Raw genomic sequence first — 72,089 nt, 5'->3', positions numbered from 1 at the left:
CAGCATTTCTCCAAACCCCTTCCGGTGTTAGTACTGGCCGGGTGTGAGCCCTGACGGAGGGGTTTTCGGAAATGACACCGTCAAGGTCAGAAAGAAGGTCGCCTTCACGGGTACTAATGGCCGTAATGTTGTACACTGAGGGGGACATCTGTAATCAGAGCGTCCTGGACCGTGTGATCTCCCACCTGTTTTACTACCTGCTTCACAGACACAATCCTTCCATCCCCGCGGACGTTAACTACGTGGCTCAGCTCTTTGCACGCCCCTGGCACAACTCTCTTGTCAGCATCTGAACCCTTCTTATTTTGAGCGGTAGAGGGCAAACCAGTCAGTAGCAAAATACGTATCATCAAAGTGGTGATGCAGGAACCCCCAGCCCTGCCCCCCACAGTTAGAAAGCTAACCATGGGGGCGCCTGGGTGGCTGAGTTGCTGGGGTGTCTGACTCTTCTTTTTTTAGATTTTTTAATTTAATTTGAGAGAGAGAGAGTGAGAGAGACAGAGAGACAGCAAGAGGGGAAACATAAGCAGGGGAGTGGGGGAGAGAGACGCAGGCTGCCACTGAGCAGGGGGCCCTATGAGGGATTCCATCCCAGGACCCAGAGATCATGACTTGAGCCGAAGGTAGTCGCTTAACAACTGAGCCCCCCAGGCGCACCAGGGGTGTCTGACTCTTCATTTCAACTCAGGTCATGATCTCGGGGTCGTGAGATCGAGCCCTGCCTCGGGCTCTGGGCTCACCGGGAGTCGGCTTGAGATTTTCTCTCTCCTTCTGTCCCTCCCCACGACCCCCTCTACCAAGAACTTTCTATCTCTCTCTCATAAAGAGTGAAATAAAATAAAAAGCTATCCATTAACAAAGACACCTCGGGGAGAGCTCTAAAGTCCACGTAAGAAACTTGAGCAAAACAACTGGAGAAAAATAAACCTGAAAATAGTCACAGAAGCAGCAGAGGGAGACGCGTCGTCCCGTCCCCCGAGGGGCAGAGGGGACTCTCGCGTAGAAGGAGTTGTCTCGCCAGGAAGAGGAAAGGACGAGCCAGGTGAGTGGCCGCCGTCCCCAGCTTTGGGGGGCACAGAAGCCTTGTTCAGCTCCTCCGGCCGGACAACCGCAGTACGCAGGGAGAGGAGGAGCGAGGCGGAGCCGGTCCAGTCTAGCAGGGGCCGCGAAGGCGGGAGGTCGCCCTGCAGACCGGCCCAGCGGCTCTTGTCACTGAGAAAACCAGCTGCTGACCCACAGCCCTGAATTCCAGAACCGGATCAGTTGGGCAAGAAAAAGAAAAGGCAGCCACATCAGAAAAGAAGAAATAAAACTGTCTTTGTTTGCAGGTGACAAGATCTTACAAACGAGAAAATCCTCAGCCCCACCCTGAGACTGTTGCAATGAATCAGCGAATTCAGGGGTCGCGGGATACAGAACCAGCATCACAGAAGTGACTTGCCTTTCCGTTCAATAGAAATTATTCTGACGGTACAGTGCCTGGAAAAGAAATAGAGAAAACTGTCCCATTCTTGATAGTAACAAAAATGAAAATGTGTGGGGATAAATTTAACCTCGGAAGGGAAAGATGCCTGCAGTCCAAACCTCAAGACTTTGATGGAAGAAACTGAAGAAGACACGAAATATGGAAAGATACCTCCGGTTCACAGATCAGAAGAATTAATCTTGTTAAAATTTCCACACTACCCAAAGCCATCTACAGATTCAGCACCATCCCTGTGAAAATCCCAAAGATGTTTTTCACAAAAATAGAACACACGATTCCAAACTTGAATGGAACCACGCAAGATTCCAAACAGCAGAACAACTATAAGAAAAAAGAACAAAGCTTAAGGCATCGAACTTCCTGATCTCAAAACTATCCTATAGCAATCAAAACAGTACAGTATAGGTAATAATAAAAAGACCCAGAGACCAAAAGAACAAGTTGATAGCCCACAAATAAATGCTCGTGTGTACTGTCAACTAGTATTTGGCAAGGGGGTCGGGAGTGCTCCGTGGGGGAGGACCGTCTCTTCAGTTGGGGGGAGTGGATGGCCAGAGGCAGAAGATGAAACTGAATCCCTACCTACACCACTCACAACAATTAACTCGAAGTAGATTAAACACTTAAATGTAAGACCCAAAGCCACAAAACTTCTAGAAGAAAGCAGCAACAAAGCTCCTAGGAAATATAGAGGAAAAAGTGGCTTTGGCCATGTTTTTTTTTTTTTCCAAAGATTTTATTTATTTGACAGACAGAGATCACAATTAGGCAGAGAGGCGGGCAGAGAGAGAGGGAGAAGCAGGCTCCCCGCTGAGCAGAGAGCCCGACGCGGGGCTCGATCCCAGGACACTGGGATCGTGACCTGAGCTGAAGGCAGAGGCTTAACCCACTGAGCCACCCAGGCGCCCCTGGCCATGGTTTTTTAACGTAAGAGCAGGAGCACAAGGCAGGAAGCAAAAGAGAAACGGCCCACCGAGGAAGAGGCCACCTGTGTCACGGGCGAGAATATTCGCCATCAGATATCTGAAAAGGGACTAATATGCAACCATAGGTAGCGAACAGCCCCGTAACAACGTCAACAAGTCTGATTCAATGCTGGCAGAGCACCGCGTAGACATTCTCCAAGGAGGCATCCGAACGGCCAGCACGTACTTAAAAAGCCCAGGACATCGCTCCTTCTCGGGGAGCTGCACACCAAAACCACAGTGACATATCACCTGACCCCACGCGGAGTGGCCGGGATCCAGAGGACGAGAGGCAGCCGGTGCGGGCGAGGACGCGGAGGACGGGACGCCTGCACGCTGTTGGGAGGAGTGTAGCTGGCGCGGCCGCCGTGGAGAACGGAGGACAAGGCGGAGGTCTTCGTGGGTGAGGTTAGAACACCGTCTCTCTCCTTTAGGTCTTTGGAGAATTGAATAAGCAGAGTTTCTGGCAAACCGTCGTTCTCATCGGCTGAATGAGGTTATCACTAAGGGCCTGGGATGCCGGTGAGGTTGGGGGCACAGGGCAGCGAGGTGAGAGCTCCCTGAGTGAACGGAGCTGAGTTTGAGGAGATCCACGTGACCCGCAGGGGTCGGTTTGGGCGGGGGTCCACCCGCAGAGAGAGCGCCAGCCTGAAGACACTCCATATCCCTGCCCCTCAGTCACGCGGGTGGATGTCGCAGGAACAGGTTCTGAGCTCGAGACAGGCCTCCGAGCTGGAGACGCGGTTGCGGGAGTCACTGTGTGTGGGTGACTGGGGGGACCACGCGTGTGGATGATGAGTCAGGACGGAGGCTTGGGAACATGGCATTTAGACAGAAGAGAAGAAAGACAGCTTGAAAGGCTTCTCTTTGGACTCTTGCCCTGGAAAGATAAATACCTATTCAACTGGAGACCGTCCTGCTGTTCCCTCACGTGTGGGAGGCGTAAAAAGGAAGATTTGAACCCCGCTTCAAGAAAAGGGAGACCGGATCGGAAGATGCTCTACCGATAAGACGGTTCTTCCTCTGACTCTCTGTAGCATAACCCAACACCCCGTGGAGTCCCCAGAACACGCCACCTTCCAGAGAGACCACACAAACACACGCACACACGCACACACGAACAAGCCCCGTGCACAAACTCACTTCCCTCACTTTGTCCGGCCCCTGCGGGCGCTGCAAACACACAGGCTTGAGTTCAGTCTTTCAAGGACTTTGCAAAGGTGAGCTTGGGAGGCGCTGGGCAGGCTGCCAGCAAGGGTAGTGTGAGCTGCCAGCCCCTGGAGGAATTGCTTCGAGGGAGGAAATCCTTTCTCAGGGAGGTCTGTAAAGGCGCCCTGCGATGGGTCATCAATTGCCCGTCAGGCGGCTCATGCAGGGTAACTGCTAACACATTCCCTCCCGGCGTTGCGGGGAGGGTCCTTCCCGATGCGGTGAGTGTGGGCAGCTCTGCCGTCAGCACCGTGGGCAGCCGTCAGCCCATCGCTTGAGCGCCCGGGCAGAAAGGAAAGGCAACGTGCTCTCTCGGCTCAGGCTGAGACGCCCATCACCCCGTCCCCGGACGCTGCCGTTCCCACTTCTCGGGCCTTTGGACTCAGACTGGGACTCACATAACAACATTTTATTACTCACATATATTAGCTTTTTAAAAAAATGTATTTTATTTATTTGAGAGAGCACAAGCAGGGGGAGCAGCAGAGGGAGAGGGAGAAGCAGGCTCCCCACTGAGCAGGGAACCTGATGTGAGACTCGATCCCAGGACCCTGAGATCAGTACCGGAGCCAAAGGCAGACTCAACCATCTGAGCCCCCCAGGCGCCCCTCATTTATTAGCTTTTCTGAAGCATAAAGCGTTTGCAAGTTAATGTTAATTTTCAGAATTACCAGAAATGAATACAAAGGAATCACCAAATGAGATGTCTGAAATCTTTGTAAGTACTTCGTAGAAGAGAATTTTTTGAATGCCGTTGCATTAGAGAAGCAGATGCGGCACCAGCGATACTTAGCAATGTGAAAGCGGAGTGAACCCCCGAGAAGCAGCACGAGGCATTCTGGGGATCTGCTGCGTTGTTCCTCGAGCGCAGCGAGTCACCAAGACCGTTACGGGAGGCTCCAGCAGTCCGAGTTCGGGGCTGGACGGAGAGCGGCGCTCTGGCGGTGGCGAGAGGGGAGAGGGCGGCTCAGACCTCTGAGACATGGAAGGAAGGCGGCTGTGTGAAGGACAGTGTTTAAAAGGTTTTGTTCCCTATATGACTCTGTTGTCCATACTTCCATGCAAACAACGAGAAGGTCGATACTAAAATTTGAAATAGTATATGGCATGACACACTCTCTTTGTATGTGTTTGGAAGGTTCACGGGACGCTTCCTTAGACGGAGGAAACGAAATCCACCTCGATCGTTTGGGAGTTTAACCACAGACATAACTTACTGATTAATTCAGTCACAGACTTTTCAAGGTTTATCTGTGCAGCAGTTAGATGAGAATAAGCCTAAAGAACGTAAGTTGGGGGGAATCAGTGATACTGTTCAAGTAACTGGGAAGCCAGCAACAACAACAAAGAATTAGCTCAAAGAAACGTGTTTGCCAATAGTCTCTTCTCGTTTGGATGCTGTTTTATGGATCATGGCTTTGCTCCTGGGACCTCGTGAAGGGACGGTGTCCTCTGCGGGTCCCCGCCAGGACACACAGGTCCATGGGACACTCAGACTGAGTGATACATGCAATGAATGAATGCTTTCCTACAGCATTGCTAGGACGTCGAAAAGTCGCCAGTGGTGGGGTGTGTGGTCCATACTGGCACCAGGAAACCCAAGGGTCCCGGCAGCTCTCTCCACAGTCAGTGTAATCATACTTGTTGACTTAGTGGTTGTGAAAGGAGAGAAGATAGTATTTGTTTCTGCCCCCAGTGTCTGACACAGAGTCCCTAAGCCTTTGAAATTTCATGAGTGATGGGACTGATTCCTTCTAATAAGGCGACTCTCATCGGGCGACCTGATCACTTCAGCATAAAGGCTGAGTACCGGAAGGACCAAGCCCTGATTAGGAGTTTAGAACCTCTGCTCCTACGCCCAATCTCCGGGAAGGGGAGAGGGGCTGGACACTGAGTTAATGATTGATCATCCTACATAGTAAAGCCTCCGTAAAATTTCTGCAAGGACAGAATTTCTGCAAGGAGAGATTGGTATGCCGGGAGGCTGGTGGGTCCCGCTCCCCGTGGACAGAGGCTCCTGCGCTCGGGACCCTTTGGGCCTCACCCTCTGTCTCTCCTCATCTGGCCGCTCATCTGTATCCTTTGCCGTAGCTTTTATTGTGTAATAAACCAGTAAATGTACATAAGTAGTTCTGTGGGCTGTTCCGGAAAGTAACCAAACCCACGGAGGCGCGTTAATGGCCACCTCCATTCTGTACCACGTCATACAGTCGCGGAGGGTCACCTGGGGACCCTCTGTTTGCAGCTGGCCTGCAGCAGGGTGTTGTGCCTGAGCCCTTCCCTGCGGGATCTGACGCTGTCTCCACGTAGATAGTGTCAGAATTCAGTTAAATTCTGTATTTATCATTAATACTTCTAGGCATTTACACTATATGTCATGTTCTATAACTAGTGGGTCCGATTTTAATATTCATGTTTTTATTCACTCTGGTATGACTTCCTCTTTAAAGTTACTGAAGGAAGGGCTTAGAAATAATTACACATACTATAATATACAATCAGAGAGTTTCAGTGAAACCCAGATGTAATCCTGTGAAATCATTAAAAATGTTCATCTTGAAAAATATTTAAGGTAGGAGATACCCATGGTATAAATCACTGATTAAAAAAATACGAATGAAACTATGTGTCCAGTATGACCCCAAGTCTGTAAATAAAACGGATGTGACCCCAAAAAGACTGCAGGGAACCACAGCAAGTTATTAACGATGATAGAAGCTCAGAGTGGCAGTGCTACTTTTCTTCTTATTTTTGAAAACATGATACGTCGCCTTCAGAGAACAATAAAGAAGCTGTTCCCGCCGTTACACGGGCACTACGATTTCGAGGTTCGGCCCGCGCCCTCTCGAAGGCCCCCCGCCCCCCCCCACGTTCTCCCGGTTGCTGCACCTGCTCAACTCTGCAGGTTAGCGGATGCTCTGCGGGACGCGCCGGCCTGAGCGCTCCAGCGGTTGAGGACTGTTTGCAAGGGTCTGGTGTTGTTTCCCGAGCTCGTGCAGGCCAGCTGCACTCATTACTGTTACACTGTCGCTTAATTAAGGAGCGTGTAAGTAGTTAAAATAGGAGCAGGGAAACAAAGAAGCTGCTGGTTCTAAGAACCGATTTGGAGGTTTTTGAAAAGACTCCATCAAGTCTAGTCATTTAGGAGGAAGAAAGGAACGCAGGAAGGGGGGAGGGTGGGAGGGAAGCTTTGGCTTAATATGTGGGAACAACGATGTAAAGGAATAGGGTGGGAGAAGGAAAAAAATCTGGAAAGACTCAGCACTCGGATTACTTTGTAAGTGTGTGTAAGTTCTCCAGTAACCTAAAGAAATGACACTGGAAAGAGTAACTGATGTACTGTTGGTGTGAGTTATTCAAGAAAAGCCATGAGCGACCCGGTCAGCCAGCCCCCACCAAGGACTATGACCCAGGTTCTGTACCAGATCGGTGAGAAATGTACATTTAGGGTTTTAATTTAAAAGTGTGTGGTTTTGCCTGTGAATCCCCATCCCGGTGTGAATACTGACAGAGCGACGGGACTGCGGCCGTGCTGTGCGGTGAGCGTCCCGGAGGTGGTCTGGTTGTGCGGCGGTGCCGGGATCGCAGGATGAGGTCTTGTGGTCTTGGCTCTAATCCTAATTCTCTTCCCAAGTAGCTGTGGATTTTTGAGCATTGAGCACATTTCTTAACCCCATGACCTTAATTTCCTAATTCAGAAATGAGAACTTTGGGGTTGAAAATGAATTCAAATGTCATTTGCACTGAAGTTACTCTAGGGCCCTGAGTGGGGGATGGGCTAGATGGGGGATGGGCATTAAGGAGGACACTTGTGATGGGCACTGGGTATTGTGTGTAAATGATGAATCCCTGAATTCTACCCCTGAAACCAATGTTACTCTGTATTTTAACTAACCGGAATTTACATAAAAACTTTTAAAAATGTATAAAGTAACCACTAAGCTTGCAAGTAGAAAAGCAATATATTTCAATGATTTATGGTATACAGTATCCAATTAAAACTAGGTTTTGGGGTGAGACTATGAGAAAACCAGGTATAAGTTTATCTGTATCACATCTTTCTGGCAAAGGAGAGAAGGAGAAAATCACATTTATAGGCTTAAATAAATACAGTAAATTCATATATCCAGTATTTATAGCCATTGTTTGGATTTGGGAAATGCATCTCTTTCTCTAAGTTAAATCTGGAGTGAAGCTATTTTATTTGTTGATTTTTAAGATTTTATTTATTTAATTCATCAGAGAAAGAGAACAAGAGAGTGAGCGCACACAGGGAGATTAGCAGACAGAGGCAGAAGCAGGCTTTTTGCTGTGCAAGGAGCCTGGTTTGGGGCTTAATCCCAGGACCCTGACCTGAGCAGAAGGCAGACGCTTAACCGACGGAGCTACCCAGGCATCCCTAAGCTATTTTATTGTTAAATAACTTAACACAACTGAACTCCATGTAGAACTGTTTCTGAATTGCTTTCGTGCCTAGAAAAGTCTCTCAGTGGTAACTGGCGAAGGAAATATCTATTTTGTCATTTACCCCCGCCGAACCCTACCCTAGGGTGTATGAATACTGAAGGGTTTGTGGGAACATGTTCCATAAAGTAGCAATTAATAACTATAAACTTGGCAAGGAAGCCAAGTGACCTCTGTCCGTGGGCCCGCTGACCACAAGGGGCCCCGAGGGCTGCAGCTGCGTGCTGCCAGATGGCACAGTCACAACAACACAGGATGAAAAACGTCCACCCCGAAGTAGTCCAAATGTCCTGGGAAAACACATCCCAAATATCCTTGTCACCGAGTCATGCCTTACAGATGAAGCCAATCAGAAAGCTGTCTGTCGACGGCTAAGCTCCGACTTGAAACCGAAGAGGCCGAAAAACACGGCGCTTCGAAGTTAGTTCCAAATCCCTAACGTGTGACCCAGTGTAGGTGTTGTGTGCGAGCGGGAACAGAGCGATGGGTGCTTCGCTCGAGCATTCCACCGTTTGATTCTCGTGGAACGTGTATCTGCTTGGTCAGCTTTCGTGTTCTGAATTTCAAGAGGTGGCAGCCACAGTGGGAAGAACCTACGGGGAGGGTTCGAGTCCCGTTCCTTAGTTTTTGTTGTGTTACTTTGGATAAGTCACTTGACCTATTAGATCCCAGTTGCTTATTTGGAAAAGAGGTATTGTCATATGTACTTTGTCTGCATTCTTGCATGATAGGAGGAACCAAGGAGATAACATACGTGAAACTGCTTTGTAAACTCTAAACTGTACCCATTGTTTTCCATACTTGGAGTGTTCAGTATTAATGAGTATTCAGCTCTGAATAATTGGTGTCTGTTGCTTATTTCTGATACAAAAAATAACCTCCAGAGCACCTTACACATCGTGCTTTCAGAGAAGAAACTTAGTTTCTTTTTATTTGTGTGTTCATGTGCTTATTTATGTGCTCAAGGTCATGCGTCCCGTGAACCCACCAAGCAAGGTGGAGAACTGAAGCGTAAACCGTTCCTGCCTCTCCCTCCTCCCCACTCAGGCTCAACACTTTCTTGAAGCTGCCGATCCTCCTTCTTTCTCTTTGTTCTTAAGAGCATTTTATCGTGCACATATTTCTTAGGAGTATGTTGTTTTAGCTTTTCAATTTTTTTTTTTTTTTTTGAGAGAGAGAGAGAGGGAGAGCGTGGGCACAAGTGTAAATCAGGGGTTGGGGCAGAGGGAGAGAGAGAATCCCAAGCAGACTCCCCACGCGGGGCTCGATCTCACCACCCTGGGATCATGAGTTCAGCTGAAATCTAGAGTCAGACACTTAACCACTTAACCGTCGGAGCCATTCAGATGCCCTGGCTGCTGTTACTCTTAACAGTATATCCTGCTGTGTGTAATGTGCTGGAATTTGCTCAAAAACCTATAGGACTCCGTCTGAAGCTATGATCTTTAAGACAGTGCAGGGACAGAGAAGTTGACCGACAGGATGGAATAGAGAGTTTTCATCAGATTTATGTAAAACTAGAGTTCAGTGTCTTCATTTATAAGCAGGTTGGACTACATGTCCCCTGAGCTCCCAGCAGGTGAAGTGAGTCGCCCAAGGTGACGCGAATACTGAATAGTCCCCTGTTTCCCCCATCCCCCAGCCACCCTTTTCCCCTCTGGTCACCATGAACGTATTCTCTGTAGTTAAGCTCTGTTTCTTAGTTTGCCTCTCTGTTTTTTCTCTTTATTCATTTGTTTTGTTCCTTAAATTCCACATGTGAATGAAATCATATGGTATCTGTCTTTCTCTGACTGATTTATTTCACTTAGAATATTCACTTAGAATATTCTAAGAATTATTCACTTAGAATAGAATATTCACTTAGAATAATCCTCTCTAGTTACATCCACATCACTGAAAATGGCAAGATCTTATTCTTTTCGTGACTGAGTAATATTCCTGTGTGCGTGTGTGTGTGTGTGTGTGTGTGTGTACACACCACATCTTTATCCATTTTTCAGTCTGTGGACACTTGGGCAGTTTCCATGATTTGGTTATTCCAGATAATGCTGCTGTAGACATTGGGGTCCATGTAACCCTCTGAGTTAGTGTTTTTGTATTCTCTGGGTAAATACCTGGTAGTACAATGGTTGGGTCATAGGGCAGCTCTATTTTCAACTCCATACATTTTTCCAGAGTGGCTGCACCGGCTTGCATTCCTACCAACAGTGCAGGAGTCTCCCCTTTCTCCGCATCCTCTCCAACATCTGTTGTTTCTTGTGTTGTTGATTTTAGCCGTTCTGGCAGGTGGGAGGTGTATCTCACTGTGGTTTTGATGTGCATTTCCCTGATGATGAGTGATGTTGAGCATCTTTTCATGTGTCTATTGCCATCAGGATGTCTTCTTTGGAGAAATGTCTGTTCATACCTTCCTTCTATTTGTTAATTGGATTTTGGGGGGGGGGGGTGTTGAGAGTTAGAAGTTCCTCCCAGACTTTGGATACTGACCCTTTATCAGACGTCATTTGCAAATATCTGCTCCCATCCGTAGGCTGCCTTTCAGCTTTGTCGACTGTTTCCTTCTCTGTGCAGAAGCTTTTAATTTCAATGAAGCCCCAATAGTTTATTTTTGCTCTTATTTCCCTGCATCAGGAGACACGTATAGGAAGAAGTTGCTATGGTCGATGTCAAAGAAGTTACTGCCTGTGTTCTCTTCTAGGATTTTATGGTTTCAGGTCTCTCATTTAGGTCTTTAATACATTTTGAATTTATTTCTGTGTATGGTATAAGAAAGTGATTCAGGGGGCACCTGGGTGGCTCAGTGGGTTAAGCCTCTGCTTTCGGCTCAGGTCGTGGTCCCGGCGTCCTGGGATCGAGCCCCGCGTCGGGCTCTCTGCTCAGCAGGGAGCCTGCTTCTCCCTCTCTCTCTCTCTCTCTCTGCCTGCCTCTCTGCCTACTTGTGATCTGTCTGTCAAATAAATAAATAAAATCTTTTTAAAAAAAGTGATTCAATTTCATTCTTCCGCATGTTACTGTCCAGTTTTCCCTACACCTTTTGTTGAAGAGACTGTCTTCTTCCCGTTGGATATTCTTTCCTGGTTTGTCGAAGATGAATCGTATACTTGTGGGTTCATTTGTGGGTTTTCTCTTCTGTTCCATTGATCTGTGTATCTATTTTTGTGCCACTACCATATTATTTTCATCATGACAGCTTTGTAATGTAGCTTGAAGTCTGGAATTGTGATGCCTCCAGCTTTATTTTTCTTTTTCAAGTTTGCTTTGGCTACTGAGGTTCTTTTGTGGTTCCATACAAATTTTAGGATTGTTCTAGCTGTATGAAAAATGCTGTTAGCATTTTGATAGGGGTTGCATTAAATGTGTAAATTTCTTTGGGTAGCACAGACATTTTAACAATATTTGTTATTCCAATCCAGGTGCATGGAATATCTTTCCATTTCTTCATGTCATCTTCAATTTCTGTCATCAGTGTTTTATAGTTTTCAGAGTACAGATCTTTTATCTCTTTGGTTAAGTTTATTCCTAGGTATCTTATTGTTTCTGGTATAGTTGTAAATGGGATTGATTCCTTCATTTCTCTTTCTCCTGCCTCATTATTGGTATATAGACCCAAAGTTTGTTTTAATACATTGTTTTGTTCTATTTAAATTAAATTCAAGTTTATCTCATTATTTTCCCATTTATCTTGCTACTGTTAGTTTTTGCTTCATATTTTGTCATAACCTTACAATTCATTTTATTAGAATTGATTAAATTAACTTTACACAAGTGTACAATATGTTAATATGTTGTACTTTTGAACAAATGTGGGATTCTTAATAGCTTTTTTCCCCTGGAAGTTATCTAAGAAGATCATTCATATCCGTTTCAGTTTATACAAATTAAAAGTAGGAGGGAAAAGTAATCAAATTTTATACTGTTCTTTGATATTGTTACTATATATATACACATATACATGTGTGTCTGTGTGTATATATATATACACACATATATACATATATATGAGATTTTATTTATTTGAGAGAGAGCAAGAAAGAGAGGGTGCAAGCAGAGGGAGTGACAGGCAGAGGCAGAGGGAGAAGCAGGGTCCCCACTGAGCAGGGAGCGTGACACGGGGCTCAGTCCCAGGACCCTGCAGTCATGACCTGGACTGAAGGCAGACACTTAACTGACTGAGCCACCCAGGCGCCCTGATGTCATACAAATATAAATATGTACTTGTTTTATTGTCAAAATACATGAGATTCTCATGTAAGGTGTGCATTTGATCTGAGAATCTAATTATTTGTGCTTCTTCTACCATTTAGAGTAAGCTGAAGTACAACTGCATAGATTAGTTTAACTTAGAAATCATGTTCAGACGTGCTGTGGTCAGTTGACATATTATAAATTTGTCATCATAGACTCAATAATATTCTAATTCAGCACTTCCCAAGCTGACAGAATGTTTTTGGTTATGAACAAAGAGTACCTTAGGGGCATCTAGGTAGCTCAGTCAGTTAAGCATCTGCCTCCGGCTCAGGTCATGATCCCGGGGTCCTGGGATGGAGCCCCGAGTTGGGCTCCCCGCTCAGTGGGGAGCCTGCTTCTCCCTCTCCCTCTGACCCCACCCCACTTGTGCACTCTCTCTCTCTCTCTCTCTCAAATAAATAAATAAATAAATATCTAAAACAAACAAATAGAAGAACACCTTAAACAAGTAAGTTTGGAAAATCACAGGATAGCAATGTTAAGTAGTTCTTGTTTTTGAAGAATTCTCAAAGCATTCATCATTAATACACACCATGATGCTCCAGAAGAAAATATATCCTATTTTTTCTTGCCACATACAATTTCAAAACTCAGCAAAAGTTTTTAGGCAGAAAGCAGCTATGCCTTAATGGCCCCTCAATCTCCAACTTTGTATCTCCATCTCCGTAAATCTAAACTGGAATATTTATTGATTTCTCCGCACCTTGTATCAGTGCTCTTCCTGCAGAAGTCCGCTTTCTGCGTCTCGTCCACCATCAGCACAAACCTTGAGGATAAGCCCCTCTGGAAAGAATATCCACTGAGTGCACTGTGACTGTCCCTTCACCTGCATTTTGTCTCTTCCACCCCTCATTGACTCAGAATGAATCATGGACACGACATCAAAAACTAATGACATATTGTATGGTGACTAACACAAAATAATAAAAAATAATAAGTAACCAGGAAAAAAAAATCTACTGGAAGCTCTGAAAAAAGAAGAAGAAGAAGAAAGTGAGGAGGAGAGAGGAGAAGGCGGCATGTAGGGTTGAGATTGTATTTTTTTTAATTAAATTCTTCTTTCCCAATGGTTGTTATCACAAACGTCGGAATATCACAAGCTGTTGCATACTCTTCAAAATCACAAGGGTGTCCTGGAGATTTTAACCAAAGCACATAAGGGAAGAAAGTTAAATATCACCTGTAAATATTGAGAAGTAGGAGAAAACACTTAATTTCTGATGATATTATTTTGAAAAAAATCAATAGATTTTTTAAAAATTTTGTTTTAATTTATTTTTTTCAGTGTTCCACAATTCATTGTTTATGCACCACACCCAGTGCTCCGTGCAGTCCGTGCCCACCTTAATACCCACCACCTGGTCCTCCCAACCCCCCACTCCGCTCCCCTCCAAAACCCTCAGATTGTTTCTCAGAGTCCACAGTCTCTCATGGTTTGTCTCCCCCTCCGATTTCCCCCAACTCACTTCTCCTCTCCTTCTCCTCATGTCCTCCGTGTTACTCCTTATGCTCCACAAGTAAGTGAAACCATATGATACTTGACTCTCTCTGCTTGACTTATTTCACTCAGCATAATCTCTTCCAGTCCCGTCCATGTTGCTACAAAAGTTGGGTATTCGTCCTTTCTGATGGAGGCATAATACGCCATAGTGTATGTGGACCACATCTTCCTTATCCATTCATCCGTTGAAGGGCATCTTGGTTCTTTCCACAGTTTGGCGACCGTGGCCATTGCTACTATGAACACTGGGGTACAGATGGCCCTTCTTTTCACCACATTTGTATCTTTGGGGCAAACTCCCAGTAGTGCAATTGCAGGGTCATAGAGTAGCTCTATTTTTAATTTCTTAAGGAATCTCCACAATTTCCCAGAGTGGCTGCACCAACTTGCATTCCCACCAACAGTGCAAGAGGGTTCCCCTTTCTCCACATCCTCTCCAACACTTGTTTACTGTCTTGTTGATTTTGGCCGTTCTAACTGGTGTAAGGTGGTATCTCAATGTGGTTTTGAAGAAATCAATAGATTTAACTGAAAAATAATTAGAAATAATAAGAATGCTCAGTAAGCTGGACAGTTAGTAAAGAGACAGCAAACTCTGAGTCTGTTGCAGTTTGTCGTAGCTCCTCAGAAATCATAAAGGAACTAAGTTCATTAATAACAGTGGAACAACGAGGGAAAAACATACATGTATCTGCGTATGTATGTAATGATTAGAAATAAATCTCAGCAAGATACAGATTCTTTATGAAGAAAACTAAAATGCTGCACTAGAAGAAGTAAAATAGGACATGACTAAGAAAGCTAATGAACTTTCGAATAGGAGGAGTAAAAAGAGGCTAATGGTCTAGATGTTCAAATGCATGTGAATGTAATGTGAGTTAAACAGATATCTCCAGCCACATTGAATATTCCGTGCATTTAGTTATTGAACTAAGACAGAAGCACCCCCAAGTATGCACGTGAGTTAAATATTTGGAAAAGGTGATAAAATTAGTAGAGTAAAGCTAGATTCTCCATAAATACTGTGGGGCCTTTCTGTTTTGAACTTTATATCTCAGAGTCCAAATGGGTTTGAGATGTGAACAGATATTTCACACAAGAGAACAAATAAATGTATCAAAAAGTATACAGTGAAGTATTTTCAATAGTTATCAACACTTTTCATTAATAGGAAGATTCCACTTATCGTTTATCATTTGTCAGTTTAGCAAAACCACAAACACGTAATACTGTACATGCGTGACCGTGTGTGTGCGAACTGCAAAAAAACTGGGAGAAACTGAGCATTATTATATACTCAGTGGCAGCAAACTTTACAGACTATTTGTAAACAGTTTACATGTCGAGGATTTATTTTAGAAATGAATTCCCTTACAAATTATCTTGGGCAACAGGCTGAATGTTATGAATAATGCACTCACTGTGTTTCTTCATATCTATCACATATTAGAAAATAATACCTAAAAGTTTCTTTACACACTGTGACAGTAACAAACTGCTATTTCAGTCCTACATCTGCGGTATCTAGCCCCCAAGACGTTGTAAGGACTTAATAAATATTTTTGAATGAAGGGAGTACATGGTTCACATATCTTCAATAAACTATTATATAGATACTTAAAGGATAATAGTTGAAAAACCTAAATAGCAACATGAATCTGTCTTGTAATAAGTAAACAGAATATAAACTTTTATCAGCTTCTTTGTATATTGAAGTGAAACTAAGTAAATTATGTATGTACAGACACACACAAATAATGGAAGAAACAGTGTTAATGTAAGCTTCTTTGTTAAAGGATGAAGCCAACTTATTCATCATGAAATTCAGGGAAGTCACCACTAAAATGAGGCTCAGTTTCCTTTATCTGTCACACATGTATGAGTTTATAGTTACATAGCCACATAGCAAGAGGTGAGTCAGATAATATAAATAAAACCATTTTACAAATTACAAAGATCTTCATAAATGTTAAACAGTAATTTTTATGATTCACCATGAGTTGTAGTCTCCACTGATTACTGTATTTGTATGTTGTGAGTGAGTGTATCTTTGGTGTAATGATTTCCCCAGAAAAATATCAACTTCAAATCTGGGCCAAAGTTTAATCATATATATGTGATTATAATATACCAAATATATAGGAAAAATAGCAAACCGTTTTAAGGAAAACCCGGTGACTACTCAAATGAAACAATCCAGTGTCTCATAATCTTCATGTCGTTAAATTCTCATTTCCGATATTATCTTAGAAACCACAGTTTATGATAAAATGTCTTGGGTGTGGCTCTGGTGACTATATTATCGGAGAAATTAGATTCTGCTAGATATATGCTTTGGTTATTAAGCAATGTTTTAGACATTGGTTGAGTTTTTCCCATTTGTTCTGTGCACTAGACCCTGAGATACTGAACACCATGGTACTGGGTTAGTATATTTTACATTCGTTTTTATAGTTGTTATTTTGAATGGTGACAGTTCATAGAATTACTATGCTAATTGGGCACTTACAACATACTAAGCACTTCTGTAAACAGTAAGGATAGGGCATGAGCCAAACCAAAAAAACCAAGACAAACAAAACAAAAAACAACGTTTCTACGAATAACAAATCTATATCTGAATAGACTTAATTTTAGCAAATCTAAGCTATTCAAAACCAGAGGCGACAAAATGAAAGGAAACTGTGGAGCTTCTACTTAAATTTATGAATACAGACAGAAATAAATTGTTCAGTAGGTGGCTCTCTCCCCCAGATTATTACAGTTTTCACTTGGCATTATTTTTTACAATAGGAACGTCGCTCTCAGCCGTGTCCCCACAGCTTGCCCCACTCTTGTCTGCGTGTGTGGCAGAGCGCTCAGCCCTGGTCTGTGCTCGGCAGCATCTTTTTGTAGAATAAGTGTGTTGTCATTTACTTGGCCCTCCTGCCATTTCCAAATGATGAGAACTGAAATTTGATCACAGACACAGCCCTGGAGGGAGCGATCTCTGCGTTCAAGGACTCGGGAATGGTTTCTTACAGGGTGGCTCTCTTTCCTGGTAGCATTTACACCGTGTCTTTGTTCTTTGTCTGAGTCGAAACCGTTGAGTCAATTTAAAGGATCTGGATGACAGTTAGGATCCACTGGGAAGTAATCTACCCGATGGATCAGAGTACTTTCAGGTTGGATGAAATCTTACTTAAAATACACAGATGCGGAGCACCTGGGTGGCTCCGTGGGTTAAGCCTCTGCCTTCGGCTCAGGTCATGGTCTCAGGGTCCTGGGATCGAGCCCCACATCGGGCTCTCTGCTCAGCGGGGAGCCTGCTTCCTCCTCTCTCTCTGCCTGCCTCTCTGCCTACTTGTGATCTCCGTCTGTCAAATAAATAAATAAAATCTTAAAAAAAAATACACAGATGCTCCTCTCCTCAGAAATTTCCATTATGTATCCGATGTATCAAGTTGCCCGATAAAGATATGACCATATGTGTACGAATGACTCTATGAACGCTTTCTTCTGAGAGCTTGTGTGGGTACTCGTTCAGCAGTCAGATTCACTAGACGGAGTCGTCTTCTCCAGTTCTCACCATGTAGCTACAGACCAGCCTACAGCCCTGAGAAGGACACATTCTGGGAGCGCCAGAAATAACAAAGGCCGCACACTCGGTTTATTTTGTATCCAGGAACTCTTCACATTAATAGCAGGACTGGAAACACTGTAGCTATTTTATTTTCCCAGAATAATGCTTCTACTCTCAGGGGATTTAGATGATGAGTAGCTCTTGGGAATTGCAAATCTTCAGGGCTAGTCTAATTATAACATTCTGTATTTTTGCAACCACCGCAAAGTTTAGACTTTTAGTTCGCAAAGACACCACTCAGTGACCTTATCTGATACATTTCCTTTGTAGACCATATACTGTCATTCGGACGGAGGAATGTTCCATTAAGATTTGTAAAATGTCCCTTTTTTTAAAATTCAGTTTTTTTTTTCATTGTGAGACATGTGTTCTTTAATCTTCATCCCTCTTTCCCCCACCCCCCTCCCCACTGGTGACCATCAGTGTGTTCTCTCCGCAGTTAAGAATCCGTTCCTTGGTTTGTATGTCTCTCTCTCTTTTTCCTTTTGCTCGTGTGTTCTTTAAATTCCACAAATGAATGAGATCATATGGCATTTGTCTTTCTCTGCCTGACTTATTTCATTCAGCATCATACTCTCTAACTCCATCCACGTCATTGCAAATGGCAAGATTTCATTCTTTTTATGGTTGAGTTAAATTCCATTGTGTACATAGACCACATCTTCTTTATCCATTCATCTATTAATGCATACTTGGGCTGTTTCCCTATTTTCAGTATTGTAAATAATGCCGCTAGAAACATTGGGGTGCATGTATCCCTCTGAATTAGTGGTCTTGTATTTTGGGGGGTAAATACCGGTAGTGTGATTACTGGGTTGTAGCTAGCTCTATTTTTAATTTTTTGAGGAGACTCTGTACTGTTTTCCAGAGCGGCTGCACCAGTATGCATTCCCACCAACAGTGTAAAAAGATTCCCCTTTTTCCACATACTTACCAACATCTGCTCTTCCTTGTGTTCTTGATTTTAGCCATTCTGATACCTCACTGTGGCTTTGATTCTCATTTCCCTGATGATCAGTGGTGCCAACCATCTTTTCATGAGCCTGTTGGCCATGCCGTAGTCTTCTTTGGAGAAATGTCTATTGACGTCTTCCTTGCATTTTTTATTGGATTATTTGGGTTTTTTGGTGTTGAGTTATATAAGACCTTTATATATTTTGGATACTAACCCTTTATCAGATATATCACTTGTAAATATCTTCTCCCATTCAGTAGGTTGTCTTTTAGTTTTGTTGATGGTTTCCTTTGCTCTGCAGAAACTTTTAATTTTGATATTAATCCCAATAGTTTGTTTTGCTTTTATTTCTCTCACCTCAGGCAACATACCTGGGGTGGGTGGGGGGATGCTACAGCTGATGTCAGAGAGTTTATTACTTGTGTTCTCTTCTAAGATTTTTATGGTTTCAGGTCTCACATTTAGGTCTTTAATCCATTTTGAGGCTTTTGTGTGTGTGTCTGATGTAAGAAAGCATTTCATTCTTCTCAGTTTCATTCTTCTGCATGTGGCTGTCCAGTTTTCCCAAAACCATTTGTTAAAGAGACTGTCTTTTTGCCAACAGATAGTCTTTCCTGCTCTATCAAAGAGTAATTGACCATACATACAATTGTGGGTTTACTTCTGGGTTTCTGTTCTAGTCCATTGATCTTTGTGTCTTTTTATGCCAGTATCCTACTGGCATAAATTACAAAGTGGTAGTCATTTAATTTGTAATTTAGCTTGAAGTCTGGAATTGTGATGTCTCCAGTTTTGTTTTTCTTTTTCAAGGTCTTTTTGGCTATTTGAGGTCTTTTGTGCTTCTATACAAATTTTAGGATTATTTTTTCTAGTTCTGTGAAAAATGCTTTAGGTATTTTGATAGGGATTGCATTAAATGTGTAAGATCGCTTTGGGTAGTATTGCTTCGGTAGAGACATTAACAGTATTTGTTCTTCCAAGCCATGAGCATGGTTTCCCACTTCTTCGTGTCATCTTCAATTTCTTTCATCAGTGTTATGGTTTTCAGAGTATAGGTTTTTCATCTCTTTGGTTAGATTTATTCTTAGTTATCTTATTTTTTTGGTACAAACATAAATGGGATTATTTCTTAATTTCACTTTCTGCTGCTTCATTATTAGTGTATAGGAATACAACAGATTTCTTTTTTTTTTAAAGATTTTATTTATTTATTTGACAGACAGGGATCACAAGTAGGCAGAGAGAGAGGAGGAAGCAGGCTCCCTGCTGAGCAGAGACCGCCCCCGCCCCGCCGATGTGGGGCTCGATCCCAGGACCCTGAGATCATGATCCGAGCCAAAGGCAGAGGCTTTAACCCACTGAGCCACCCAGGCGCCCCAACAGATTTCTTTTTTAAAAAAGATTTTATTTACTTTTTTAAGAGAGAGGGAATGAGAAAGAGAGAGCATGAGAAGGGGGAGGGTCAGAGGGAGAATTACACTCCCTACTGAGCAGGGAGCCCAATGCAGAACTCGATCCCCGGACTCCAGGATCACAACTCAAGCCAAAGGCAGTTGCTCAACCAACTGAGCCACCCAGGTGCCCACAACGGATTTCTTAAAAAGAGTTTGCTCTATAACAAGATAGACAGTTTCTGGAATGTAACTCAGAATAGAAAATAAGGTAAGTACTTTGAATTAGATTAATTTTGAATTCTTAGTTCTTTTTCACCCCAGGAAATGAGGTGATCACCTTCTTACGTCATTTGGCATTATCTGGTAATGTTGGAAACTCACATACATTTCATCCTAGTAATTCTAATAATAGGTCTATGTCCAAAGGAAATTCTACCACATATGCAAGAAGATGTTTCCAAGAATGTTGGTAGTATCACTTTCTTATCAACAAAATGATGAAAAACCAAGCCCAAAAGTCCATCAACAGAAGAAGAAATAAATGAACTGTGGTTTATTTGCACAATGAAATACTGTATAATAGCAAAAATTAATGAACTACAGTTGCATATAACAACATTGATGCATCTTAGAAATATGGTGTTGAGTGAAAAACACATTTCTGCAGGCTTCATATAGTATGAGACCATATTTTATAAAGCTCAAACACAAAGCTAAACAGTACATTATTTAAGCACATATATGTGCATAATAAAAATATAAAGGATAAAAGTGATAGAACGATGAACTGAATTTCAGAAGACATCCCCACAGCGGAGGAGACAAGAGGTCAGATGAGGGGGTCCCATGAGCAGGTCAGTATTAGCAGGGATCCAGGACCTGGTTCGCGCTGTGGCCTGTGATTAGTTCTCTCATGCTTTATTTTGCATATTTATCCTTTAATATGTATCAAATCCTGTATTAAAAAGAAAGAAAAAATAAATATACGTAATTTAAAAGTATGATAAAAATTTGACTAAATACTGTGGATCATCCAGTAAATATCATTGTCCTCTAGTCATTTAGAAGTAAAGAAATAGTCTTTTCAGGGCACCTGGGTGGCTCAGTGGGTTAAAGCCTCTGCCTTCGGCTCAGGTTATGATCCCAGGGTCCTGGGATCGAGCCCCGCATCGGGCTCTCTGCTCAGTAGGGAGCCTGCTTCCCCCTCTCTCTGCCTGCCTCTCTGCCTACTTGTGACCTCTCTCTCTCTCTCTCTCTGTCAAATAAATAAAAAATATCTTTTAAAAAAAAGAAAGAAATAGTCTTTTCATTCACTTCTTTATTTATTCTCCACTTACTGTGAAATGCAATGAGTCAGGCACCGTGCTAAGTATTAGGGATTCAAAGACGGTCAGTGTCCTTGAATAGCTCATCGTCCGGTGAAAGAAGTTCGGCAACATGATTGCAGTTCTCCATCAATAAGAAGAATAAATAAAGTGTTGCCAAAAATGCTTAGAACACAGGCACCTGGGTGGCTCAGTCGTTAAGCGTCTGCCTTCAGCTCAGGGTCCTGGGATCGAGCCCCACATCGGGCTCCCTGCTCAGGGAGGAGTCTGCTTCTCTCTCTCTCTCTGCCCCTACTCCTGCTCATGCCGTCTTTCTCTCTCAAATAAACAAAATCTATTTAAAAAAATGCTCAGAACATAGTAGGTGCTTGAAACTATTAACTGTAATTCTTATTATTACCATTACCATTGCTATTTGAGCGAGGAAGCCGTAGCCTTGAGGACACAGGCGCTGAGTACTTGATACTCTTCAGGGAGTACACGTCGTCTCTTCCTACCCCCGTGTGTATATAAGAATGGGCGTCTCTGTTCCTGTGGCGCCTCTGGGTAAGCAGGACCTGGAAGGTAAGAGAACAAAGCAAACCAAATACCATTTAATCTAAGCTCTACACCACACCGCCTGTTCTTTTAATATTTACGCTCTTTATAAATGTTTGCCCTTCGTGTTGGTCTGATCATTCTAAGAATGCAATTTCCTCACAGGGTTCTACTTATCTTAGGAAAGCAAAACTAGAAATAGCTTATGGGCCACAACGGAGAACAGAAACACAACACATCATGCCAGAGACGCTCACGTCGGCCTCGGAGTCACCCGGCTTGGAAGCCCAGTGGCCTCCCCCCGAGCCCTGGGGTGGAGGGGCCCCGTCCGATGAAGGGACCCGCGCACACGTCGGCTGATGCAGTTTCATGCAGGATTGGAGCTGCGAGTACAAACACAGTCTGCTAAGTAGAGTCTGAAGTGAGAGCAGCTGAACTTCTGAGAGAAAGTCACACGTTTTTGTCCATCCTTAAGCAGAACCATCATCACATATCAACAGACTGGAAGGTCCCTCGTGGCCACAGTTATCTTCAGGTCTTCGTGGGCGACGATCGCGAAAGCCTGGAACCATATAAACCCAAGAGTTTAGAGGTGAGAGGCCCACGCAAGTCACACGGGTTTCACATCAGATCTACAACTTAGTCACGCCTGTCACTGCGAAGTCCGGAAATATCTCCAGCAAAGGAGGAATTTAAGAAGAGAAGCAAACATGGCCCGTGGCAGCAGTGTGCTCCCTAAACACAGGCCACACGCCGCCCCCGCCGCGTCCTCACGGCGCGCTGGGGGCCGGTCGGACGAGCAGCCGACCCCGCGGCGGAGGGCAGCGGGGTTCTGTCTCCCTGTGGACCTCAGCGCTGGCCCCGCCACGAGGGCTCGGTCCTCTCGCCGGACTCGGGGGACCGGAGGGCCCTCGTTTACTCTCCCTCCTCTTCTCTTCTCTCTCTACAAACGGCCGAAACCAACCGGGAAATGATCCCTCCAGCGCTCAAATGTATCAACAGCAAAACACAGGTTACGGCGGCCCATCGAGAGCCGCCCGATGTTGACTGAAAATGGCAGAAGACACGCAGAATGGTGAGGCAGACAGGCAGGACGGTCAAGCCCCTGAGCGTGGTCAGCAGATCAAATACAGATGTCCGGTCAAACCTGAAATAGCGAACGCTGTTTAGTATAAGCATGGCCCATGCGCTATTTGGGGTATACTCGTATGAAACTATTTGTTGTTGCTTATCGGAAATTCCAGTTTAACCGGACATCCGCTATTTTGTCTGCTAACTCGGCAACACCACTAATGATGGATTTCAGCGATTCTAACAGCAGTGTCTGGCCAAACTACAAACGGAAGTCCCAGGACCACCACACACTCACCAAATGACAACGCACTCACCAAAAATGGTGGCACACACGGTCCAAGGTGTAGACAACCCTCTCTGACACAATCCAGTTTCACAGAATATAGAATTAATTCAGTTAGAAAATATGCTGCAGCTTTGAAATGTATAGCATAAACTGGCATGTTAAAATTACCTCGTCGTTTCTATTGCTAATATATTCAGATAACTTTTCTTTTTTGTCGTTTAAAGTTTTTATTTTGCAAACCTAACAGACGACCGCATTCCACTATTTTAAAAGCGACGGAAGACAAACAAGCTGGAAAATAAAACCTCAGAGGATACCCTTTTCCCACCAACCTGGAGAAATCTTGATAATATCAGATGACTTTTCAACATATAAGTTCATGCCATTATTAAGTGCTTTTTCATTCATGTATTCATTCTTAAATAAGACTTTACCCACATGGAGCTTGCCTTCCAGCAGAAGGAGACAGAAAACAAACTTACAAATAAAATATGATACATCAGAAAATGAGTGAAACAGAGAGACAGTCAAGCCAAGCAGGAGAGAAAGTGAGTGTTGGACGTTGAGGGGAGGACTGGTGTTTATGCCAGATGGTAAGGGGAGCGCTCCCTGGCACAGTGAGCCCAGACGAGGGCGGGGAGTCGGTGTTGGACGCGGTCCCGAAAATGACAGGGTTTTTCACCAGGGGAACACGGAAACTCCAGGAAGGTTAAGTCTACACAGCCCCGCCTGCTTTCAGAGCTGCCGGTGGCCGGGATGGGGCAGCGAGGGGCATGAGAAGTGCCCAGGTGTGCGGGCATTCTGAAGGAGCAGCTCACGAGCCAGAGGACAGGAGCCCGATCCCAGCCCTCGCGGTCTTCCCCTGGGGTAACAGGCACCCACTCGGTATTTGTGAGCCAAAATGACACCTACCCTGAGCACAACTCCCCACGCGCCTCCTGCCGCTAGCTTCTCAGCAGCCCAACGAGGAGGCTGGGCTCCCACAGTAAGAACAAGGGTCGCGGGGAGCCCAGAGCTGGGGGGACCCTTGGACTGCAGGTCCACATGGACACGTGGGCTGTGGGCCCTGACGTCCTGGAGCTCAGCAGACAGGTTGGCCTGCGGAATAGAGTTAGATGACCCTCCCAAGCCGTGTCCCACCGCAAGCCACGTGAGCGGTCTGCGTTCAGGGCTTCAGGAGTCCGGCAGAGGAGGCAGAGGGAGCCCCGGCCGGCCTGCCTCTCAGCCTTCGGCCAGGATGGGGTGCGAGCGGCTTGCAGAAGGAGTCCCAGCGGGAGCACGAGGGGCTCGGGCGGGCAGAGTGGGAACCCCGGCGTTCGGACAGGGGGCAGGGGAAGGACAGACGCAGCCGCAACGACGCATGGATCTCAGAGTTGTTGAGAAACGCGCGACGCTCCTGGGACAGAGCTGGCAACTTGGAAATCACCGTCGTCTGAGGGTCCTTCTTACGCAGAAGCCGAGTGCGCCCCGAGTGCAGAGGCCGGACAGACGGTCGCTCTCCCCACGGAGCCACGAGGGAAGCACGTGTGCGGCCTGCGGGGCCCCACGGTGAGCTCCGGCCTGGCTGGTGCCACGGCGGCCTGTGCAGACGCAGCCATGAGAGCTCGGATGTGCGGGAGCCAGCGTCCTCCCCTCCCCACGCGGGCTCCCACCTCCCGCTGAGGCCGGCTCTGCTCACCGCTGCACTGGGAGGGGCAGGGCGTGGAGACCAAGGGAGGCCAGCCGGTCTCTCCTCGTCCAGCAGGGCCTCTGCTGGTCTAGAAGTCCATCGGAGGACAACACGCAGCTCGTCCAAAGGTCAGTCTCTCCGCTGGGCCTGTCACTCCTCTCCCAGAAGGACCGACTTCCTCCCTCGGCAGACAGCTTCTGGGCCCACGGGAAAGCCCACGGGCGCTGCACTCGGTCTCCGCTGGACGTCCTGATGGACAGGAGGCAAGGACACGAGCCAGCCTCTGTCCTCACCGCACCCGCTTCTAGAGGGTTCCGCTGACATAACTTATGGCCTGTGCTGTCCTCGTATCGCGTGGGGCTTGCTTGTGACCCCCAAACCTCCGCACCCCGGCTCCCGCTGGTGCCTTCTGTCACCTGGGTCTCCTCTGCTTCTCCGTCTGGCTCGGCTCCAGCTGGTCACACTGTGGCCTCTGCCGTGGGCGCCCACGGACCTCCCCCACCCGGCGGCCTGGCTTCTCGCCCCCCCACTCTCTGAGCCGCCCCACACCGCCAGCCGCGGCGGCTTGTAAGACGGGGAGGCGATCTCCACCTCCTCTCCCCAGACACGCCAGGTCGTCACTTCTCCTGTGTCACGTCCCCTCCACGTTGGCCGAGGGGCTGCCCATGAAGTGGTCGCCCTCCTGAGAACCTAGCGGGAAGTGGGGGTACGAGCCCCCTCTGCTTTCTCATCCCCCATTGGTCTGGCGGAGTTTCCTCCCGTTGTTCAGGAACCGTGTCCAGAGTTTCTTCTCTTCGGTGAGGTACGAGTCACCCACCGTAGAACTCCCTCCTTTTAGTGCACAGATCCCGGGTTTGGGTGGCGTCTTAGAACGAGGGCAGCTAAGACAGAGCCCTTGCCCACCTGTCAGGAAGCCCGAGGGTCACCTCTGGCCACTCTTCCCATTGGGACCCTCAGAGGAAGAGCTCGTCTGTTCCCAGATGTGCAGCCCGAGTATGACGAGGACGCTGAACCCTTCAACTCGGGTAATCAGGCGACCGAGGTCACCCGCAGGCAAAGGAACGCACCGTGACTCAGACTCACGAAGACTCAGTTTACTGAAATTATCAGACCTTCTGTGAAACCACGTATGTTTATTTTAATCTTGAAAGTAACTGAAAGGAGTCAGACGTGAAAAGTGAGGGGATGGAGTGTAAAAAGGGTTAGTTAGCACCCCTGGAACAGGAAAACACAGTGACTGATTTGGATCCCGTGTTTTGTCAGCCCGTCCCAGACCCACGTCTTTCCCTTCTCCCGTTATTCCATCCGCTGACTTTCCCCCAACCCCACTGACCTCTGCAGTCGGGAAACAGAAGGGCCATGGGGGTCAAGTAATCAGTTAATTACTGTGTCTGCACGTGGACATTGACATCCGAACTCTTTATCGGAAGGAAATACAATCATCGACCTCAAAACCGGGCCGAGGGTCTGCACTCGCTAGGTTGCTTTCTGCTGCGCGTCCCAAACCCCCGTCCTGAATCTCAACATACAAGAAAACCATCCCAACAACACCGTGTTCTCGGAGACCCCAAGCACAGAATCGTTGACGCGACGTCAGAATAAAACCTGAAGAATGGACTCAGATACTGCGCCTCCACCCCGCCCTTGCTCGCCCGCACGCGGGACCCTCCCAGCGTCTCGGCTTCCCCGCGGGCCCCACGGATAGAGAATGACCTCAGGCTCCGTCATCCCATCCGCGTGGCCTGGGGCGGGGCTTGTACTTTCCCCAGGAGCAGGAGACGCGGACACTGAATGTTAAGTGTCCTCCGTCGAGAAGACTCCTGGGTGGTGAACTCGTCTAAGGTTCTCCCGTGGCTTCTGCAGGTCTGACAAACTGTAGAATAAAACCATAATCAGTGCTGCAGGAATGCGTGAAACTGGGGCCCAAAAGAGCAGGGGCAGGGGGGGTTCGGGCACACGAGGTGATTTCAGTGAGCCCCGCCTTAGAGAACTTGAACAGCAGGAAGAAATATTTTTAATTGTAAAAGCGTGTTTGACCTGCATAGATACAGGCTTGTTTGCTGTAATACTAACTTGGTGTGAATTTTTTTAGTTGTGTATGTGATATGGTTCACAGTAAAAAGGGATTTAAAATATCAAAATGAATCAGTTCCATAATATACAAAGACGTTTCATAAATAACTTTTAAAAATACGAAAATGACCGAGGGATCGTAACAGAAACATCACCAAACAGAAGCAAATAGTCAGTGACCCGATGAAAACACGCCCACTGTCCCTAATAATCAAAATATCAAGTTTTTAAAGACGGCTCTTTTCCATCACACAACTGTTAGAAGTTGAGGAGACATTATAACCTGGGTTGGTAAAGAAGTGAGGAACCCACACTCTTAGATACGGTTCACAGAGTGTAAACCAACATAGCCATATCAGTGAACAATTAGCAATATTAATTAAAGTAATTAATTATTAAAATAGCAAAAGTATAGACCCTGTGACCCAACAATTCACACTTACGCACCCATGCCGTAGTTCCCCATTTTTAAACTCATGAACAAAAATGCGTGTCTCGCAGTTTTCACTGCAACGTTCACGATTACAAAACCCTGCCATTGGCCCGCCAGCAGGGGAACACTTAAATAAACGCTGTGGCCGGTGCCATCTGTGATTCTAGTCTGCCCCACCCCAGAGAGAGGAAATCAACCTACATGCATCACCATAAAAAGACCACAAATCACAGCTACGTGTAAAACAGAAATTGCCAGACAATATCTTTCTAGTTTTATAGGAAACCCAAACTGTGTTAAGAGAGGACAAGCAGAGGGGCATCTGGTGGCTCAGTGGGTTGAGCATCTGACTCTTGGTTTAGGCTGAGATCGTGATCTCAGGGTCCTGGGATGAAGCCCCGGGTCAGGCTCCACACTCAGCACAAAGTCTGTCTCAGCTTCTTTCTCTCTCCCTCCTTCTCTCCCCCTGCCTTACTTACACATGCTCTCTGTTTCTAAAATAAATGAATAAATGTAAAAAATCAGTAAAAAAAAAAAAAAAAAAAAAAAAGAACAACCAGAAAGAAAGGACCCAGAAATGAGAGTTAGGATCATCTGACCTTGGGAAGATGGCAAGGTTCTGGGGGGTGGGTGGGAGGATTCTGAAGAGCTCAGTGGGCCACGGGCCAAAGTCTGGAAGCAACGAGAAGACGACTGTACCTAGGAAGTGAGTGGTTTACCATCATTAAGAACATGTTGAAGGTCTGGGAACCCAGATAGTACAACTGAGTGCCTGGAATTCAAAAAGTCCAGTGTGTCTGAAAATGCATCAGAGACAAGAACACAGAAAAAGTTAAGTCTCGTACCAAAATTTGCAGACATTACCCCAACTACGGGAATTAGGGTTGGATTTGTGCTCTGCTCCTAGTGAAGGCAAGAGGAGGAGAGGATAGTTCATGGGTGACTCATACACAAGAGAAAAATAAGAGAAACATTTATTCCAAGTATATTCATCGCAAAACGGGCACTTCAAGTCCATGGGATAATACCGTGCTGGGTCGTGCTGGCCGTGACCTCTCACTCGAGCCTAAGCTCCGATTTTGGCTTCCTCCTCGCTGACCACCATTGTGCATGAGAACAGAGAGTTCTACGAAGCCAGTGCCCGGCGTGCTAAACTTGGAGAAAGGCAAGGGTTCTCGACATACTGAGCTCAAAGGACACATCCTCACAGCCACATGAAATGATGAACCAGGGATCGAAATGCCGGCAAACAGGAACGTAACACTCTGAGCTGAAACAGAGAAGGAACGGACCTGCTCGCCCAGAGACACTTTCACTGCATCGCCGTGGCGCTCTCGGCCAAGTGAGTGGTCCAGTCTCCCTCCTCGGTGCCCACAACCTTGGCAACCCGTAGAACTGAGTCGTGCAGATGTAGGAATGTAAAGGACATCCGGAGGAAAACGCTGCAGAGCCCAGGTAAAGCAGACATTGTATTTTGTCAGCATTGCCTTTCGGGGCAGACGTACGGCAACGACACAATGCTCTTTGCATCGTTTTTCAGGTTAAGCCCAGCACAGGGCCTGTACTCACGACCCCCTGAGATCAAGACCTGAGCCCAGCCGAGAACCGGACGCTTACCGGATGGAGTCGGCCAGGCGCCCCATTATGAAAATGACAAGCCCTTTCCGTGCAGGTGTTGGTCATGCAGTGAATCATGACCGACCTCAGCGGTACCTTCAAGGGGTCATCAAATCCGCACGATGAGTGACTGACTCTGTGTTCTTCTCTCGGACATCTCCTGCTTCTGAAACGGGAGACAAGGCTCTTTGGGCAACTACAGAGCAAAGGCAAAGTGTCTTTTGTGTCTTTTCTCGTCTACTCCTGCGGCACATGTCTCCTCCTCCCCCGTTGGCTAAGTGAGTTCAAATCCGCCTGATGCAATTGAGAAGCATTCTTTATAAAATTCGTACATTACTAGAGTATTACAAGAACCGGTCAATTTAGAAATGAATGTGTTCAGTGCAGCATCACAGACATTGTGTTATAGAAAAAATATAAAATCAGCTTACCCATAATCTCAGCACCCAAAAGTATTGCTATTTGTAGTTTGGGATATTTCCCTCCTCTTTTGTATAATTCACACATATAAATGGAAGGGTACTGCATGTATCTTTTTCAACTTCTATTCTTTATGGTGCCTGGGTGGCTCAGTCGGTTAAGGGTCTGCCTTCGGCTCAGGTCACGATCTCAGGGTCCTGGGATGGAGCCCCGCATCGGGCTCTAGCCCCGCATCGGGCTCCAGCTCCATGGGGAGTGTGCTTCTCCCTCCCCCTCTCATGCCCAATCTCTCTCTTTCTCTCTGTCAAATAAACAAAATCCTTGAACATAAATAAACTTTCTATTCTTTAGAGATATGCCACGAACATTTTAATCCACTAAGTTAAATACATGGCATAATATTTTATCGTATAGACATATCGTAATTAATTTGATCATTACCTCTGGTTGGACTCCAGGTTACTTAAGTGATCTTGTATTATAAGTGATACTGAAGTAAACACCATCTTCACGAAATCATGCACATACCCCAATTACAGCTTCCTACAAATGGAGGAAATGGAATTACGGGGTCAAAGGCAGGCCCGTCTCTGTGACTCCCGGGGCTGTCACCGTTTTGGTGTAACCCACGCTGACCCGCACAGTCCACCGAATGCCAGCCGACGCCATCTTCACAGCACTGCGCTTTATAATTTTTTTAAGCTTTATACCAAATTCAGAAACAAAAATCTGGTAACATCACTTTAAATATTATTTCAATTATTGGTGAATTAGAATTATATTTTTTAATATTCTTATAGTGAAGTACTCAAAGATATTTTTCTTTACCTAGAAGACTACATTGCCTATCTGCCTTAGTTTTTGTTATAATTTGTCCTTTTCCAAATTAGTCATTCATATTTTCACTGAACATAGTGCTTTTTATATGCAGAAATGTTTGATTTTATGTAGTTGACACAATTTTTTAAATATTTTCCCATTATCTCAAGAGGCCTTCGCCATCCCACATCAGACTGGCAGACACGGTCATGCTCCCTGGATTATTCTGAGCCCACATTAATACTTAGTTTACTCACCTCAGACCCACACGGAATGTGTCAGGTCAAAGCTTTCTGCTCCAACAGCTGTAACTGTCTTAAGTTCTCATTATATTTTCTAAAACAAATTTGTCATTTATTTTGAACTACACATTCTCTAAAATCCAAAAAAGTACCGTTTAGAAGGCACCGTCATATCCCACCTCAGAAATGACTCTAAACCTGAGAGCTTTGGGAAACATGTTATCTCCAACCGAGCAGCCTTGCGCTGCGTTTGTTTCATCCCCACCAATGAGAGTGGCCACTTTGTGAGAAGAAACCATCCCACCAAGGTAGTGCGAGGAGCATCTTGTGGTCCGGCGGTCCCTGGACATGGGCAACGTCGCATCTGGTGACAGCCGGGACCCCCTCCACACTGACGTGAAGGAGCCTGGGGAGGAAGGTGCTAGAAGATCCTGGAGAAAAACCCGAGGCAAATGCAGAGGAATCAGCGAACCAGTACGTGTTCCCATCAGACATGTGCTCCCTGCTCATCCCTCCTCTCCCGGAGAAGGTGTCAGGCCGGCCTCCGGCCGGGTGGACGAGATGCTCTGATAGGCCCTCTGCTCACTGCAACAGGTTCCTGTCACGGACGGGTCCCCACGGTCACGCTTTTGGGTGCACCGCTGAGATCAGAGCAAAGTAAGTGACAGCTCCAAGGACAAGAGAGAAAAGCAACACAGTCAGGTGAAACCTCAAAACCATCAGGGCAAATCAGCCTGGGCCAAGGATGGTGCAGAAGGGGAATCTGGGGTGGGACCTTCCAGGACCCAAACCTGAGACACCAGCGTACGGCCGGGACCCCTCACCTGGCGGAAAGGCGTTCTTCCTCAGTCGGAACCCCTGGCTACTGACCCAGTCCGCTGCCCGTGTGTGGCCTCTCGCAGCCTCTGGTGCAGACTGGATGAAGGCTGTGCGTGTGCCTGTTCTCATGAGGCAAATATTCATGCGGAACCAGAGGGTTCTTTTGGTGTCAGTCTCCATGTTCACGTCGTCTTCATCTTCCAAAACCCCGCCTACTCTACTGCTCTCTACCGAGATCCCTCGAACCTCTTTCACTGAAACAATGCCACCTCTTCTTGGGTTATGCTTTTGAACTAGTTGAGCCTCTTGGGTAATTTTTTTCTTTTTCATCAAAAAAAATTGGGGGGGGGGCTGACTTTGTGCACGTCATAGCTGAGTGTCGTTCAGCCTCCACAGGGGAGCACACCACGCAGAGCTGTTGTTCACCGTGTCGGCTAGTCATTTCATGAATAAAAGCCCAAGGTTACACAACGACTAGAGATCAGAAAGCTGTGATAATAGTTCATTGAGTTCTCTTTTAAAAATGGAACAAGTATTTATTTAGCCCTGAAAATGAAGTGGCATATTCAAAAAACATTCAGATGAAAACTGAAATATGCAGTCATTAAAATTATGTCTTTACAAGCGAAAACATCTGGATAGCTGCTGTTGATGCATAATTTTATTCCAAACTTGAGCATCACGTGGGAGTCGCCACATTTCATATTGGTATGCACGTCACACTTTCTGCAAGAGAAAGCCATGCAGAAGTCTATAATTCAGTTTGTATAAGCTCTTTAGTGCACTTCTACTTAACAGGCTCACTGGGCTCATCACAAGCTGGCTGCTTCGCTTTTAATCTCACGGTTGGGGCGTTGCTTGATGAAGTCACACATACGCACGTGAGAATGCCTTCGTCAGTTATTTCATTGTCCCGTTCATCTCTAAATCCTTATATGTTAATATCGCATTGTTTCAGTAACCATCTAATGTATCAAATATTTCCACATTTAAATACATTTACAAAATTTTGTTAACTATCCTTATTTGCTTATTCTTCAAATTAGCTTCAAAATTTTTTAAGATTTTATTTATTTATTCGAGAGAGAGAGTGTATGAGAGCAAGAGCACAAAGAGCGGGGAAGGACAGAGGGACAAGCAGACTCTGCTGAGCAGGGAGCCTGCCTCGAGGCTCAGTCCCATGACCCTGGGATCATGACCCGAGCTGAAGGCAGACGCTTAACCGACTGAGCCACCAGGTGCCCCGAGCTTCAAATTTTTATCAGCCGTTCTTACTTGTATCTTCTTCAAGAGAACTTTAAAATCATTACCAATTTCAAAAATTATTCTAATGAGATTTTTATAAGCATTGCATTACAAATTAATTTAGAAATTGATTTTTAAAATAACATTTAAAAATTATTTTCCACTCAGGAATGTGACATACAGCATAATTTGATCACTTCTCCTTTTTAGGACCCATGGTATTTTTTTTCAAATAGATCTTGCTAACAAAATACTAAAGAATATAGTATAGAACACCCATATACAAAAGCAAATAGGTTTATATCAACAGATATGCACACATTGCACCATATACACACATGTACCTTGAGAAAGATTTGCTTTAGCACCTGTTCAAAAGGTTTTCTGTTCTGCTTGCTAGTCATTGCTGACATGCTGGAGACCTACCGGCTTATGTATTACCAGCTTCAATAGCTCGGGTCGTGGCCGAAAAGCCAACGGCACCCTCCGGTGAATGACTGATACGGATCAGGAAAGGTCCGCTGCTGGAGGCGTGAGCAGGACGAAGAACCCAGCAAGGGGAGGTGAGACATCAGGGAGGCTGTTACCTGACCGGGCTGCGAGGGCGTGGGGTGGGGGCGGGAATGCAGCGCTGTTTCCAAGACCCAGTGAGCTCCGCCCCTGCAGACAAGGCCACCGAACACAGCCAGAGCCTGCAAGAAGTCGCCGCAAATCCATGCCATGATTTCATTCTGCTTCGACCCATTGCTCTCCGGCTGAGGCCTCCTGTCGGCTGCATTGGACCAGAAGGCCGGGAGCGGAGGACCCCACATGATGATCTACTTCGAAGATCAGGCAGAAATGTGCAGAAGAGGACAAAGTGCTCCTCAGAGCCAAACAGAGCCGGGGAGTGGGACTGTCATCTGTAAAAACAGTGGAAGAAGATTTACACGTGTTGACAAGGTAAATACTGAAGATACTGAGTAAAAACGGGTTAAACATACAAGTTCAGTATGATTCAAATCCTGTGTATTGATTCTAATGACTTATGAAAACACAGAAAGCAACCATATTAATTTCATGCACATGAATCTTATTTAAAATAAAACCAGGATGTCCGGGTGGTTCGGTCAGCTGAGTGACCGGCTCTTGACTTGGGCTGGGGTCACGATCTCAGGGTCATGAGATCCAACCCCGCACCAGGCTTAGCACCGAGTCTGCCTGGGTCTCTCTACTCCTCCCCCTGCTTGCTTGCTCTCTCTCAAATAAATGAAAAAAATCTTAAAAAAAAAAAAAAGATATCAACCTTTTGTCTGTAGTGTCATTTGCAAATATCTTCTCCCATTCTGTGGGTTGCCTCTTTGTTTTGTTGACTGTTTCCTTCGCTGTGCAGAAGCTTTTGATCTTGATGAAGTCCCAAAAGTTCATTTTTGCTTTTGTTTCCTTTGCCTTTGGAGACATATCTTGAAAGAAGTTGCTGTGGCTGATAGCGAAGAGGTTACTGCCTATGTTCTCCTCTAGGATTCTGATGGATTCCTGTCTCACGTTGAGGTCTTTTATCCATTTCGAGTTTTTCTTTGTGTACGGTGTAAGAGAATGGTCGAGTTTCATTCTTCTACATATAGCTGTCCAATTTTCCCAGCACCATTTATTGAAGAGACTGTCTTTTTTCCACTGGATATTTTTTCCTGTTTTGTCGAAGATTATTTGACCATAGAGTTGAGGGTCCCTATCTGGGCTCTCTACTGTGTTCCACTGGTCTATGTGTCTGTTTTTGTGACAGTACCATGCTGTCTTGGTGATCACAGCTTTGTAGTAAAGCTTGAAATCAGGTAACGTGATGCCGCCAGTTTTATTTTTGTTTTTCAACGTTTCCTTAGCAATTCGGGGTCTCTTCTGATTCCATACAAAGGTTGATATCCAGAATCTATAAAGAACTTCTCAAACTCAACACACACAAAACAGACAATCATATTAAAAAATGGGCAGAAGATATGAACAGACACTTCTCCAATGAAGACATACAAATGGCTATCAGACACATGAAAATATGTTCATCATCACTAGCCATCAGGGATATTCAAATTAAAACTACATTGAGATACCACCTTACACCAGTTAGAATGGCCAAAATTAGCAAGACAGGAAACAACGTGTGTTGGAGAGGATGTGGAGAAAGGGGAACCCTCTTACACTGTTGGTGGGAATGCAAGTTGGTGCAGCCAGTTTGGAGAACAGTGTGGAGATTCCTCAAGAAATTAAAAATAGAGCTTCCCTATGACCCTGCAATTGCACTACTGGGTATTTACCCCAAAGATACAGATGTAGTGAAAGAAGGGCCCTCTGTACCCCAATGTTTATAGCAGCAATGGCCACGGTCGCCAAACTGTGGAAGGAACCAAGATGCCCTTCAATGGACGAATGGATAAGGAAGATGTGGTCCATATACACTATGGAGTATTATGCCTCCATCAGAAAGGACGAATACCCAACTTTTGTAGCAACATGGACAGGACTGGAAGAGATTATGCTGAGTGAAATAAGTCAAGCAGAGAGAGTCAAGTATCATATGGTTTCACCTATTTGTGGAGCATAACAAATAATATAGAGGACAAGGGTAGATGGAGAGGAGAAGGGAGTTGAGGGAAATTGGAAGGGGAGGTGAACCACGAGAGACTGTGGACTCTGAAAAACAACCTGAGGGTTTTGAAGGGGCGGGGTGGGAGGGTGGGGGAACCAGGTGGTGGGTATTAGGGAGGGCACGGATTGCATGGAGCACTGGGTGTGGTGAAAAAGCAATGAATACTGTTACGCTGAAAAGAAATAAAAAATTTTTTTAAAAAGTGAAATAATACCCAAAAGTAAAAACATGGAAGGGGAAAATTCAGACTAACCTCAGGGTTGCCTCTGGGATGGGAGAGTAAACACTGGGAGTAAGAGGGCTTCTGCTTCTAGTCCGTTGTATTAAATAAAAAAGATGATACTTCGTAAAATCTAGGTAGCGGCCCATGAACTTCTAGTATACCTTCTCTTGACTGTTTTGTATGATTGAAATACTTCAAGTCAGTGTAAGAAGAGAGGCAGAGAGGGGTCGTGTCCTCTGGAAAGTCGGAGCAGGTGTCTCCCTGGGACGAATGGAGGACTCCCGAGTCAGGGACACAAGCCAGAGTGCGGTGTCTCCCCGCCTTCTTCCAGCAGCCTCTGCCCTACACGCCCAGCCTGCGTGCGCCCTTCTTGGTCCAGGGCCGTGTCCCTCGGGGGCAGGCAGACTTGCAACCACATTCTGGTCTTAGGTGTTCCTGAAGCCTGAGGTTTAAGTGGTCCCACCACTGCCTGTCCTTGACTGTGACTTGGTTCTAAGAGGAAATCCAAGATAGGGGCGCCCGGCTGGCTCGGGTGGTGCAGCCTGAGACCTGACCTCGGGGTCCTGGGTTGCAGCCCCACGCTGGGTGTGCAGAGACTGCTTAAAATACAATCAGAGAAGAAGAAGGGGGAGGGGAGGGGTGGAAGATACCCTGCGCTCGTTGCTGGTGGTGACGGTCGTGTTGTCCTAAAGCAGAGCAAACGGGAAGGAGCCAGTGGAATCCGCGTCCGCGCTCTGCAGGGGCTGTGATCTGTTTTCTGCTCCCTTCCGTCACAGCCTGCAGACTCCCCTGCGGCACAGAACGTTTCTTGTTTATATTTTTATCTTCGTGTCTCAGCCCCTGGCCCAGGGCCTGGCGTCCATCAGAGCAAACACCTGTGCTCAAGATGGGAGCATTTGCAAGCGCAGAGCTCTGCCCGGTGAGAGAGCAAAATCAGGGGAAGGGGACTGTGGGAGGAGAGTTTGGCTGGATCTTATAAGGAAACACGTTTACTACGAATGCGGACCATTTTGCAATACATTTATTTCTGTCTGTGGGTCGGTCGTGAGCTCTGAACGCTATTCTCTAACGCCTCCAGGCGTGGGCTGTAGCTCTGGCCTTTTCCATGCTCTGTTTCGTTTCTTGACTTTCCTAAGTTTCAAACTAATGGAAACCTTGCTAAATCATACAACAAGCATTTGCACAATCTGTACTTAGATAAAGGGCCCTTTACAGCTGTGTTTTGTTGTCCGGCCCCGTAGTCTCCTTTGATCTGCTCCTCCCCCCACAAACACCTTTTAAATTCTTCCTGACGCTGGCATTTCTGAGGAGTTCAGGTGGTTTGTCTTGTAAAATGTCCCTCCATCTGCGTTTGTGTGATGGTGTCCTCATTTTAGATGCAAGTTAAATATTTTTGGCAAAAATGCTGCTTAGTTGATTTTGCGTGTCTCGGAGGATATGTGCACCACTAGAGGGAGAATATAATGTGAGTTTTGTTCTGATATATTTTTTTAAGATTTTATTTATTTATTTGAGAGAGAGAGCACGAGCAGGGTGTGAGGGAGCAGGCAGAGGGAGAAGCAGGCTCCTTGCTGAGCGCAAAGCCCAATGCGGGACTCGATCCCAGGACCCCAGGATCACGACCTGAGCCGAAGGCAGACGCTTCCCTGACGGAGCCCCCGAGACACCCCATCGTGTTCTGATATTACAGATGCTAAATCTGGTCACTTGGTTAGGTCCTGTTACCACATCGCTCCTGGGAAGACCCTGTTTTCTCTTTGTAAAAAGCGATCTGTGGGGTGGTGTCTGAGACTGACCATTCTGTCCGTGCAACGAACCCCATGTCCACTGGCGAATCTTGCTTGAGCTCATTATTCCATAGTTTTGCAAAATACCCTGATTTTGCTCTCTCACCGGGCAGAAAATACTGATTTTCTCGTTCGATCGCTCCTTCTGTACTTATTGGCTGTGAGGCCCCCCTCCCACGTACCGTTATCACTGTGCTCACAGATTCTGTTTCTTTCCTCTGTATGATGATCCGTGGCCACTATCGGGATTTTGTTGCTCAAACCGCCCGATGTCTAAGCAGTGGGAACTCCCTGACTTCTGACTCACTTTAATGCGCTGCTGTAATTTCTTGAACACTTCTTTGCTTTCAACCCGACAGGGCCGGACTTCTTACTTTCCTTTCTGCAAACCTGGGAACAGGCGCTGCTCCAGGGACCCCGAGGGCTGTAAGTAGGGACGGCAGTCGGCTCTCCGGCCCGCGCCGTGGAGGTGTGCATTGCTGGGAGCTGTGGGCACGTAGGTCTCTGGCCCCCTCCATGGCCGTCGTGCCCCCTCCCCCCGCGCTGTGGTGACCTCCAGCTGCTCTTCTCACGGGCAGTTCTGCTCCCCTTCAATGAGTTCATCACAGCGGAGTCGGTCACCCACAGCGGAGTCGGTCACCCACAGCGGAGTCGGTCACCCGCAGCGGAGTCGGTCACCCACACCGGAGTCGGTCACCTCTCCAAAGTTCACGTCTGCTCCTGTCACGCCCAGGGCAGAAGCGTCTGTGGGCCTGAGCACTTCACGACCCCCTGAAAGCCACGTGGGAACTGCGTTTTGATCCTCGGATAAACGCCGGAATTCTCCACATCATTGAGAAGACCCCATGTGGCCTGTTTCCCCCCCCCCCCCAGTCACACGTGGACCACGGTACCCCTATGTCAACATGACTGGTCTCTTGAGAAGAACAGGAAATTAGACAGACGTGCGCAGAGAGAGGACAGTGTGGAGCATAAGAGAACCTGGCCACGTGCAGGCCGGGAGAGGGGCCTGGGACAGAGCCTGCCCAAGAGCAGCCCTGCGGGCTCCTGGACCTCAGATCTCCGCCTCCAGAACCAGGAGGAAATGCGCTTCCGTCGCTAACCCCCCGGGCCGCGGCTCTGGGCTACGGCGGGCTCCGCAGACCGACGCTGCGTTTCTGCCTTTGTAGCTCGCAGCGTTCCGCCCGGGGGACCCCCGCCCAGACACATGGTACACGCTTTCTCACGTGACCGGAATGAATGCCCCGGCTACCATCCTGCCTTCCCAATCAGAATGTCAGTAACTGCGGCCTCGGGGTCAGAACCCACTTCAGGTTCTGCCAGCTTGCGGGCTGAGGGACGGTGAGCCCGGGAAACGACGCGTGTCTGGCCCACGGGACGAGCTTGGTGATGCCACGACAGGCTGCACACAGAGCATTCGGCTCGTGCCTCAGAGGTCACAGGCACTCCCAGGACGTTCACTGCATTGCTGCTGTCCTTGCTGTACCACGAGCGCGGTGGAGAGAAGTTGCGACGCGGCGCCGACAGGTGAGGATGGTTTGGCGATCTCGTGCACGGTCCATAGTACATTTGCTTTGCCATCTTATTTATAAGTGAATTAAGAAAAGACCAAGTTTCTCAAAAGAGAGCGTGTCTCTTCACGTGTGCTAACACGCCTCCTGGGACTGTTCTGCTGTGTGGCTCTCGCCACCAAGATCCGCCACCGGAGACACGAGCAGACGCCCCCCAGGGCACAGGCACTGTGGCTGCACGGCGGGAGGAGGGCTGTCCGGGAGCCGGCCCTGAAGACTGGAGCCGCCCAGACCCCATTCAGAACGGAGCAGGGCTGAAAGGGGCGGGGGGAGAGGGGAGAGCCGGCGGCAGGGGGTGGGAATCCATCTAAGCTCCTGAACAGTATCTAGAAAATGGCATTCTCACACCGCGGTCACATTGGTGTTTGGCTGTAAGACTTTACGTGACGTGAAAGCAGGGAAACGTGGGTGTCAGGATAAGAACTTCCAAACTAGAAGAAGTCACCGAGGGCCGTTGCTTTTATTACACATGCACGCAGTAGCCTGGGGCCCCCCGTCTCTTACCTTCGGGGAACAGGTGAACCCATCAACCTAACGGAAGCCAAGAAGCAAGGGGGCCGGAGAGGGACCAGGAGGGGCCGGCTGTAAACGAAGTGAGGAAGACGGGGTCCCACTGGCCTCCCACACCGTCTGCGACCCGCTGAGACCAGAAAGTCACGTTTTAGAAGCGTGATCTCTCAGCAAATTTTAAGTACACAGTGTTGTTAATTACAGTCACCACGCTGCACGTGAGATCTGCAGACCTCACTTGTCTCGCACAATCTGGTACCACTTGACGGTCTCCTCCAGCCCCGACCCGCACCCCCAGCGACCACCATTCCACTCTCGGCTTCCGTGAGTTTGACTGTTTTAGATCCCACACATAAGTGCGATCATCTCAACAAAGTTGTTTTAAAAAAAAAAAAAAAGCAGGATCTGATCCTGCCACCCCAGTTTGAGAAAGCTGGCGTTGGTAACTGATTCTCTCCCTCACTTCCTTTTTTTTCCTTTCAATCCTTCAGGGGTAGACTAGGCTGCTTCTGTGTCCCCGTGGCTCCACGTGGCCCTAACAGGCCACACTTTCTTGTAATTAATCAAGAAAATGTTCTAAATATCACTGGGACAACATTAATTGGCCTGCAGCTCTCACAACTTTCCTGGAGGGATCGGTTCCACTTGAAATACTGCACATCAGAATTATTCTCACTCTTAGAAAAAAGGCTTCTCCTCAAGTCAGGCTGGTGTCCCAGGCTTTAGTCTAGAGGTGAGTAGTCTGCAGGGGCTCCCAGCACTATCAGACGTCGGAATGGCCTTTCCCACCCAGCAGGATGAAACACCCAGTCCCACGAGCGCGTCATCTTCCAAATTACTTCCTCTCCAAAGATGACCAGATCCTACTCAACCAGCAAGCTGCCCCCGTGACTTTTGTCCCCAACTTTGACAACTCCCCACCCACCCCCAGAGGAGAACCATTCCCTCTTCCTCCAGGATTTCCAGTCACTTGGGAGATGAGAAAGGGTGAGAGAGACCTTCAGAGATCTTTCTACAGGAGAATTAACTACTTTCTAACTGTTAAATTCAGGGGGAAAGTACTCTGTGATTGAAAATAAGTGAAAAAAGGCTAATGTTCAAAGACAGGCACAACTCTCCCATCTGGACGGATCTGCTTTGGAGGAAGATGTGTGCTCATTCTTTTCCAATAAGCCCGGGTTGTGTGACTGATTTCTGAGAAAATGCTGTATTACAAACTCCAGGTTGGTCACGGCCCACTAATGACACCAGAGTGTAAACCGGTCATAACCCTCCCATTAAACTCTGTGTAGTCCCAAGGCACAGCAAGGATGATGCTGAAAGACAGGCATTTTTCTAGAGAAGCACAGACCATTTATGGGAATGTTTGAAGTGCCGTTCAGTAAACACAGACACTGGAGAAGAGTCAGCCTTTAACCGAAATCTTGAGTCTAGGGGAGTCGGGGGAAGGGATGGCCGACAGCAGAAGGTTTCCGTGACCCGAGGGTGGACAGTTTGCACATATCGTGTCTATCACCATAAATATTTCTACGGCCCGTTGAGGCAGTAATCCTTTTTCTGAAAATGGACGCTCGCTTTTAGGTATCTAACCCTCAGTTTGTAATAGTTACATGCGTACATTTAATTTATGTTATTTCCTTCCATCTTCACTTAAAAATTGTTTGCTAAGTTAAACATATTCGTCGGGTATAGTGAATGCTCCCACTGCCCTTCCTCTCACCCCCACAGCGTGGCTGCGAGCCCTGCTGCAGCCGGGTCGACGGGTCTACAGCTGCCCGCCTGCAGCACCGCTGTCCCCAGTCCCCGTCAGGACCTGTCCGGAGCCCGAGAGCTGGCTCAGCCCCACAACGCACAGCCCGGGAGCCTGGGGCAGCACTCAGGCAGGGAGGCATGGGACCTGCAGGGAAGTGTGCGACCTCCTTCCTTCAGACGGACTGTCCCAGGCGCCGTTCTGTGCGTTCCTCAGCGCCTCCTGCAAATCTGTGCCAGCCCCAACTTCAAGGACCCCCCATGATGTGGGCTCCTTCTCCCTCCCCTGCTCAGGCTCTGTGCACCCTCCCTCCTGCATCCCGGGCTCCTGTCCAGGTCCACGCACCTGTTCCCGGCTTCCCAGTTCAGGCTCTGCTTTCAGAAGGAACCAAAGATATCACATATGATAAGATCTAGTGTCATCTAGACGGCAGAAATTCAGATACTGAAACGCAGGCAGTGAGAGCAGCGTGGAAACAGTATCATCTAATCTTTCAACACTTTACCTCTGTAGCACTTACCGAGGTAATATTTGCAAAACACTTAGCCTTGTGCTCACTGCATAGTAAGTAGCATGCATCTATTAAACAAATAGAAAATAGATAAATGAACTAAGTCTTGAGTATCTATACCTCCCCATTTAAACCATCCCTCAGCCTTTCAACAAACTCCAATAGTCCTTTTATTTAAACTTTTTATTTCGAGATAATTAGACATTCACTGAAGTTGTAAGAAATAAATTACAAAATGACCATATGTGCCCTTTATCTGGGGAGCTTAATTTTAAACACGGGCTGATCCAAAGAATTCAGTTTCTCTCCTTTCTCCTTTCATTTTGCCCGGAACACAGGGTCCGGTGCTTTTTTACTGCAGGGAAATTTCCATAACATGAAATTAACCACTTTAAAGGGAATGGCATTTAGTATATTCATGACACTGTGTGATTGTCCATATCAGGTTCCAGAACATTTCATGAGCTGAAAAGAACTCCCCGAACCGTGTCAGCGGGCACTCACTCCCTGTCCTCCCTCCTCCCGGCCCCTGGCGAGCACCAATCTGGTTCCGTCCCCGTGGGTTTACCTGTTCTGGTATTTCATATAAGTGGAGCCGTACATTTTCAGACCTTGTGTCCGGCTTCTTTCACTCAGCACACTGTTTCTGGGATTGGCCCCCAGGATGACATATACAGATACTTCATTCTTTTTTATTGTTGAATAATAACCCGCTGTATGTACCAACCACATTGGTTGCCCATTCGTGCCCTAACGGACATTCTGAGTCTTTCTATTTTTTGTCTGTTGTGGAAAGTACTGCAGTGAAGATTCCTGGACAAGTACTTGAGTATTTCTTTTCTTTTTCAAAACTTTTAATCTTTTGAGAGACTGAGAGAGACAGCATGTGCGGGAGCAGGGTTGGGTGGAGGAGCGGAGGGGAAAGAGACTCTCCAGAGGCTCCGCACCGGCATGGGGCCCGCCACGGGCTCCGTCGCTCCGCCTCCGCCTCACCACCCCGAGATCGTGATCTGAGCTGCGACCAGGAGTCAGACGCTTCACTGACCGAGCCACCCAGGCATCCCTTGAGAGCCTCTTTTCAGTTTCGGATGGTGAGTTTGCCTAAGACTGCAGTTGCTGGGTCATACAGTAATTCTATGTTTAACTTTCTGAGGAGCCACTGAATGATTTTCCACAGTGGCTGCACCATTTTACATTCCCGCCAGCAGTGTGCAAGGGTTCCAATTTCTCCGTATCCCTGACAACACATTTTTGTGGTATTACTATAACCATCCTCATGGGTGTGAAGTGATATCTCATTTTGGTTTAAATTTACATTTACCTCATGACTAATGATGTTAAGCATCTTGTCATAGGCTTGTTGGCCATTTGTTTATTTTCTTTAAATAGATGTCTGTTCCGCTCCTTTGTCCATTTTTTATTCAGGTTGTCTTTTTGTTGTTGAGTTGTAGGAGCTCTTTATATATTCTGAATAATAGATCCTGATCAGACGTATGATTTGCAAATATTTACTCTCATTCTGCAAGTTATCTTTTCATTAATGTCCTCATTAGTGTCCTTCAATGCACAAAGTTTTAATTTTAATGATGCTTAGTTTATTTGCTTTTTCTTTTATTGTTTATACTTTTGAATTATCTAATAGTCCATTGCCAAGTCCACAATCATAAAGATTCACTTCTTTTTCTAAGGCTTTTATAACATTAGCTCCCACATTTAGGTTGTTTATCCCTTCTGAGTTAATTTTGTACGTACTATGAGGCACAGGTGCAACTTTACCTTTAACATGTGACTGCCCAGTTGCCCCAGCATCACCTTCTAGGAAACCATTCGTTCCCTATGTGATGGTCTTGGTGCTCTTGTGAGAATCAACCACATGTGTGAAGACTTATCCCTGGGCTTTCTGGGCTCTTCCAGAGATCTTTATGTCAACACCACACTCTTTGGATTACAGTAGCTTTTTATTAAATTTTGATATTAGGAAGGGGGAGTCCTCCAACTATGTCCCTTCTCAAAATTGTTTCGACTCCTTCCAATACCATATGAATTTGTGGATTGGCTATTTCTGGGGAGGAAAAAAGGCTATTGGAATTTTAATAGAGACTACACTGAAATCTGTAGGTCACACAAATAATAAGTCCTCCAATCCATTAACATATATAATCCATAAATGTAACCTTGATTATGTTTATTTATAGGTATTTCATTATTTTGGATGCTACTGTAAGTTTTCTTAATTTTATTTGTGGAGAATTCATTGCTGGTGTATAAAAATAAAACTGATTTTTATGTATTGATCTTGAATCCTGCAATTTTTCAGAATTTGGTCCTAATAGTATTTTGTGGGTTCTGTAGGATTTTCTACATGTAAGAACATCTGTGGATAGAGATAGTTTTACTTCTTCTTCTCCAATTTGGGTGTCTTTGTTTCTTTTTCTTGTCTAATTGGTCTGGCTAGAATGTCCAGTATCATGTTGAACAGAAGCGGCAAAACCGGGCAGCCTTGGCTTGTTCCTCATCTTATGAGGAAGGCTTTCAGTCTGTAACCATTGAGCATGATGTTAGCTGTGGGCTTTCCATGAATTCCTTTTGTGAGATTGAGGAAGTTTCCTTCCTCCTAGTTGGTTAAGCTATTTTTATCATGAAATGGTGCTGAATTTTGTCAAATGTTTTCCTGCATGAATTGAGATGACCACGTGGGTTGGGGGTTTTTTTTGTTTTGTTTTGTTTTGTTTTGGTGGTTCTTGATTGTATCAAAGTTATATTGATTTTCATATATTGAGCCTCACTTGAACTTTGTGAATACATCTCATTTGGTCATGGTGTATAATGATTTTAACATGTTGCTTGATTCAATTTTATTGAGGATTTTTACATATATATTCATAAGGAATGTTGGTCTCTAGTTTTCTTTTCTTGTGATGTCATTATCTGGCTTTGGTATTAATGCTGGATCTAAAGCAAACCTCTTTTAGGATGGATGTAGTTTTTTTGTTGTTTTTTTTAAATCCAGTCTGCCTATCTTTGAATTATAATTGGAAAGTTAATTCATTTACATTTAAAGTGATTACTGCCAAGGAAGGACTATTTCTATTTGTTTTCTATATTTCATAACTTTTTTCCTCAATTCCTTCATTATTGTCTTCTTTAGTGTTTAGTTATTTTTTCTATAGTTTATCATCTTCATTCTTTGATTTTATTTTCTATGATTTTTTGTTCCTTTCTTACTGCTTATTCTCTGCACCTACACAGCTCCGTCCTACCTCCCTAATGCCACTGTCATCACAAATTACATCTTTATCTGTTTTGTAACCGTGACCGTGGATTGATAATTTATGTTTTTGCATTTTAAGTCATGGGGGTAAAACAGTTACAAACCAAAAATCCAATCAAACAATGCTCTATCTCTTATATTTACCAGTGTAGTTAATTTTCTCATGTTCCTTATTTCTTTGTGTGGCTTCAGGTCACCATCCTGTGTTCTTTCATTTCCATCTGAAGGATTCACTTTGGTATTTTCATAGAGCAGGTCTGCTAGTGATAAACTACCTCAGCTTTTCTTTATCGGAAAAATGTCCTAGTTTTTCCTTCATTTTTGAAGGACAGTTTTGCCAGATATACAATTTTTGGTTGGCAGATTTTTTTCTTTCAACACTTGAAATATGTCATTCCATGCCTTCTGAGTCCATGGATTAGGCTGAGAAATTGTCCATTAATCTCAGTGAGAATCATTCGTATATAACGCCTTGTTTATCTCACTGGTTTCAGAATTCTCTGGTTTTGTTTGCAACAGTTTGATTACAGTATGTGTCAGCATGGTTATCCTTGTGTTTATCCTCCTTAAAGTTTGTTGAACCTCTCAGATGTGTAGATTCATGTTGAAATTGGGGAAGTTTGGGGCCATTATTATTTCAAATTTTCTCTCTGTTCCCTTCTCTCTGTCTTCTCTCTTGGGACTTCCCTGATGAATATGTTTGTTTGCTTGACAATGTCCAACAGACCTCGATTTCTCCATTCTTTCTTCTTTCCTCTCCCCAGACTGGGTAACTTTAATTGATCTGTCTTCAAATTTGCTCATTCTTTCTTCTACCTGCTCAAATATGCTATTGAAACCTACTACTGAATTTTTCATTTCTGTTATTGTGCTTTTCAGGTCCAGAATTTCTGTTGGGGTCCTTTTTATAATTTCTGTATCTTTATTGATATTCTCTGTTTTTTGAGACATCATGTTACTAACCTTTATACCTTTGCCCATGGTCTCCTTTAAGTCTGTTAGCCCAGAGGTCAGTTGGTTTAAAATCTTTGTCTCATATGTCCAATATCTGTGCTTCCTAAAGGACGATTTCTGTTAATTTCCTTTGTGAATTGGCTCTACTTTCTTTTTTCTTTGCATACTGCATATTTTTTGTGGAAAACTGGATATTTGAATATTATAATATGATAACTAGAAATCAGATTCTTCCCCCCTTCTTGGATAATTTATTTTATCTTATTTTTCCTTGCTATAGGTTGTACTGGTTTGTTTCTTTTGTTACTTTTCTAAACTGTTTTTATAAAGTCTGTATTCTTCGTTGGGTATAGTCTCTGAAGTCTCTGTCCCTTTGGCTTGTAGTCAGCTAGTGTTGACAGAGATTATCTTGAATGCCTGGGTGAAAGAAAGAAAGGGAGGAAGGGAGGGAGAAAGGGAGAAAGAAAGAGAGAGAGAGAGAGAGTCAGAAAGAAAAGAAAAGGGAAGGGAAGGGGAAAAGAACCTCCCTCAATGTTTGCAGATTGGCTCTCCCAATCCTTAGCCAGGCTGTTTACAAGTCTGCGTTAGCCTGCACGTCGTGCTTTCCCAGCCTAAAGAATGGCCAGAGATGGGAGCTCTGGGTCTTCTCTGGTCTTTCGGAATCTGCATTCGGCCCTGGGTGTGCACATGACTTTCTAGATTCCGGGATGTATGCAGGCACTTCTCAGTGCCCTAATCGCCCAAAGAAACTCTCTCCCCAGTTTCTCTTCCTAGACTGTTGGAGTGTCATTTTTTAAATTTTTTATTATTTATTTATTTGCCTCGAACGCAATCTTTCACCCCAGGGAGTAGCACATTGTTCATTTGTCTTACAGTGTTTTCAAGAATGTCTTCTGTAGAGCCGCCCTCTGACCCAGGCGAGTTCCAGGTTAGGTGGAGCCAAAACAAGCACCTTGCGTCAGTCCTGCAGGTCGCCTCCGGGTAGGTCAAAACAGACAAAACAGAATTCTTTGAGAATATGATCTTTCTGCTCCTTCCGGAACCAACGACCAGGGTCCACATGGGGAACTCTGACTGCTATCGTCTAAGACCACACCAGGCCCGGAAGGGGAGTGAGGCAAGAGCAAGCAAAATCCTACAAAGCTTTCCTGTTATGTTAAACTGCCACCACCAGCACCCCTTTCTTGTACAGCATTTGCTTGCATTCTGTAAACCTGTGGCTATTTTCTAGAGTTCTGACAAAGTTGCTTATGGCCAGTTTTGCTTTGTTTTTTGGTATTTCTGTAAGGGATGGGCCTCTGGAGTTACCCATTCCATCTTGTTTGCTGACATTACCTTTTCAGATAGTTTTTTTTAAATTTCATCTTTGACGTCTAGAAGTTTTCACAGGGGAAAAAATCGCTAAGAATTATTATCAACAGGGGCACTGGGTGGGTTAGTGGGTTAAAGCCTCTGCCTTTGGCTCGGGTCATGATCTCAGGGTCCTGGAATCGAGCCCCACATTGGGGTCTCTGCTTGGCGGGGAGCCTGCTTCCCCCTCTCTCTCTGCCTGTGTCTCTGCCTACTTGTGATCTCTCTTTGTCAAATAAATAAATAAAATCTTTTTAAAATTTTTAAAAATAAGAATTATTATCAACACCCACCAGATGATAACTTTCATGATGATTTCTTGACCGTATTTATTTATATAAAATATATTTAAATACATATTTAGAAAGGTTTGTAACAAATGTCAGCATCATTTATGGAAGTGGCACATAACTGCAGAGCAAAAGAAACTTTAATGGAGTGGGTTTCCACTTCTTTTACGCTCTTCTCTGTATGTATAGACTGACATCAACTCCACATGCAAAATCCCACCACCTTCTTGGAACAAAACCCCACAGTCAAGACTTAGGATGCTGGTGGAAGAGCACTTTCCCTACTGTAATCTGACAGGACATCTACTACCAGCCCATCGTCGGGGGCCATGTGTGAGAGAGGAGTGGGGAGTCAGCAGTATCTGTGTTTCCAGCCTGTGTGCCCTCCCTCCCCTCTCACCAAATAACACCTTCTGCTCATCCCCCTGGAAGCTAGATCCAAGTCAAGATCAGCCGTCTTAATGAAGTCGGAGAAGCATTCCCACGTGCACTGATCCCTCTTTCATCAAATTGTAGAGAACAGATTTTTAACATTTATTTTTGTTTTTTATAAAATAACATAAATACATCAAACTCTCAAATGATAGTACAATAGTACTCCTTAAAGATTAAAAGTTATTGAAGGCAAAAAAAAAAAAACCCTATTTAAACATTTTACTTTTATACCTATATCGATGCTAGACAAGTGGGATGTCCTCCAAAACACCTGATATCATTTTCCTTGTCTGTTAGGCCCACAAACCACTATGTTGGCCATAAATCTACATATTCTTACTATTTTTAAAAAATAAAATTAATAACGAAATGACGAGTCTATAATCAAAGCAAAATAGGAATTAATTTCCTAAAAAGGCAAGTTTGTGCCACGTATCTATATTTCACCTTCATTCCACCCAATTAAAAATCCCAGGCGTCTTAGACTCACATACCTGGATCTAAGAAAACAACATGTTTTCCAGTTTTCCTTCAACTATTTTGAAGCCTGAAATATTTTGAAAATACGTAACAAAACAAATAGTTAGAAAAATGTACGTACCAAGAAAATGTTATTTAGGGAAAATTATCAAGCATCACAGACATCTTGCGGGTTCTGCTTCGTCTCTGAGTCACACACAGTTAATAGCCTTTCCAGTTGTTCTTTTTCCATCTGGGAGAGAAGCTGGGGTCTTGGTGGTAGGAAGGTAGGAATGCTGCTCAGGGTTGAGGAGGTGCTGGCCAGAGGAATGAGTCTGCACGGTGCACGTGATAATAAAATGTGGAATGTGATTAAAAGGAGCAAAATGTGCTCACTCTAAAAAACTTGCCTGATTTTTTTTTTTTATATATATACAAGGAAAAGACAAGAAACAATTGGTACATCTTCAAAGCATGACGCAAGGAGGCAATGAGATGCTGTATTGGAGGTTCTTACTTAGTTTGTTGTCAAGGATTTTCCAGTCCAAAGAGATGAGGACATGTTAACCAAACTAATACAGCTATCCACACTTTGAAGAGTGGAATCAAAAGCCCCGTCAATCTTTACTTTGTCATGAAATTCTCGTGTGTTAATGTACTTTGAAATTACACTTTTGTTGTTGTTGTTGTTAATGTGACAGTTTGAATTGCCATGAAAACCACTCGTCCTGTGTTTGTGTGAGTCCCATGGTGAATGGAGGGTCTCCAGGGCTCTCCTTCAGACCCGCGATGTCCACAAAACGGTGTTCTCCCCGTGAGAACATGGACAGAATTCAAAGTGACAACGAGAAGAACAGTCGATGGTGGGCGTGAGATGCCGAGGTGCGATCATGGAGGAGTTGGAGCATGTTTCTGTGTTTTTTGTTTGTTTGTTTTCTGACAAGATTTGTAATTTTTTCACCCTCTCTATTGCCTTTGTTGATGGGCTCCTCAGGGGGCCTTTGGTCTTTTTGGATGTTCATGTCTTAAGGCGCAGTTTAGTGAGGGTAGCCTCAGGTTTCAGGGACTCAAACGGAGCCCTGCAGTCCCCTTTCATGTGAAACTGCTCTACCTGAGGTCCCCGAAGGCTTCCTAACCATGCAACGAAGGCGTTTGCAATAGCGGTCGTGGCAGGACTGACCAGTCGCTTCTTCCCCTTGACCTCTCCAGGGACATCCTCTGCCAGTTCTCGACGTGCTTCGTTCCCACATCCTTCCTGTTGTCTGGCGACTCCTCCCATCGGCCCCTTCCGCGCTATTGCCCGCATTCCACATGGAGTTAAGTGTCAAGAAGAATCTTTAACTGTAGGGACAAAATGCTAGAAGGATCTATCTGAGACTACTTGAAAACAGTAGTGATTGAGGTGGTAGGTGTAAAGGTAATTTTTTTTATTGCAAAAACATAATTTTTACTTATTGTTTTCCTTTAAATTTTAATTTAAATTCTCGGTGATTAATATACAGCTCAATATTGGTTTCTGTAGTAGAATTCAGTGATCCATCACTTACACACAACACCCAGTGCTCAACACAAGGGCCCTCCTTAATGCCCATCCCCCTCCAGCGGTCGCCCGCCCATCCCCCCTCCAGCGGTCGCCCGCCCATCCCCCTCCAGCGGTCGCCCGCCCATCCCCCCTCCAGCGGTCGCCCGCCCATCCCCCCTCCAGCGGTCGCCCGCCCATCCCCCCTCCAGCGGTCGCCCGCCCATCCCCCTCCAGCGGTCGCCCGCCCATCCCCCCTCCAGCGGTCGCCCGCCCATCCCCCCTCCAGCGGTCGCCCGCCCATCCCCCCTCCAGCGGTCGCCCGCCCATCCCCCCTCCAGCGGTCGCCCGCCCATCCCCCCTCCAGCGATCCTCACTTTGTTTCTCTCCCTCTTTTTTTAATTTCCTCCTTCCCATGTGTTCATCTGTTTTCTTTCTTAAATTCCACATTTGAGTGAAATCGTATGGTACTTGTCTTTCTCTGACTTATTTCACTGAGCGTCACACACTCCGGCTCTATCCACGTCATTGCGAATGGGAAGACTTCATCCCTTCCGACGGCTGAGGACATTCCGTCGTCTTTATCCACTCATCAGTGAGTGGACACTGGTCTCTTTCCATAGTTTGGCTATTGTTGATAATGCTGCTGTAAACACCACGGAGCATGTGCCCCTTTTGAATCACTATTATTGGACATTTTGAGTAAATATCCAGTAGTGCAATTGCTGAATCAAGAGTAGCTCTATTTTTAACTTTTTGAGGAACCTCCGTACTGTTTGCTAGAACGGCTGCACCAGCCTGCATTCCCACCAACAACAGAAGAGGTTCCCTTTTTTTGGCATCCTCACCAACATCTGTTTCCTGACTTGTTAATTGTCACCATTCTGACATGTGTGGGGTGGTATCTCATCATGGTTTTGATTTGCATCTCCCTGATGATGAGTGATGTTGTGCACCTTTTCATGTGTCTGTTGGCCATTTGTATGTCCTCTTTGGAAAAGTGTCTATTCAAGCTTTTGCCCACTTTTTAATTGGATTATTCAGATCTTGGCTATTGAGTCATACAAAACCTTTATATATTTTGTCATTTGTGAATATCTTCTCGCATTCTGTAGGTTGCTTTTCATTCTTGTTGATCACTTCCTTCACTGTGCAGAAGCTTTTTATTTTGATGTAGTCTCAATAGATCAATTTTCCTTTTATTTCCCTTGCTTCAGAGATAGACCTAGAAAGATGTCTCTAGGGGCACCTGGGTGGCTCAGTGGGTTAAGCATCTGCCTTCAGCTCAGGTCGTGATCTCAGGGTTTTGGGATCCAGCCCCACATCAGGCTCCCTGCTCAATGGAGAGTCTCCCTCTCCCTCTCTCTCTCCCTCTGCCTCTCCCTCCCCCACCCCGCTAGTGCTCTCTTTCTCTCTTCAATAAATAAATAAAATCTTATTTTAAAAAAAGAAAAATGTTTTATGGCCAATGTCAGAGAGTTTATTGCCTGTGTTCCCTTCTAGGATTTTATGGTTTTAGGTCTCACATTTAGGTCTTTAATCCGTTTTGAGTTTATTTTTGTGTATGGTGTAAGGAAATGGTCCAGTTCCATTGTTTTGCATGTAGCTGTCCAGTGTTCCCAACACCATTTGTTGGAGAGACTGTCTTTTCCCACTGGATATTCTTTCTTGCTTTGTCAAAAATTAATTGGCCGTAGAGTTGTAGTTTTGGGTTATCTGTTCTGTTTTATTGATCTGTGTGTCTGTTTTTGTGCCAGTACCATACTGTTTTGATGAGTACAGCTTTGTAGTAGAGCTTGAAGTCCAGAACTGTGACGCCTTCAGCTTTGCCTTTCTTTTTCAAGGTTGCTTTGGCTATTCAGGGTCTTTTGTGGTTCCGTACAAATTTTGGAATTATTTGTTCACATTTCTGTGAAAAATGTTGTTGATATTTGGATTGGGATTGCGTTAAATGTGTTTATTGCTTTGGGTACTATAGACTTTTTTTTTAAGATTTTATTCGTTTGTTTGACAGACAGAGATCACAAGTAGGCAGAGAGGCAGGCAGAGAGAGAAGGGGAAGCAGGCTCCCCGCTGAGCAGAGAGCCCGATGCGGGGCCCGATCCCAGGACCCTGAGATCATGAACTGAGCTGAAGGCAGAGGCTTTAACCCATTGAGCCACCCAGGTGCCCTACTATAGACATTTTAACAATATTTGTTCTTCCAATCCATGAGCATGGCTTCTTTGTGTCACCTTCAATTTCTTCCATCAGTGTCTTATAGTTTCCTGAGTATAGGTTTTTCATTTCTTTGGCTAAGTTTATTCCTAGAAAATTTATTATTTTGGTGCAATTATAAATGGGATTGTTTTCTTCATTTTTCTTTCTGCTGCTTCTTTATTTGTGTATAGAAATGCAAGATTTCTGTACATTGATTTTGTATCTGCGACTTTACTGAATTCATTGGTCAACTCTGGAAGGTATTTTTGGCAGAGTCTTCAGGGTTTTCTATATGTAGTACCATGTCTTCTGCAAACTGTGGAAGTTTGCTTTTTCCTCACCGATTTGGATGCCTTTTATTTCTTTTGTTGTCTGACGGCTAGGTCTTCTAGGACTGTGCTGAAATAACGGGTGAGATGTTGACTGTTTCAACATCCTTGTCTTGTTCCTGATCTCAGGGGGAAAGCCCTCAGTTTCTCACCACTGAGTCTGATGTTAGCTGTGGGTTTTTCATATAGGGACTTTATTATGCTGAGGTGTGTTCCTTCTGAGTCGACTTTGTTGAGGGTTTTTATCATGAATGCATGTCATACTTTGTTAAATGCTTTTTCTGCATCTACTGAGATCATCATATGGCTTTTATCCTTTCTCTTGTTGATGTGATGTGTCATGTTTCTTAATTTGCAGATATTGAACCACTCTTGCATCCCGGGAGTAAATCCCACTTGATCTCAGTGAATCATTTTTTAATGTATTGTTGGATTCAGTTTGCTAATATCTTGTTGAGGATTTTTGCATCTGTGTTTGTCAGGGATATTGACCTGCAGTTCTCTTTTTTAGTGGAGCCTTTATCTGGCTTTGGTAGCAGGGTAATTCTGGTCTCAGAATGAATCTGGAAGTTTCCCTCCACTTCATTTTTTGGATTATTTTGAGAAGAATAGGTATGAAATCTTAATGTCTGGTCTCCTGTGAAGCTGTGTGGGGGATCCTGGACTTTTGTTTGTTGGGAGTTTCCTGATTACTGACCCAGTTTTATTACTGGTCATCGGTCTGTTCAGATTTTCTATTTCTTCCTGATTCAGTTTCAGTGGGTTATATGTTTTGAGGAATTTATCCATTTTTTCTAGGTTTACAATATTCCCTCAAAGCTGTTTGTATTTCTGTGGTGTAGTTGGTTGTTTTTCCTCTGTCATTTGTGATTTTGTTTATTTTGGGTTCTCTCTCTTGTTTTGTGCTGAGTCTGTCTAGAGGTTTGTCAGTTTCTTGATCTTTTTAAAGAAACAGCTCCCAGTTTCATGGATCTGTTCTACGGGTGTTTTGTTTGTTTGTTTTTAGTTTCTATATCACTTATTTCTGCTCTAATCTTTATTATCTCCTTCCTTCTGCTGGCTTTAGTTTTTTTTTTTTTAATTTTAATTTTTTTAATTAACATATAATGTATTATTTGCCCCAGGGGTGCGGGTCTGTGAATCATCAGGCTTATACATTTCACAGCACTCACCATAGCACATACCCTCCCCAATGTCCATCACCCAGCCAACCTATGCCTCCCCCACAACCCCCAGCAACCCTCAGTTTGTTCTGTGAGACTAAGAGTCTCTTACGGTTTGTCTCCCTCCCTATCCCATCTTGTTTCATTTTTTCCTTCCCTACCCCCCAAACCCCCCACTTTGCCTCTCAAATTCCTCATATCAGGGAGATCATATGATAGTTGTCTTTCTCCGATTGACTTATTTCACTAAGCGTAATACGCTCTAGTTCCATCCATGTCGTTGCAAATGGCACGATTTCATTTCTTTGGATGGCTGCATAATATTCCATTGTATATATGACCCACATCTTCTTTATCCATTCACCTGTTGATGGACATCTAGGCTCTTTCCATAGTTTGGCTATTGTGGACATTGCTTCTGTAAACATTAGGGTGCACGTGTCCCTTCAGATCACTACGTTTGTATCTTTAGTGTAAATACCCAGTAGTGCAATTGACCCAGCAATAGGGTATCTCTGTTTTCAACTTTTTGAGGAATCTCCATACTGTTTTCCAGAGTGGCTGCACCAGCTGGCATTCCCACCAACAGTGGAGGAGGGTTCCCCTTTCTTGGTTTTAGGTTTTGTTTGTTGTTCTTTTTCTAGCTCCTTCAGGTGTAAAGTTAGGTTGTTTATTTGAGATTTTTCTTGCTTCTTGGGGTAGACCTGTATTGCTATAAGCTTCCCTCCTAGAACCATTTTTGTTTCATCCTGAAGATTTTGGACCATTTTGTTTTGATTTTCATTTATTTCCATGTAATTTTTTATATCTTCCTTGATTTCCTGGTTCACCCATCATTTAGTAGCACGTTGTTTAACCTCCATGTATTGTGCTCTTTCCAGATTTTTTCTTGTGCATGACTTCTAGTTTTATTGCATTGTGTTCAGAAAATATGTATGGTACGACTTGGATCTTTTTTAAATTTATTGAGGCTTATTTTGTGGCCTAATATGTGCTGTTTTCTGGAGAACGTTCCTTGTGCACTTGAAAAGAATGTGTGTTCTGCTGCATTATGATGAAATGTTCTGACTGGGTCTGTTAGATCTATCTGGTCCAGTTGTCATTCAAAGCCATTGTTTCTATACTGATTTTCCATTTGGATGCTCTGCCCATCGATGTGAGTGGGGTGTTAAAGTCTCCTACTATTCTTGTATTACTATCAATTATCTCCTTTATGTTTATTATTAACTGTTTTGTGTATTTGGGTGCTCTCATATTGGGAGCATAAATATTTACAATTGTTATAGCTCCTTGTTGGATTGTCCCCTTTATTATCATATAATGTCCTTCTTTGTCTCTCATTACAGTCTTTGTTTTAAAGTCTAATTCACCGGATATAAGTGTTGCTATCCTGGCTTTCTCACAACCTGAGTTTAATTTCTCTACTTCGATATCCTCATTCTCAGTACAATTGTTCAGGAAAAGAGGAAAGGGAAAGGATAGGGCAAATGTAGGAGTACAAAAGACAGGCAGCTTTTCCAGAATTATTACATCTTTTGCTTGGCTATTTGGTGACCTAGATTACCTAGATTAGTTAACCTGGAGTTTTAAAATACATGCTCACCAATGTTTGGAGTAACTCTGAAGATGTATCTGGCTTCCTGGCAAGCTGAGAACCGAGAATTCCTGGTACTGTGGTTTGCATTTGTGTGTCACCTGCCAGGAGTTTTTTTTACACATGGAAGATTTTTATCCCTACAATTTTCTGAAGATAACTCATGATGACTTCTGGAAACCAAGGGACTTAAAAAGGGACCACAGTGACAGTTAGTGACAGAGCATTAGCTCCTGGTAAGAACACAGTGAGTAAAAACATTGAGCAATCAAAGATTTGGGGCTCAACCTTCAACAGAAGCATTATCTTTACAAAGGTTCACAATCACTACTTCTTATTTTTATTGCAAAGAGTAAGGAGTACAATTGCCAGACCTGACTTTCATAGGAAGGTCATTTCTGATCCGGGCCACACTGACTGACCGTGGTGTTGAGATAAGAGCAAGGAAGCAGGAAAGGCAGTCCTGCTGGACAGAGAACAGGCAGTCTCGAAAGATGCGTGTGGCCTTTGCAATGACTAACCCCCAAGGGCCCGGCAGCATCTGAGTCCGCTGACCCACAAGCACAGGGCAGAACTTACGTTTCAGCTCAAGGCTTTGCAGAAGCTCGAGAACCAGATGCCTTTTCACTCCTCACCCTTGCTTCTCTAAATAAAACATCATGAAACATTAAAAAAAAAAGTGGGGGTCCAAGGGGAAAAGCAGAAATGCCTTGACATCCTGGAGTATGAAGGTCACAGGACGACCCTCAGGAAGTCAGTAATTCTTGCCGCGCGTCCGACGTGATGGCGGCGCCGAGTTCTAGGCTTTGGTGCCAAGTCTTAAATATCTACTTGCACGGATTGTAGCGTACGGGGGGAACCGGGGATGTGGAAGCACTGCCAACGGCAGACTTCCTGAATCGAGCCAACAGAAGAAAGTGGGCAAATAAATAAGAGTTCCCAGAGATAAGAGGACAAGCTCTTTCAAAAATAACAAGGAGAGGAAGGAAAGTGAAGTGAATGATGGTGATGACCAGTTGGCATTTCTACACGGAGAAACAAGAGGGAAACATCCACATGGTAAGTCTGCTGTGCTGTGAATGACGTTTAGACTTTAAGACAAGGACGTCACGGAACAATAATAAAATGTCATGGACACAGGAGTCATTGTCTAATCTGTTCGAAGCCCTTACTCATGGAGCCTACTTGTGAGTTGACATTAATTGAATTTAAAACATCAAAATTCTCTTAGTCTTTATTTTTCATATTCAGATTTTTCTTGCTTAAATCTATCTGCTCTTAAATAATTGGCAAACACCTAAAACAGCATACATCATTTACCGTATATTTAGCACACCTGGATAATGCATTGCACATGGTGCGAGTCAGGTAATCAGCAAGCTATTATTTTTACAGAATACATCCATTACATCCATTTCACAGAAAATTATCATTATTACCTATTCAGGTGGTCTGGATGCATCCAAGTATATGAGGCTCTACACTGCACATACTTGTATTAAATATAAAAATGAAATGTGTGGCCAGTCATCCTTCTTTCTGAGTTTGTTTTGGGGTGGGTTTTTTTTTTTAATTTTTATTTATTTATTTGAGAGAGCACAAGCAGAGGGAGAAGCAGGCTGCCTGCTGAGCACAGAGCCCGATGGGGGCTCGACCCCAGGACTCCGGGATCGTGACCTGAGCCAAAGGCAGACGCTTAACCAGTGAGCCACCCAGGCGCCCCCTGAGTTTGTGGTTTTTAATCACATGAACTTTTATGAGAACCTCACGGGCGTCCTAGGACCCCGGCTTCATCTCCTTTCCTGGATTGTCAACCTCTCCCTTCTGGTTGGCCATTTTCTATAGACATAGAACACCCAAGACTCGGCGTCTTGGAACGTGTACGTGCACACACATGTACAGGCACGTGCGCACGTGAACACATACCCCTCCTTACCCTGTTCCCGAACCCATCACCCTTACGCCTCCGCTTGGTTTCCCAGCAAAGTGCTTGGTGCACTCGTCTGAACCGATGGGCTTCTGTGACTCCCCTCCCGTGCATTTCTTGTCCACTCTCCTCTGACTTTCGCCCAGTTTTACTGGTTACATCCTAGTCTGCATATCCTAAAAACACATTTTGAGATTTGCTTTCCTCGGATTCTTGTCTTAGCGATCCTTTAATGAAGCCCCAGAACCCAAATCCCAGGCTGGTTTCTGCAGACCCCACACTCCCCGGAGGAGTCTCTAAGCGGGGGAGGGGGTAGGTTGCCAGATGGGGACGAGGACGGAGAGGCGAGGGGGTGGTTTCAGGTGACAACAAGCCTCCCCTGCTCCCGCCGAGGCTCCGAGGCTCCGGAGGGGTGCTGCAGAGTCTGCTCCACCCGCAGCAGAGGATCAGCGCCCTTGCCCCTGGGGCCAGAGGCGGGGGCACCTGCCGGATCCCTCCCACTGCCGCCGGGCAAACCTCCAGCGCACGGAGAACTTGGGGCTCCGGTGAGAGCACCAACGGCACCTGCCACAGCTTCCTTCCCGCTGTACACCAGCTGCCGCTTCAGTCTTGAAACTCTTTCCCGACTTCCCTGACGGCTGCTGCCGTCCTCCTTCTCACGGTCTCGGGGTCGCCTCCACGATCCGCTCGCCTCTCGCCGTTGCTCTCACTCTGCGCCTCCGGTGAGCTCACTCGCACGCCCGGCTCCGAGCGCCGCGGAGGCTGCTGACTGCCGGCAGGTGCCCTGCAGACAGCCCGAGACCGGGTCCCCCCGTTCAAGTTGTTCGCTGAAGGAGTGATTTCAAGGGAGCCAGGGGAGCCAGGGGAGGGGGAGCAAACAGCCAGGCAAGAACGTGGTCCCGTCCGGAGGCTCGCTCTAATTCGGTCGCCGCCGAGGCTCTGGAAGGCCGACCGCAGGCTCCCTGGGAGGAGGCTGTACTCCCTTCTGTCGTGGTGACAGTCAGACTCTGGTTTTGGTCAGCCCGGGGCAGTGCAGGCAGGGGCGGGGCTGGGGCGTCCCTGTAACTGCGACCGTCACCACGCCTGAGCTCAGGGCACGGGTGTTGCAGTGGCCGGGGACGGAGACTCGCCGTTAAGCCCTGGTCATTCCACGTCCTGGTAGGCCGGGCCCCTCCTTGAGGTGGACACTTGCAGCGGCCCTTTGCTCCCAACGGCCTTACCCCCACACGATGCACCCAGGCCCCACAGGGTCATGGTTGTGTCTCTTCTCACGTACCCCTTGTCCTTCACGTTCCAGTTTTCTTCCTTTTAGGCCCCGGCAAGCTGTCGGCCACGGCCTCCGAACCCGCACAGGCCCTCGCCTCCTGCACGAGTCCCTCCACGCACAGCTCCACCCACGGGGGCGATTTGGCCTCCGGTGCTCAGAGCCAGCCTCAGCGGCGCCCGGGGGAGTCAGGCGATCGCCTCCAGCCTCTCCGTGGTCTCGTTGAGCCTTCTCTCCCTTCACCATCTGGCCCCAGGGCACCCTCGCCGACCCTTCAGAAATAAATTCAGGCTGATAGGAATCATCAGCAGCAGTGGTCGGCGCTGAGTGTCTGGGCCACTAATTCGTGGACGCCTCCCGGTGCCTTCCGCCCTGGCCCCGAGGTGTGCAGGCCCTCGCAGGAGCTTCTCATTCACCTGATCTGAGGGCTTGCGGCATCCAAGCCGTGACGGGCAGCGCTGGGGCCGTGGTCGCTGAGGCCCCACCGTGATGCCGGGTTTCTCGCAGAGCTGTTTGAACGGTCTACAGTGCTTGCGAACCGTGTAAGACTTGTCTTTACTCCAGAACTTTATGGGGCTGTGCTGTGTTTCTGTATTTGGTCTTCTAGAAATTCCACATAGCATCTTTCTTTACTACAAACACCTCTGGAATTATGGGATCTGCTGGGTTGTAGAGCCCAAGCGTCAGGACTCCTCACTGTGCAAACTAGACCAGCTACAGTGTCCTTTTTTGATCTTCATCTGAGTCCCTCTCGCGGTGAGAAAGCTTTCATTTCACTAAATAAACTGAGCATTAAAGTAACCCCAAGTGGAGACCGAAAAGGCCCTACCAAGCTTTATGCTCCTTGCTTAGGGCAGGAAACACAAGACACAGTAACCACCCCACATTCTGGACGGCATGTCAAGGTAGACCCCACACTCCAGACCACTACCCTAAATACTTGGGTAACGTGTCACGTCCCTGAATTCTTCTAGGAAAACATGTCTGTTTTTTCCTGACTTCTGGAACACAAATGTTTTACCAACACGTTCAGAATACTTGCAAGTTCTTGCAGATCCCATCGACATGACATCATTCATATGAGGGAACAATGGTCTTAAGAATTTCCAGACAATCCAGGTCCCTCTGGACTAAACTATGACAAATTGTAGAATTAATGCAGCCTTGGGTAAGACTTGGTGTACTGTTAACCCTCCCTTATCGGTCTCCAATCTTCCTTCTTGATGAGTAAGCAAATGAGTGCATTTACCGTATCAATAATGCACACCGGGTGCGGGCACAGCAGTGTTCCTCTTCTCCAGCAAAGACGCTACACCCGACAAGCAAGAGCTGGAGGCGTCCTGCTGGGTTGGGTTCGTGGTGGCCCGTCGACCATGAAGTCACAGACGAGACTTTAATCCAGCAGGTCGTCTTGAAGCTGGAAGAGCTGTTCAGAATTGTCCTAAAGTGAGGTCAAGAGCCTTTAAACCCACTTTATCAACTAATCACTTGCAGAATATTGTGTCCTGGGCAAGGCGGTGTAAACTTGCATGACAATCTGACCTGTCTGGTATGGAATTAACAAACGTGTACTTAGATGTAAATGACTGGGAGTGAGAATATCCCCATGAATGCGCGTTTATACACGATCATGAGGATGTGGCACGACGCTCTCCTAGTGCTTTACATGCATGATTCTACTTGATTTTCCTAATGCACCAACCTACGAGGCCAGTACCAAAAAGGACGCTGAAACCCAGGCAGGCTGACCTCAGGTCCCTGCTCTTCATCTGAAGCTACAATCAATAAACCCATAAGACATAAGCGAACCACTCTGAGTGACAAAACTTTAAAAGAAAACTTCTTTAACTTTATGTGTAATTCACCTCAATTCTCTTATTTTGCCCAAACACATGCAACCTCTTGGAGTGATACTCAAGCGTCTATAGAACGCATCCCCATCCCATAAATATTTCCGTGCTCCCTCTGATTCTTTTGGCATCATTTCGGCACCGTAATAAATACTAAATGCTGATGTCTAAAAGCACGAGGGAGGCCGCTGTGGGTCAAACGGGTGTGTCAGGAGGCCATGGGAGCAAAATGTTGTTAATGAGCCATCCAACTTTTCAGGGACTATTTTAGACTTCTTGTTAAAGCACGGGGATCTTTATACCTAGGTTTTCCAGGAATGCTTAATTCCAGCCTGTCTTCCCTTGACAGAAAGTTAGCTGCACTGGGACCTAGACAGTGCTGCGTGGGGTGAGAGCGGCACACAGGTGTGGGGGATTAGTCAGTGCCAGCTACACGGGACTCAAGCCAGAACTTCCCTTTTGGAAAATAGTTTATTTTGAAAGCTCAGTGATCATCCTTCATCCCCCGAATGTTAGGCTGTTTCATACGGGATGGGGGGAGACATCTGGTTTCCCTGCACAGGTGTTCTCTGGGTACCAGCCATTTGTGGGTCCCGGGGTGGACCTGCCCCTCCGGTGAGTGATCTGTTGAGGCCAATGCTGCCGACGGCACCTTCCCACAGCTACTCCTAAGGACGTTCATCTACAACAGCAGGGATTTCCATCCTTTTTGCCTTCCCCTGAATCCTGGGTGGAAATAGCGGCTGTCACCAAGAAGGCATTCAGTAAATTGTTTTGAATATGTTAGATAAAGGAGCAGATCTTAGCAGCTATCGCTCCATTGGCAGCAACCACTAATGAAAATTACCTTCAGCGTCTGCTCACCTTAACCACTCTAAGTTTTAGGGATTTCTTGCCTCTGGACAGCTCTTAGATTTCTAGTCACTGGATAGCTCAAAGGTAATTTCTGAGCACGACTTCTATAGAGCAATTCAAGGAGTCCCTGCCGATCCCTCTTGGTAAAATCCTACACCGCCCTTTCCAACAACTGCTGTCTTATGGGATGGATCCAAAGCGCTGTGGCACTGGGATCTGAGCCCAAATCCTCTAGCCATCCCGGACTCACAGAGCTAGGGGTCAGTTTCCAGTCCCCGTGCGCAGCTCGGAGCCCTCTGCCTTTCACCGTCCCAGGGAGCCTGTTTGGATCATTGACATTAACCATCGTTCAGTTCAGCAAACGTGGACTGAGCGGCTACGAGGAGGCACGCGCTGTCCCGGGTACGTAACATACCGCTCTGACGACTGCAGCCTAAGCTGAATGTAAGAATGCGCACGTCTCCTCATTCCCCTTCCCGTGGGGATTTCTGTAGCGCCCTGGAGCTCACAGAACACCTTCGCAGGTGTTTCCTAACTTGGAGCTTCTTGTCAGTTCTGCGAGGCAGACATGTTTTGATTTTACAGATGGAAAAACTTAGAAGGAACATGTTGCCTAAAGTCACACCAATTCGTAGGCTCCTTGGAAGCCAGAAGACAGCAGAGCTGGGATTTTTACTCAAGTCAGGAACATTTTCCACTGGATCTCTGTCCACTTTTAGGGACTATAGTTTTTTTTGTTATTGTTATTCAAAGTGGGTGTTTATTAATTTATTTATACTTTCTATTTTTAAAGACCTATTCAAAATACTGGAAATAACGGTGTTTAAAGCACCTTTTCTCAAGGCTGTTTTACATTCTAATAGGAGAAATAAAACACATTTAGGTATCTATGAGCTAAAACAGGAAGTGAAATATGTCATAAAAGAGATCCAAAAATAAAGGCCTCTGAGCCACATCACTTCCAGCTGGGGAAAGAGCAAGTGGGATTTTCTGCAAACAGAACATTAGAAATATGGACTAAAACCAAAAAAAAAAAAAAAAATCTATGTAATGATCTCTGCAAAACATCCTACTATTTTAGTAAGTCACAGGCTACGGGGGAGGAAAAAAGAAAACTATGACCCCTTTAAAGTTCATGACATTCTTCGTGCATCAAACAAAGCTTGAAGATGAAATACATCTGCACCAGTTTCCCTGCGGGCAGCTTAGGGGCCCTACGTGGGTAGGGGAGATCCGCCCACCCCCCAGCTCCCTTCTCATTGAAGAAGAGTCTAAATTGCGTCAAAGTTACCAGCGTGCCACTTCCGCGGATTGAACACACATCGGAGACGCGCCGCACGTGGTCCCTGCCTGAGACCCTTCCACCCCCCGGGGTTCCGAGCTCTTCTGCTCTTTCCGCGGACCCGGCGCGGCTCTGACAGGGGCTCCCTTGCACATCCCGATCCGGGCCAGCCCTGCGCGCCTCGGTGGCCCCGCGGTGACAGCGGGCTCACCCAGGAGGGAGCTCACCACCAGCGTCGTGCCCCCCGCAACTTCAAAGTGCCCTTGGTCAGCAGTAGCCTGTCTGGTTTCTCACGTCCGTTTCTCGTCCAAGTTTCAAGTATTATACTGGGAACAAGAAGAGACTCAGGGTTGTTTTTGCTTAAAGAGGCCACCCTTGGGGCCGTTCGCTATATTTTCTGTCGTTTGGTTGTGGTTACACGTGTCTCTAAGGATACTTAGATTAGTTTTGTTTTGATTTTTCTTTCAACGTGCCGTTAACATAGAAGGTAAAATCATTTATCCAAAGGGTTTTGAGACGTTGAGATTAAAGACCCCAAGACCGTTGGAATGAAGTGGGGGCAATCTCAGACTTGCAAACAGCAGCCCAGAGGTGAGGACAGGGGCCTCCAGAAGCAAAGGTGAATGAGCCAGAAAGCACAGGCACTATTTCGTGACAATAACCACAGTTCAGATCACTGAGACCTAAAGAGCCGTGTAAGTAAAGCAGTTTGTCTACATTTCACGTCTGCAGAGTGCCTCGTGAATCTGCACTTGGCAATTTCTTGGCATTCGTAATACTGGATGTCTTCATATGCACACCATAAAGCAGATATTTTCATTTTCCAACAGTAGAAACTGAAGTTCCGAGGCATCCGTTTGGAGCAAAGTCATGTGATGAGTCGGCGCAGGAGCGAGGACGTGAGTCTCCGGCTTCTGGTGGCCACAGCCCGGGGCTTCTCACCACCTACATGCACGCTGAGGGGTTTCGAAACTTCCAACAATGAGACTCGATCTGGCTTCTTGCTGGAAGTAAGTAGTAGAAGGAGCAAGTGCACTGGGGACCACTGGTAGAAAACGGGCTCCCATTCTTTAAATCCTTTCTAACAGACTGATTACAGCTACTCAAAGAAAAAAAATAAAATTTAAAAAAAATGGTTGGGAAGGCTTGAGGTCATTGAATGACAAATAGAAAGTTAAAGCTGGTTTCAGGTCATTCCATGACAAAATTAGATAATATGATTTTTTATGAATAGACAGTGATCACTGAGAACTTACTACTCACCAGGCACTGTACTGAGTTCCTCAAACACGCTGCGTCATGGACCCCTAATGATTTTAGGAAGGGGGCGCGGCTGCACCATCCATCTTACAGAGGCGAGATGAAGAAACAGGCCGAATTCTCCCAAAGTCACGCAGCTGCAAAGTGACACAGCCAGGACGTGAACGCAGGCGGGCTGAGTGCAGACCCCGAATCCTGACCGCGATCCTGCCTCTCCTGGCTGCTTCTTACTGATCCAAACTGTGTCCAGGTGCTGTGCCATCCCTATAACTCAGAATACACTCGATGCATAGAATGAGCAAATGTCAGAGTCTAGGTAGAAAACAGGGGCGCCTGGGTGGCTCAGATGGTTAGGTGTCTGACTTTGGCCCAGGGCATGATCTCCAGGTCCTGGGATCGAGCCCTGCATCGGGTTCTCTGCTCAGTGGGGCGCCTGCTTCTCCCTCTCCCACTGTCCCTGCTTGTGCTCGCTCTCAAATCAAAGCACATAAATAAATAAATAAATATTTTGAAAAAAGAAAAATCCTTAGAGACCAGGTAGAAAATAAAAGCAGCTGGGCAGGGACTTCCATGAAGTCAGAAGAGGACCAGGAGGAAGTGTCCTCACGGCCGCGAAGGGGGGAGCCTCTCGCGGGAGACAAAGGGGCTCCGTCCTGACGGTGAACTGCACAGCGAGGGACATACGATATTGAAGGGTCTCGTTTCTCGGCTCATCGGTGACCAGGAGTCCTCGAGCGCAGCCACTCTGGGCAGGGGGTAGGAATCAGATGTCCTGGGTGGACGAAGACGCGGTCAGCACGGTGGCAGCCGGACGGGAGGGCGGCCGCTGGGAGGGAAGGTAGCAAGAGATCATGGGGACGCACAGACATTTGAGCGTGTGCGAGTGGGGGTGACCAGTCCTCTGCAGGGAGACACTGGAACTGAAAGAAGGGGACCGGGAAAATCCCTGAGAAGGGGAAGAAAGACGGACTCCACGCACCCGTGGGTTTGCCTGAGGTAGAGGAGGGCTGGCGTCTCAGGACATCTGCGATGCCAAGTGGGGGCTGACGAATTGGAGTAAGGTGCAAACTACCGAACTCGGGGATTATCGGGGCAGGTGGAGAGGAGGGGGATGGCTGGTGGAGAGCCGTCCGAGCTTGCCGGGTCATGGGAAGACTCGGGAGTTCAAAGGATGCGGAAATCGCTATCAGCCAAGGGCAGATCAAAGCAGGACACCGGGAATGCAGGGCCTGGGGGACAGGGTCAGTAAGAGTGTGTCATTGGGGAAACACAGCAAGTAAACATGACACTGTCCCACGGAGCTCGCTGTGTTTCGGGAAGTCCATTTATGAAATCTTCACGGGGTTATTTTAGTGCAGGCAAATGATCGTGAGTCACTGGGTCTGCGAAACTGCTCCCACCATGAAATTCTGATCGTTTCCAAATTAGTTCTTCCTCTAACGTGCTGTGCCGGCCCCTCGGCCGCCCCCCGCCCCCAGCCGCCCCAGAGAGCCTGCCGCTCGCTCAGACCCTCCTGCCGGCCTCCCGTCTCCCCGCGGCCCTCACGGGCTGTGGCCCCTCGCACACCCGCAGCCTGGACATCACCCAGGAGAGGGTCAGGCCACCGCACACCTACTCATCAGGCTCGGACGGTGCCGGCCTCCCAGCCCAGCTGTGTGCACACGGGGACTGGAGAAACGATGGTTTAGACTTCTGTGTCCTCTGTCTTGACTTGGATGAGGTCTGCCTGTTTCTGTCTCTTCCGATTTCCAAATTAAATCTCCAAAAGAAGAGCAAACGTCTTTCCTTCCTATTTCCTCCGGCACACGGATTCCTCTGGAATGAGGTTGCAAAGCCCCGGAGCTCAGTACAGTCGCGGCGCTTCTGTTCGTCTTCAGGTTCCCTTCCTGCTGCCACAACCCTCCCAACCCAGGCCCCCTGGCTCTGCCCGCAGCCTCCCCGAGAGCAGGCCACCTCTGCCGGCCGCTGAGCCACCCTCCCCATGGACCACAGGTCCTTACAAAAGTCCAGGTCACCCGTGGCATGGGACCCCGTCCGCACACGGACCTGCTCTCCCCCAACTCTCCTTCCTGTGCGTTAAGCTCCGCTCTGTCTGCTGGAAGCCCCGTCACACGTACCTCTTCACCTACTTCACCAAGTAAAGTACTATCTGGCAGTGGCAGAAACTGTTCTGTTCCCTGCAAACCTGGAGGCTTCCTGGCGCCTTGTCAACACACGGTTGCCTTGGAGATGGGGAGACAGGCGCGGCGCGGACACAGAGACGGATGTGGATGGCTTACCGGGATGATGTCCCTGGGCTTACTGCGCTCAACTGGAGTTTATCCGTGTAATTCTGCATAGTTATACTTTGTATGCGTCTGGTTTCCATATGAGACTCATGAACACGTTTGGGCGTGCGTGTGTGTGTGTGTGTGTGTGTGTGTGTCTTCGTGTGGATTAACGGAGTTTCTCAGTAGAAAGTATGAAGAGAAGATCATGAGACTGTGTTAAAGGTGGGGGAGTTGGGGAAGGCGCTCATTCCCACAAGCCCCAAAATGACGAATACAGAGGCATAAATCCCATCAGCTTGTGGCCAGAGCTTCAGATGCGGAACAGTTCTGCAAGCGTCCACACGGCCTCGGTGGTCGAAGCTGCGTTTGCGGTCGTGTGACTTGGGCTCTGCATGACTTCACGCTCTTCCGGTTCCTCCCGGACCACTTCTAGTGAAAAACTTTTTAAAAAAATATTTTCAAGGGGCGCCTGGGTGGCCCCGTCAGTGGAGCGTCCCACTCTTGTTTGGGCTCAAGTCATGATCTCAGGGTCGTGCGATCAGACCGAGTCGGGCTCTGTGCTCGGCAGGGTCTGCGGGAGATTCTCTCCCTCTGCCCCTCCCGCCTCTCTCTCCCTCTCTCTCTATCTCAAATAATGAGATAAATCCTGAAAAAATATTTTCGATAATCAATAAAATGAACAAGTGTTCATAGAATGTCCAGGTTGTCTGAAAGCAGTCAGAGGAGGGATGGTAGCTGCCGCCAGGGAGAAGGAAGGAGGGGTCTCTGTCCCCAGCGCAAAGGAGAGAGGTGAGAGAAGCCTGTTTGGAGCCGTCCGGTATACCAGGCAGTATTCTGGACGTCCTACACGCATTCTCACTTTTCCCTCATGGCAACTCCAAAAGGCGACTGCTCTGTTCTCCTCCAACCATGTTTTTGAAGCTGAATATTCACAAATTACTAATTACTTAATAGAACGGGTTACATGTTGAAATCACTGAGAACAAACGTGATCATCCCGGTGCTCGTCTCTCAGGGGACAGGACAATGCCCGTCTCGCTGCAGACAGCCTCACGGTGTTAACCCCTGCTGTGGGACAACTTCCAGCACCACCGACACCCACCGACACCCACCGACAGAACGCTGCTCTAAGACCCAAATGTGGTGAAACCTTACGGGGAAGCTCTTTTGGTCAATAAATACCGGTTTTCTTTCCCTTTCCTGCAGGTCAGCAAAATCCCAATAGATGATTGCCCAAACCAATCCTAGATTGTTTTTCTTTTATTCTTAATAACTGTCACAGAAAGTTGCTCAGAAAGAATAATGGAACAGATCAAGCTCTACCCTCATACTTTCACACTAAAAAATATGAATGAGCCACTCTTCGGCTGATCAAGACTCTTTAATAAACCAAAGAGAAATTTCTAATTTGATCCCACCCAGTGAGTCCCAGTATCTGTGTATCAAGATCTTTTTCGGATGTCATCATTAACGTGCTCTTAGAAATACGATTTTCTCTTGACATTATTTTCGAATGTGGTTTTCTGTCCTCTTAAGTGTAATGTTTCATGTGTCCTTGTCACCATATGAGCCCTAGGAGATCACAGCAACCAGTTTCCACCACGTAGATTATGCATAAAATGAAATTCAGTGCTGCCCACGGGCACTGTGCCCTCACAGGGACCTGCCGCTCTCTCCGAACTCTCTCCACGGGGCAGTGACTGGCATCACTGGGCCAGTCCTTCCCTGGCCAGTGAAACCGACTCCACGTTTGAGAATCGTCGTGTAAGGAAACGGGAAATCTCCCTCTATACTCTGTAGAACAATTAAGTATTGTCATGGACTCTTCATTTTAAATCCACTTCTTTTTCTTCGTGTGTCCACACCGCTCCGCTTTCGCTCGATGCGTGACTTCACTATAATCTAAAGACAAAAATCAGCCCTCCTCATGGAGCCCAGGCTTGACGATAAAGTAAGTGAAGACATCATCCAAACTTTTTTTATATTTTAAGTTCTTTTTCAAAGATTATTTTATAGGAGTGCTTTTTAAAAGAGTAGACACACATTCCTTATCTAGTCATTTGTTTCCAACGACGACGGGCCGACGCCCAGGGGTCTTGTGTCCCTCTGCGCTCAGCCTGCGCTCCCTTTCTGCACCCGCGTCGCGTGTGAGTCTAACAGACTCTCCTCGACCGAGAGCTCGAATGTCTTTGGGGCGGTTTAGTTCACTCTTGACGGGTCAGACCGACTCCAGGCTCAGACCTTTGCACATAGACCGTGGGCAAGTTTAGCCTGATGGTAGTACCCACATTCATGAGGAGACAGTGTGCGCACTCAGGAGAAAGGCAAAACGACAGCGGGCGACGGAGCAGAACCATCGTGTGCTCTGTCTCACTGCGTTCATCCGGAGCCCTTCACCCACTTGTGGGCAGCGGGGAAACATCACGGGAAGGCGTGAGCACCGCAACAGCCTTTCCGCTCCTCGCGTGGCTTTCCTTTTTCCCATTCTCTGGCCCTCTGGCAGCCCCAGCAGCCCACCAGCCGCGTCCCGGGCCGCAGGTCCCTGGTGCAGGAAGCGCAGTTCCGACCGCACGAGGACAACCCGGAGACGTTCCGGCGACGAGCCGCATCTTGGACCCGCCCCGCCTCACCCGCCGTCCTGGTGCTGGAAGCCTGTGCCTTCCCTCGGTTTTCTCTGTGGTCGTCCTTAGAAGAGCCCTAGTTAGGGACGTTCGCTGATAAAGACCCCCGTTCTCCCTGCGGGGCCCCTTTCACCCGGTTCAAGAGCAGCGGCAGCGTCTGCGAACGTTTGGTGTCTCACATACGTTGACTTTCTGTCCGTCAGCCCGGAGGCTACGCAGCACCTTACAGGTGTCAGCAGCGACTTCCCTTTTCCAAGAGATTTAACCTTGTTTTTAACCCAAGCAAAGACACCCTCGCATATCCAAAACTCGTTCCACCGACTTAACTGTCAGTGGAACGACAGCCCGAGGACACACCACTGAGGATAGTGTGTGTTGTCCCGCGTGAATGATGACGTCAGAGCTTTTGCTCAGAACTACCCGAAATCTGGTGGAAAGGGTATGTCCAGCCCCCGGGGAAAAAGAACAGGAGTCATAGAAAACATCCTTTCCGCTGCGCTCAGCTAAATGGGGACTGCAACTTCAAAACGTTCCCAAGAAACATGACTTGCCAGTAATTTCAGAAGCTGTGATTTTCGTATTATTTTCCAAGGAGGAGAGGTTGATCCCACACATATTTTCGTGACCTCTGAGGCTTTGGGTACCAACTCATTCCAAACGGCTCAGAGATGGGGAAGAAGCCTTCCCTGCTCTTCAGTGACATTCTTCCAAAGTCATCCTGACCTAAGGAAAGCTCCCAGGTCAGAGTATTGTCTTAACAACGTCACCCTGCGTCAGAAGTGGCTTGTGGGAACACAGCCGTGAGCCCCACGCCCTGAATTTCTGATTCGGTGGGAGCGGGAGAGGGCCTGCGAATCCGCAGCCCCGGCAGGTGCACAGGGGAGGCCGCAGCTGAAGATGCAGGCAGCGCACCTCGGGAGTAAGGGGAGGCTTACATCGCGGGCTGCCGTGTTTATGACATCACGGTCCGCAACGATGATTTGTTTGTGACGAGAAGTTAACAGTGAAATGGAAAAGAGAAATCGCTCTTACTATGTTCTGCTAATGGTAAGAAGTATTTATGTTGGGTGATCTAAGAAACAGCTCTTGCAAAATAACAAGGTGATGTCAGGGTCAGCTGCCGGCACAACGGTGAATGCGTGGTGCTGTCCCACGGTGGCAGGTCAACGTCCAGTGACTCAAGCTTCACATCGGAGAGGCAGCTGGCGTGCGAGCGGGCACGTGTCACTGAAGCCATTCACGAAGGAAAGGAGACCTGGAGAGGAGCAAGTGGGGGCGTGGGGGAGAGGTGGTTTGTTCCAGTGGGAGGCTTGAAAAGCAAGACACAGGCTCACCTGTGCCGGGACAGCCCAGCCCACCAGGAGAGCCTGTTGCAGACCGCACGAGTGACTCCCGGCTTACACTGCAGAGAACCTTTCCAGGTCTGGGTCTGTGACCGCGGTCTGTTCTGGCCTTTCTTCCCAACTTCCCAGCAGAGCAAACTTCGCATTTTTAAATACACGATGCCACCCTCAGGGCCACCTAAAAATGATACGTTTCATGTGGTTTGATTTCAAGGGAATTCATGTTATAAAGCATTCCTGGAGGGCAATCTGGCCGTGTGAGTCAAAAGCTCTCTAGAAGCACGTGCGTTTTGACCCCGCAAAGCCACTTCCTGGAATTTATTCTGAGGGAAATCAACGTGAATGTGTCTTCACATGTTTACAACATAGATATGTGTCAGAGCAGTGTTTACTTTAAAACACTAAAATTCAGTCTATGAGCCATGTAAATATTGTAGATGAATTTTTAATTAGCATAGAAAGATATTTAAGATTCAGTATTACATTTTCAAACACAAGTTTAAACAGTATGTTCTAAGTTATTAATTTGGGGAACATGTGATAGGAATATGTGAAAGACGTAAGTAAACACCAAAATATTAGCCTCCAATCTCACTGTTTAGAGACTAATAACTTCTGAATATTTTTTCACTTGTTCATATTTTTTACACTTATTTGATTAGTTTTACAGTAAGAAAAACAAAATCTGAACCAATTAAAAATTTCATTTTTTTAAAGGCTTACTTATTTATTTCAGAGTGCAGGGGTGAGGGGCAGAGGGAGAGAGAAAACCGTCAAGCCGACTCCCACCTGAGCAGGGAGCCCAAGGCAGGGCTCGATCTCACCACCCTGAGACTATGACCTGAGCCGAAACCAAGAGTTGGACGCTTGACCGACGGAGTGACCCAGGTACTCCTTAAATATTCTAAAATAGTTATGAATATGAACTTTTGGTTCCATAAAAGATAGTGAAGACAACTGAGACTTTTAAAAAGTTCATTTTATTGGCACCTGTAAACAAATTCTTGTCAGGTGGTGTCAGGATGGTAGGATCTCACTCTGTTCACCCACAGCAGGAAGACAGCGATCCAAGCTGATTGGGGGAAATACGCAACAAGACAGTTTAACTCTGTTTCACAAGCAAAAGCCCTTTTTCCCAATGAAAATACCCACGGGTGAGTAAGGACTGACCAGTCTTTGAGGAAGGTCCCATCACTTCATTGAAAGAAACTCTCCGGTTTTGAGGATTCTGCTGGATGCAGTACTTTCTTACTGAAGATAAATGAGCAAAGTGGGTGTGGGGCTTGGGTTGGGTTTGGTTTCCAGGAGAGAACACTACCGCTCCTAAGAAGGCAACTATTCCGAAATCTACTCATGACCGAACACAAACGTGGTTTCCTCTGGCTGCCGAGCGCTCGCATGTTCTCCTGGAGGTAAGCCAGCCGGCTGTTCGCGGCCTGGACGTTCCCCCGGGCCAGGAACCCTCGAGACACGGGTGGGACCGCAGGGCGGCCAGTCACCCTTCACGCCGAGCATCGGGGCTCGCCAGCTGCCCGCACGCGCGCCGGCTACGGCCGGAGCCTGAAGCAGCGACAGCAGCTCCTTGGTGAGTCGAGGTGCCTCAGCCCTGGGTCCTGCTTCCTGGCTCTAGTGACAGAGTCTCCACTAACAGCTGTGTGGGTTCTGGATTCTGGATTCCCGGACGCCTCCGCTGTCATTGTCTCAAGGAGATGACTGGAAAGACGTTCGGAAAAGGTCATCTGTAAAGCACAGGGTTTTCGTGGCTCCCACGTTTCTGTCCCAGGCTCCGCTCGCCGCTGAACAAATATTCACCACTTTACAAAAGCACCAAAGACGTGACATAATCACACACATAGTTCACCGTGTCGCAGGGGGTGTTTTACCAAAATGCGAACTGGAAACAATTACAGGCTATTTATAAGGACTCCCTGTTGGAGATGGAATTTTCCGTTCTGAGCTGAGCGATGAAAGACAACTTCCTATTAAGAATCGAACACTAAGGAAATGCCTACGACTGTAAATGGCCATTTCCCGTCAATTTTAAAATTAAAGCTCATTAAGGACTTGGCTTAAGTATTTCATTATAGACTATGTTTAATTTCTATATTTGTATGTATCTGAGTTTAATCCTCATTTTGGAGCACTCGAATTCATATCCTTGATTTAATTTTTTTTAAAAGGAAGATCACTTCCAGAGTTTCTGGGTCTTACCCAGTTTTTCCCTTGAGTGGTTTTGGTATCCACAGCAAGTTATTATTTGTGAAGCACTTTCCCATTTTCACAAGATGTTCACATAATTTATTGTTGTGAGCCTCAGTTCAGATAATGTTGCACAGACAAAACATAACTGTTTTGTTTTTTTAAGTAGAGGAATGGAGAAATAAGTTAATATTACAGTTTAGCACTTATAGACAATCACTGAGTTGGTTTTTGGTTCTTGTGGGGTTTTTTGTTTTTGTTTTTAAAGATTTTGTTT

This window comes from Martes martes, assembly GCF_963455335.1.
Source record: "Martes martes genome assembly, chromosome: 10".
Classification (NCBI taxonomy): Eukaryota; Metazoa; Chordata; class Mammalia; order Carnivora; family Mustelidae; genus Martes; species Martes martes.
This window is presented reverse-complemented; position numbering follows the sequence as displayed.